The 72,089-nt window shown below is 44.7% G+C and overlaps 1 protein-coding gene across 1 annotated transcript; it reads right to left on the bottom strand.

Annotated features, from left to right (window-relative positions):
- Positions 1-23,097: 23,097 nt before the first annotated feature.
- Positions 23,098-29,488, bottom strand: GDF9 (growth differentiation factor 9). Its single transcript, XM_086931625.1, has 2 exons — positions 29,076-29,488; positions 23,098-25,470 (listed from the first exon to the last, which is right to left on the bottom strand). The coding sequence occupies exons 1-2, from the start codon at positions 29,434-29,436 to the stop codon at positions 24,539-24,541; spliced, it is 1,293 nt and encodes a 430-aa protein (XP_086787751.1). The 5' UTR covers positions 29,437-29,488; the 3' UTR covers positions 23,098-24,538.
- Between the last annotated feature and the right edge of the window lie 42,601 nt (positions 29,489-72,089).

The following is a 72,089-nucleotide window of genomic DNA, read 5'->3' as shown; positions in this document are numbered from 1 at the left end:
GGTAGTACGGCAGGGTGTCAAGCAGTAGCGGTATTTTACTTCAAATTTGTTTAACCCCCTCCCCTGCTGATGACGGAGCCGCTCCGTCATCAGCCGCGGTGGCGCTGTGCTGATGACGGAGCGGTTCCGTCATGGCCCACCCGACGCTCCTGCGCGGCGCGAATTCCGCGCCTTTGCTGAGCATTCGATTGAGTGGGCGGGGCCATGACAGAACCGCTCCATCATAAGCACAGCGCAACCGGCGCTGGTGACGGAGCGGTTCCGTCTCCAGCATGCGCCCGCCGCATTTCCTCCCCGCCGCCGCAGTGAAGGGGTTAAATCAGCTTTGTCTTTTGGGTCTTACTTTCAATCAACTAATGGAGTGCTCCTCGCTGCAACGATCCCCGCCATTCCCGAGGGCGAGGCGAGACACGCCCCCTCGGCTGGCCACGCCCCCCGCCATACCTACTAATAGAGCGCGCCGCTCTACAGCGTCGCATTAAAGATTGGCTCCTGAGGCGGAAAGCCAGGAGCAGGGCTAATCACTTTTTTAAAACTTGTATCTGTAATATTGTGATTTATCAGGTATTCTCACTTACCTGCATCACTTGGCTTTCTCAAACAGCGCTACTCGCTGCAACGATCCCCGCCATTCCCGAGGACGAGGCGAGACACGCCCCCTCGGCTGGCCACGCCCCTCCAACCTCCTGACCCGCCAACATAAAGCATGTGTCTTGCCAGGAAGCGCAGCGGACGTGCGCAGCGGGCGCGACTTTTGCGCGCCGAAGGCGCGCCTAAGGCAAGCCCGTCTGCGCCCGTCCGCGACCGACCGGGACCAGGGGCCATATCCCCTACAGGCTCCAGCGCACCTGAGGTAGTCATCATTCGCTACAATCGTAGCGATTTACTAGCCCTGCGTAAACCTATCAAAACAACAAACTGCATCCAAACCGGCCCAGGCCTATCCTACGGACCCATCTCATGCCGTTCATGTCAATGGACCAGCTTGGGTCAACTTTCAACGGATCCTCACATAATCCCTACTAACCCCCAGCATGAACTAAAATGTCTATATTTTAACGCCAGATCACTACCCAAGCATGCATTAGACATATGGGACATCTTATCCTCAAAAACGCCAGATTTCGTTTTTGTCACAGAAACGTGGCTATCCGATGTCAGTGCCCCAGACCTAGCCAACGCCCTCCCCCCCAATTATAAAATAATAACACAAAACAGACAAAGTAAGAAAAAAGGAGGCGGAGTCGCCGTAATTTTCAGGGACCACCTAACTTGCCTAACGGATACAACTAATGCGGATCCCGAACATGAGCTACTACCATTTAAAATCCTCGCTGAGAATTATGTTATGCTAGCGGGTGCAGTTGTCTATAATCCACCAGGACAACAAATCAAACTCAGCGCTAAACTCCTGAATCAAGTACTCCCTTTGTGCCTAAAGCACAAAAACTACATGATCATTGGAGACTTTAATGTCCATTACGAAAACCCCAATGCCCCTGGAGTCGCACAGCTCAAATATGACATGGAAATCCTCCAACTGAAACAATTAGTCGATGGCCCCACGCACATAGCTGGGCACACCCTGGATCTCCTTTTTACGAACATCGAATCGACCACCCTCAAGGAAACTCTCCCTCTGTCATGGACTGACCATTTCATGCTTTCATTCTCATTTGAACTTCCCGGCAAACCCGTTAAGACCAGATCCACCCCCCTCACCTCTAAGAGAGCTTGGAAACTAATCAATAACTCCAACTTCCAAAATCATTTTCACGAGACAGACGTCTCCCTACCAGACAATGAACCTATCGGTAATAATGTCATCCGGTTAGAAACCAGAATTCACCAAACATTGGACAAAATAGCACCCTCACGAGAAGTTAGGAAAAAAACAACCCTTAACGAAAAATGGTACACCCCTGCCCTCAAGAGCCTAAAAAGGGAATGCCAAAAAACAGAACACCAATGGAGACAAGCGAAAGATCCTACAACCAGAGCTAACTATACTGCCAAAAGGAAACAATATATCCTTGCCATCCGAGAGGCAAAAAAGGCATTTTTTGTGCAACGAATCAACGAAAACCATAACTCTGCAAAAGAGTTATTTAAAATCGTGAAAGAGCTCAGCAACCCATCCTGCACCTCGCAAACTCTCACCCCTTCAACAGAAGCATGCGAACGGATTAGCACCTTCTTCTCCGAAAAAATTAATAAAATGTATTCAACCTTCACCCCTTCCCATCCCGTTCCCCCTTATGATGACGTATGTCCATCTACATCCGACAATGACAACGATCGCCTAGACTTGGGCAACTCCCCTCGTCTATCCAACTTCCAACCACTCTCCGAAGAAGAAGTGTTAACAGTCCTTAGAGCAATAAAATCTGGCTCTCCCGCAGACCCCTGCCCGCACTTTGTATTCTCTGAAATTGCACCGACTCTATGCCCACTCATCACCAAACTATTCAATCAGTCCCTCGCCTCCGCGTCCTTTCCAGATTGCTGGAAGCACGCATCTGTAACCCCCCTCCTGAAGAAAGCTGGTTCCGATATTCTCAACCCTGAGAACTATAGGCCAATTTCACAACTCCCCTACCTCTCCAAAGCATTGGAAAAAATGGTTAACTCACAGTTATCCAAATATCTGGAGGACAACTCGCTCTTGGACCCCACTCAAACCGGATTCAGATCCAACAACAGCACCGAGGCTACACTGCTGGCAGTGTCGGACAGTGTCAGATGCATCACCGACCAAGGGGGCTCGGTGGCTCTGATACTGTTAGACCTGTCGGCAGCGTTCGACACGGTGTCGCACAAATGCCTACTGAACATTCTCCGGAGCAAAGGAATACAAGACACTGCGTTGCAATGGATTGAATCCTTCCTGAGCAACTGCACCCAAGCAGTGCACATGGGCCAATTCCATTCAGAACCCCGTCCCATTGGCTGTGGAGTCCCACAGGGGGCCTCCCTAAGCCCCACTCTCTTTAATGCCTATGTATCATCTCTGTCCGACATCGGAAGAAAGTGGGGCATCGGCATCTGCTCATATGCCGACGATACGCAGCTGATGGTGACCATGGACGAAAGATCGGAAAGATCAGAAACAACCAAAAATAAACTCCACAGCTGCCTCTCCGAAATGGCGGATTGGATGCGTAACCACTGCCTCAAGCTCAATGCCGGAAAATCTGAAATTCTACTGTTCGGAGGAGCCAAACTATCGTGGAACGATTCATGGTGGCCACCGTCACTGGGAACAGCCCCGACCCCGAAACAATACGCCAGAAACTTAGGCATCATGATGGATGACGCACTATCTATGAAAGATCATGTGCGCACACTGTGGGGTAAGGGATTTGCAATCCTGAAACTCCTCGCTAAGATTTTCACCTGGATCCCACTCAACTGTCGTCGTACGATTACCCAGGCCCTCCTAGTCAGCCGCCTGGATTATGGCAATGCTCTATTCGAAGGAATGAACGAGCAGCTATTCTCCCGCCTACAGGTTCTGCAAAACCAGGCTGCCAAACTGGTATGCAACAAAGGCAAACGTGACTCGGCATCAGCATGCCTAAAACAACTCCATTGGCTGCCGATGCGCCAGCGTGCCACATTCAAACTACTTTGTCATGCGCACAAAGCCCTCCACAAAACAGGCCCTACAATCCTGCAAGGGAAAATTGAATTTTATACTCCAAACAGGAACTTACGATCCATTAACTCAGCCCTAGCAAAACCTAAGCGCATCTATAAAACAAGGACAGGAGGACGGGCCTTCTCCCACCTGGCGGCCAAACGATGGAATGAATTACCAATTGACCTGAGACATACTGTAAACCTTCTTTCTTTCCGGAAAAAACTCAAAACACACCTCTTTCCCAAACACTAACCCCTCCCGCATAAACCTCAGCAGTCTTTTCTTTTTTAGCGCCTTGATATCCCTTGGGATGAATGCTGCGCTCTACAAATACCAGAAATAAAATAAAATAAATAAATACCAGTGTAAACAAGCAAAAATGAAAGCACGTTGTGCTGAAACGCTGCAACCTGTATGCAGGGCCGGTCCTAGGATTTGTGGGGCCCCGGGCAGGATAGGAACATGCGAGGCCCCTCTAATTTGCATAAGATGTAATGTCACAGGAAGTGACGTCATAGGAAATGTCAACTGACCATTCATCTTCTAGCACGGTTAAAGCAGCTTTGCAAGAAGCTACTTCTCTAATGTGGATATCACGGAGATGGCTACAAATATTAGCCCTAATAGACATTCAGGGGGTCTTCAGGTGACTCCCCGGTACTCCAGTTGCACTAGTTAAGGTATTTGGTTTTACCAGGCAGGGGCCTCAACACAAAGGTTTACATGCTACCTTCAGTGCTCATCTCTCCCCAGCCTCATAACGTTTTTCACTGGTTCTGCCCCATTTACATCTTCTTTCCATTTTCATCCTTCTGAACACTCTGATCTTTTCGCACTGATTTTGCGCCTCTTACATCCCCTTTTTCCATTCATGCTCTACTCTTATTCTCATTGCTTCTTCAAGCCATATTTTGTGGATTTTGCCCCTCTTAAATCAACATCTCTGCTATCCCCAGCTTTGTCGCTCCTCCTTCTCGTTATGTCCCTCTTATATCCACCTTTTTCCTCCATGCTGTATGCCTCATCTCTCCCCCTGCCTCCTACTTTTCTCATTGATTCTGGCATTCTACACCCATCTCTCACCATTACCTCTCTCTTCTCTGTGTGAGGTGTCTTGATTGTTCCGTCTTTCTAACATATACCTGCCCCATCCATGTATTGCCCTTCACCTCATTTCTTCCTCCACCCTCCTAATGCTTTTTTTGCTGGTCTGTCCCCTTAATACCCACCTCTCCTATGAACCCCCTGCCTCTTACATTGTCTCACTGTTACTTCCTCTCTTACATCCGCATCTCTCTTCCATACTCTACACTTCACTTTCTCTGGTACAGTCTCTTGCCTTTCTCACTAATTCTGCCTCTATTACACCCACCTCTTATCTACCTGCAGAACCCTTCTTCTATTCACAGCCTCTAACCGTCTCTCACTGGTTCTACCTCTCTATAATATACCTCTCTCCCACAGCCTCTTACTTGCTCCTTGTTGTCCTGCCCTCTTACACTTGAGGTTCCGTGACGATTCGAACCCGTGTTTTCGACATCGTCGTAAACCCATAATTTCGGTACCAGTGAACCGTAAATGATCCATATAGTATATCCTGGTGTTTTCGCTATGCTACGAGCAAGAGCACTCTTGTTATGAGCACATTTCCGGTACACCAATGGCATCCATTTTAGGATATGGCATCCATCTTGTATTCTTGCCCTCACATAGTCAATGAACAAACAGTGACCTCTGATCAGTTTTCGCTCAAAGGACACGTAGGCTTTAGCCGGCGATTCACCTTGCTAATGACACGCACACCTTAAGGGTCAGAAACGCTGTGGCCGCATGACTCGGCAGAAGCTGCCTCCTCTGCCTAAAGGCCAGTCCTGCTATACTGGTTCTCGTGCTCGCTGGCCTGATCATGATTAGGTGGCCGAAGTCGGTACCCTTGCCCATTTACGACCCACAAACATCTCTTATCCTGTTTTTCTATCTTCTACACCTGGCTCTGCTCCTTTCCTTCTGGGCCTTTATTAGGGGGAGGTAACGAAATTTACGATGAGGCGGTCCGGCTCCTGAATGAGAAGATGACATGGGATTGTGATTGAACAAGTGGGAACCCCTCATTCGTAATGTTTAGCATCAGATATTCGTTGACAATTCCTGTTTGACGCCAAATATTTATTGTTTAGGATACAAAGTTTTAGAAATGTACTAGTATGTGAAGAATGTTGCCCACAGCTAAAAAACGTGTATTTAAGGAACAACCTACTTAGTGCAAATCGAACAGGCTCCTAGAATCTGCCCGTGTGTAGTTTCTGTGACTTCTGTATCCCTGCAGTAATAAACCTTTGGTCTCTGACGCCACCATCGAGAAGCCCGTGTTTCTGTTTATTTGTGCACCGAGACAGGTAGAACTCAGGGGTCTTCGGGTGTTATCCCGGACACCTCTGGACCGTAATAAAGTCCAGAACTCCAATCTCATTATTCACCATTCCCTTTCCATGACAATTAAGTTCTCCTGATGGTTCGCTTCTCTTATATCTATCTCTCCTATCCAAGCACTGTCTTTTCATCTTTCTCTCCAGACTCAACTGTGTTCACTGGTTCTGTCCCATTTATGTCCACCTCTCCCCTCCATGCTCTACTCTTAATGTTGTATCTCTCCCTCACCTCTACCTTCCATTCTCTGTTTCTGCCCCTGTAGGTTCCGCTTCCCCCCCTACATGCGCTGCTATTCACCTGCTGCTTACCTTGCTTCACCTCATGTGCCAGCACACAGTACAAGGCCCCTGCAGGTAAGCCCACAACATTTCAAGGGACCCCCAACCCATCAGGGGGATCCCATTCAGCCCAGGGCCAAATGAATATCTGTGAGATGTTGGAGTCTCAGGGCCCCATTATCACATTCTGCAGAGCAGGACCCCATCGTTTTGTGTTACACCTCTGCTCGTGTCACTTTACATCATTCTCTCCCCTTCCACTCTCCCAAAGCATCTTAGCTTTCATTTTTGCATGCTATTCCTTGTACCTAACCAAGGCTCATCCCTTCTCCCGTTGATTCTGCCATTCATACACATCACTCCTTTCCATTCTCCCTTTCCTTAAGTGTCTAGTTCTTTATAGCTGTTTTGCCCCTCATGTTCAGATATCCCCTCTCTACAGTATTCTATCATCTCCCCCACCTCTTCCCTTCTTTTAATTATCTTACTTCTTTTAGATGTGCCTCTCCTTTTATACTTCTATTAAAAGTAAAAGAGAACACCAGACCTACAGATGCACCCAGGAACATGAGAATTAAGGATTTCAGATGCGAACAAACATTATGCTGGGGAGTAGTGCAACCTTTTCAGATGTATAAAACAAGGCATGGTGTGTGGGTGGCTTGAGGGGTTATATAACTTGGGTGTATCTTGGAGGGTACATTCACTCCTCCCCGGTTGGTAAGGATGAATGTGGGGTCACCCCTCTGTCCCTCCCCCCATCTGAATGTTATCATCTCTATTCGTTTAAACACCCAATTGTTCATTCTTTCTTAGTTTCATGTAAATTACATGAAAGTAAAAATCACCAAGCGCTTCTACTCAACTGGAGTTACTACTTATGTTTAACTGTTTTTATGTTCCTTTTGAATGCACACGCTTGTTTGGAGAGACAAAATACAATAAAACAGAACTGTTAAAAAAAAATAGAACAACCTTTTTCTCAGTTTTCTACTCTTCACCCTTTTCCTTCATTGAAAGTGAGCAGCGCCCATCGTGACATGAGGTCACTTGTTTGTGTTATGAGCCCTGCAGGATGCTCTGCTTTACATTGATGCAGGGGCAGGGCTCACTTCACACCTAATGCCAGTTCAAGCATCTGCCTAGACGCGGATATCATGTAGATGCGGCGATTAAGAAAAGAGAGAGGTGCCGGCACAGGACAGCCAGAAACCCTGCCCTGTCTGCTGCAGCTGAAATAGATGCAGGAGTCACTTTACCCTTTTAGCCCATAGCAGCAGGGCACAGGTGAGGGGCCCCGCCTTGGGCCTGCACGCTGTACGATGGGTGCAAACGTCAAGGGAGAGGGCTGTCCATCTGGAATTCGTACAATGGCGCATTTTTAAAAGTATGATGGACTCATGGGGGGGCCCCGTGGCAGTTAGAAGGTCGTGGGGCCATGGGCAGCAGCCCATACTGCCCATGTCTAGCACCAGCCCTGCCTGTATGCATGCAGATCTCCTGTCCCCCTTAAAAAGAACAAGCATTTGCAATGCAATAGGTCTCGCATTAGGAAAGTTTGAGCTATTGGCATTGTAAATGACATATTTTATTTATGTGTTGGTTTTGAAAATAGCGAATTTAATAGCTTTGTCATTTACAATGCCAAGTTTTAACTTTCGGAAATGTGGCAATAACATTTGTAATGCAATATGTGTTCTATTTACGTGACTGAGATGTATTGATATTACAAATAACAATGGCTTTTAATTTTTTTAAATAATTAATACTCAAATAAAAGTTATTGTAATTTATAATGGCAATAGCTTTAACTTTTGTAAATAACGTTCGTGAAGATTATGTTTAGTGTATTTTATTTGACGAAAATCCAAGAACAGAAGTGAAATATTAACATCTTTTTGTGACATTTGTAATAAAGCTTGAAACATTGAGAGAACATATTTGAACCAGTTGAATGGTTGCACAGATTGATGCTGTGGTGGCGCCGCCGAGTGATGCTGTGGCGTTCAGTAATGCTGTGGTGGCGCATAGTGATGTTGTGGTGCCCCGGATTGGTTCTGTGGTGGTGCTGTAGTGAAGCGATAGAGAGATAGAGTGCGATGGATAGAGTGAGGGCTATAGATAGATAGAGGGAGGGCAATAGATAGATAGAGGGAGGGCAATAGATAGATAGAGCGAGGGCGATAGAGCGAGGGCAATAGATAGAGCGAGGGCAATAGATAGAGCGAGGGCAATAGATAGAGCGAGGGCGATAGATAGAGCGAGGGCGATAGATAGAGCGAGGGCGATAGATAGAGTGACTGCGATAGCTAGATAGAGTGAGGGTGATAGATAGATGGTTGTGTGTTGTTGTGCTTGTGCGGTTGTAGTTGTGTGTGCGGTTGTGGTGTGTGTGTGGTGTTTGTGTGGGGTTGTGTGTGTTGTGTTTGGGGTTGTGGGTGTTGTGTTTGGGGTTGTGTGTGTTTGTGTGTGTGTGGTTGTGTGTGTTGTGTTTTGGGTTGTGTGTGGGGTTGTGTGTGTGTGTGGTTGTGTGTGTGTGTGGTTGTGTGTGTGTGGGGTTGTGTGTGTGTGGTTGTGTGTGTGTTTGTGTGTGTGATGGGTGTGTGTGTGGTGGGTGTGTGTGTGTGGGGTTGTATGTGTGTGGGGTTGTATGTGTGTGGGGTTGTGTGTGTGGGGGAGTTGTGTGTGTGTGGGGTGTTGTGTGTGCGCTTTGGCTCAGCGAGACCTAAAAAAGTAGATACTACATGTAAATCGTTTTTTCCGTTTTTCAATCCGAGATAAAAAATCCAAACTCTAATTTGTGGGGTAATGCTTGCTGGGTGAAAATAGAGTACCCTTTCCTCCCTAAAACAAGCCAGCTGTCCATCTTACAAAGGATGGTAAACTGTGCAGCATTACATTGGGTACTAAACCCTGAAATTGTGGTTGAAAATGTGAAAAACTTCCAAAGGAAATCTAAAAAATCCATTTAAACAACATTACATTAATATAAACTTGCATTTAAAAGGCAGGTTTTAAAATACCATACTTAAAATCTAAATCGAAGACTGTGTGCAGACTTAATATAACCAGGCATAAATAAACAGGCCTACTCACGGCCACGCCTAGACCCAAGAGTGCCTGGTGTCCGCTTAGTTTACCGTCAGGACCAGGGCTGCTCTATATATGGCCCCTGGCCACATTACCGAACCTTACTCCTGTTCCTAATAGATTATGCAATCCCCTAAAAGGGTAAACGTGGTGAGATAATTTTTTTGAGTGTACACATTATCGTCTCCACCGGTATATCTTTGGGTCATTCCAGGGCTTAATTTGAGCCGGTGCCTGCTTGGGGGGGAGTGGGGGTATGGGGGAGGGGGCACCGGCGCTCATTGTTGGGAACTGGGACTTATTTTTCCACATCATATTTTTATCGAGCGCAAGAGGAGGGGGGGGAACACACAGATTATACAGACGCAAGAAAAGAAAGAAGGCAAAACCGTTACAAAGGGGGAAAGCGGTGACTGGAAAGAGCGATAAAGGAGCAGAGTGTGTCTGGTACTGGATTAAAGAGCTCTGAGGTGAAATGAAGACTACTTGGCCTTCGTATTCGGTGCCCTAATATTTAAATGCACTGGCCGCGTGTTTCTGAGTATAGCTTCAGCACTGGCTCTCGTTCTTGTACAAATTATGGATTGTAACCGGGCTTCTCAGAATAGCTTTGGGCATCGGCACTCTTTCTTGTACAAATTAAGCACTGCTCAAGACTTCTGAGAATAGCATCGGGCACCGCCACTCTTTCTTGTACAAATTAAGCACTGCTCAAGAGCTCAAGACTTCTGAGAATAGCATCAGGCACCGGCACTCTTTCTTGTACAAATTAAGCACTGCCCTGTGCTTCTAAACATAGCTTCGGGCACCAGTGCCTTTTCATTTACAAATTAGGCACAGCCACGGGTTTATGAGAATAGCTTCGGGATACTAAAGCTCTATCGCCGTTACTACGATCTCTTAGAGGACCTCCTTTTAATTTTTCAATCAAATTAACTTATCACGTCATTTAGTATGATATTTTGGCTGATGTCTGTCCATCACTCTTACCGTAGGGAATAGATTTATACAGGCAATGCTCAGTTCAATCCATGTTTTACAGCTACGAAGCAGTAAAGTGGCAACTGTGAGTGAAGTGCACTCATATACCTAAAGGACTCTGGTGACGACTACACAACCAACGAACTACAACGGGAAGTAAAAACAAGTTGTTCTTCTTTCTGGCTGCCTGTCCATCAATCCATAACCACACAGAGTTTTACTAGTATTTTGTAGAGGTATCATTAATTTACAAAATATCCTACTGTGCAGAGTTTGGAGACGTCCTTCGGAGCGGGCTGTCACTTATCAATGCCTAGCTCAGTTGCTGACTCTTGTTGTGATCTGCGACACATGTGTTACAGAAAAGACATCAAGCTAAACTGTGTACAGTATTTAAAGGGCTGTCAACACTTGCCGCAGATAACCCATAATCGTTGCTTGGCAGGCACAAAAAACAGCCTCCCCCAGTCCCTTCCCCAAAAGCAGAACTGACAAAAACTCGATGCCACAATTGGCTTTACACGCTATACATACATTTGAATGATTAAATTTTCTAAAGCTGCCAATGCGGAATCACGCACCTCAAACCTCTTAACATTCCTGACTAGTAAAAAATGAAAAAAAATATAACTCAATGCATATCAGATGCATTTTATGGTTAAAACTGTATAAATTCACACATATTAACAGACGTGATGAATAGAAACAATACTTGACCTCAAATATTCTTAGTCCAGTGAAGAAATTAAAACGATTTGATTTCCGGCATTCTAACTGTAATGAAGCCTTAAAACAGATCGCATTTTAGATATTAGTCTAAGGAATACATTAAAAATACACGAATTCCGAAAGTGTGCATTTAAAGTTATACTTTCACACACACCAAGTGTAAGGAAGAAGTCCTGGTTTATTATTGCATCTACTTCTAGTTAGTGACGGAACGTCTCATACATTGCGTCTAGAGAGCCTTTGTAGAGCAGAGCAAGGGCGAACCTTCCTAGCTGAAGGCGAGACACATCCCGCTGCGCGCAGCCTGGAGGGCCTCTGTGCCAGGCGCTGCCCTGCCCAGCCTGCGTTCATAGACAGTGGGCCGCGCCACACACGAGGCGCGCTCTATATTTGGACAGCACAGGGCCTTTTCTCAACTGTTCTCCCGACCAGTATAGTGCCTGGGGCCTCCCGAGTTAACCTGTTGAGCATCCGTCTGCCTCGCTCAACAAACTGTCCGGCACCTGGGGGCTGCAGCCGCTACTGCGACCAAGGCGGGTGAGTGACCGCACTGCCGTGCCTGCAGCCCCGCGCTACTCCGACTCTGTGCGCTGAAGCAAAGCTCCTCACCAGGTTGTCAGTTTAAGAGACGCAACACTGCTAAATAGACCTGTGTGCAGTACCCAACTTTCTAGCGCAGTGCGAGCTTAACTTCAATGCGCAGGGTGTGACGTCACTGCCCTTCGATAAACAGAGAAGAAGAACAAGTTCCCGCTGGGCCGCCGCGCTGCCTGCGACGACCCGGAAGCGGTTGGGCAGCCGGCCAATCACAGCGCGGCCCCAACCGGAAGTCCCGCCCCCATCGCGGCGCAAAGAGAAGAGACTGTTCGAGGAGTGTGTGTATGTGCGCATGCGTGCGGGAGCCTTTGTGTGAATGCGAATAGCAGGCAGGGCGACGCGACGTGCGCGCTCACGAGCTGCAATCTCCAGGAGGACAGGCTCGTCACAGTCTGATGTCCACAATATTCCCAGAAAAGCGGCAACATAAGTTGTCTCGCATAGACAGCAAAAGCTTTGCTTTTGCTTTCGTCTAGGCGAGACCTAAAAAGCGACAATAGATCTCACAAGCCAACAGCGCATGCGCTGCGTTACTAGTAGAGACCTAAACAGGGATTTTGGTGTATTGTTTCGGGTCAACTCAAACCTACCAGATTTTGCAAGGGATTAGATCTGTGTTCCCGAGAGTCTGAGGAATCATCAATACTGAAACATATGGGTTATGTTTGGAGTCCAAGGAGAGGGCTGGGTTCGGTTGTAGGATTCAGGCAGTGTGAGCAGGGGGTTACTGTGGCGTTGAGGGACGCTGCTCTGTGAGGGAAAGGAGCACTGGAATCATTGACCATCCAGAATAAAGGCACAGAAGAAAATTGAGACACAGACTGTGTGGAAAACCTATCTGCCACGCATCTGAATAACGCTTACTGCATATGTAGAAGTCATCTAGCAATGCCTGGTTCAGGCAGACACAATTTAACTACATCATATGTAGAGGATACCTAAATCCTAGCTCACAATGGACTCAAGCAGGGACAATACTATGTGACAGGAACAACCTTTCTACATTTAACTTTGTCATAAATATTTGAAACAGAGCCTGTGATTTTCCGGTGGGCATGGGTACTTAATTGTCAACACCGGGACTTATGCCAGTCTGCCACATGGTGATACCAATGGCTGGGTTCAAACTGGAATGGCGAGCAAAAATAAAAAAAGATGGATTTAGGCCCAGATCTCTGTACTGGGGTGAATGTATGGCATTGTTCTGCATTCTGTCCAACTGTTTTTGCATTTGTCACCCCGAGTGGGGCAGGTATGCTCAGAAGTGTGTCCGGTGCTCTCCATGGCACTGGAATCAAGCTATCCTGGCTGATGAGGGCTGAAAGCCCAAAACCGGTCCGAAGATGCTTGTTTCAGTCCAGAGAGGACCTGGCTTGGCAACTCGGGCTGGACTGTTCCCATGGGGCACAGGATCAAGACTGATTTGCATATGACTGGGTTCAAACTGGAATGCCATGGGGAGCAAAAAAAAACGATGGATTTAGGCCCAGATCTCTGTACTGGGTTGAATGTATGGCATTGTTTTGCATTCTGTCCAACTGTTTTTGAATTGGTCACCCCGAGTGGGACGGGTATGTTCAGACACGAGTCCCATGCTCTCCATGCCATCAACTGTTTTTGCATTAGTCTGCCACATGGAGGCACTGTATATTAAATTAAAGAGGAGAGCAACAGCTGTTGATTCAGTATACATTTGCTATGCAATAGGTCTTGCATTTGTGAAAGTTTAAGCTAGTGGCATTGGAAACAGTGCTTGAAATGGAAGTGCAGGTACTCTCCAATAAAAAATATTAAGTCACTCTTGAGAAGTGCCTGTACTCTCCCGCTCAAAATAAAATAGTGCTGGTACTCCTTTCCAGACAGTATCGGCCCATTTAAAGCACAGATTGTAAAGGAATATGACTTATTTATGTTTTGATAATTAACACAAATAAAAGGCATGGTCATTTACAATGCCAATAGCACAAACTCTTGTAAACGCAAGACCTATTTCACTTCAAAGAAGCAGCCACCATTGCCGGGCTGCTAGGAAAGTGAAAGCGCGCTGGTATAGGCAATGTATTACCATTACCAATAGACTCCAAGGAACAAACCACAATGCAAAGCATAATGTCAGGGGTGGTTCCTAGAACGACAGGAATAGGTAATACTTATCAGATTGGACCTCAGTATATTAGGATAGCCAATAGATGCCCCTGGTGGCAGGATTGCTGCAGGAAGGCCACCAAACTAGGAGGACTCCGACACACATCCCAACCGCTTCGTCACATCCTAGGCTACTTCGGCTCCAGGCTCCCCAAGTCTACTCCAGCACCCTAAAATACGCTAACTACAACTAGCACTTCTTTGCCAGTCCCATGCAGAAATGCATGGTGTGTCCGACAGTGGGGTCTGCAATGCACCCAAAGTGCCCAACTGTGGGGTCTGCAAGGCACCCAACTGACCAGTGGAAGGGGATAACGCCACCTCCAGCAGGATGGCTAGTGAATTTAGCATATCAAGGCCAGATGCTTCAAAGCCTATGTCGCCTTCAATATGTGACCACGGCTCCCCCTCTGCTCTCTCCCTCCCCCCTATCTGAGAAATGCCACCCCCTTCCCCAAGGCCCATTTGACACCAGAGCCGGAAGGAAATTAGATATTCAGGAAGCATCTCACAGGCTAGTATCCAGAGGCATTTTAAGGCAAAGTGGGCTCTGGGCCAGGTCCCCAGCCTTTCAGGGGGGGCCCTGATAGAGCCAGCTCTGTCCTGCAGCGAGGCTTGCCCACATGACCTTTAATCATTTTTTTAACAGATTACCTTTTTCCTTTCATTTATTTCTAATATGGGTGATAAGAGTATTACAAGCATTTTGCAGAGAAAGGTGTTATTTCATGCAACATCCATAAAAAACATTTAGATTGCAACAGGCCCCCCCCCTCATATTAGAAATGGGACAGTGTCAGATTATTTGCAGTTACAGCCACAACTCACTGATATATTACAATAATGAAAACACAAGTCACTATGCCTGAATGTTAGATGTAAACACATTTATAATTTTAATGTGTGCCTGTGCACAGTCAATGGTCAAAGAGTGCATGAAAGAGCTGAAATTGGATCTCAAATTCAAAGCGATTCTGAACAGGGGTCCCCCAAAATTCATTTAACACAGGGCCCCAAAAATCCTTAAGATGTTCCTGCTAGTCACACCCCAAAGGTGGGCAACCAGAAGTGGACAGCCCTAGAAGGTGATCACCACTGTCTCTCTGCAGAGTTTCAAGTTGCTAGACCCTCCAGGAGTCCCTCTGCTCCAAATCCCAGAGTACCAGGGCACTTGCCTCCACCAAGGTTGGTTTGTGTCTAGCCCAGATACCTCTGCCGTGGAAACTGATTAACGATTCTGGAGCAGTCCCCCTGGCCTATGGGTCCTCACAACCTGAACCTGCATTTTGATTATCCCAGACTGGTCCCTATGTTCCCCTTTACAGCCTCTTTGTTTCAGGTACCAATGACTTCACCAGTGTAGTGCTAGAGGTCATCATTCAGACCAACACCTCTGAACCCAAACTGTGGGTGGTTCTTTGGACCTTGGCCCAAAGGCACCTTAAGCCCTAAAGGGTACCTCTTAACACAGACTAAAAGTATATGTTTGCTCTGTATGCTTTTCCTCCCATAGGATAACATAACAGTGTTCGAGGATAATGCCTCGAAAGCAGTTTGAGCATTTTTACTGTTTTCTTGTAAAATCGATCTCCAAAAGTACTTGGTTCCAAAGATCTTGGTGTCTAAATTCTTAGAACAATCTGTTAATTTTATAAATTGGTCTCAGGTTTATTCTTGTGAGCCTCATTTATTGACTGTGTACAGGATCACCTAAGATCACCTAAGACCACCTTCGCCCACGACCCACCAACCGACCACACAGCCGCCCACAACCTCAGGCAATGGATAGATGACTCCGGTACCCTCCCCAGGCGCACACCTCCAGATCAGTCTCATTAGTCCTGTGTTGAACAGCACTTCACATCTACCTGATGCAGGCCAAGTGAGTTAAGCACACAGCAGTAAAGCTTTTAGGGTGGTGAGTGAGCCTATAAGCTTCGTTCTAGTGCCCGGGTAAAAAGTACTGGTTCACTACACGGTATGCTCCCACCACCGTGCATGTGCTGCTTAACATTTGGCAACAGCAGATGATCCAAAAAAAGCAGCTATCAACGAGACAGGCCTATGTCATGGAACACGCATTCTTTGTTGAGGATCCAGCCAACAGTACCCTTGGGCACCAGGGCATGGGTACACCTCTAACCATGCAGAGGACTTTTCTATCCCTAAAGACATGAATAAATACATTGAGCACTTACGCTGGAGCACAAAACCATTTTAATGCCAACAACTTTGCTTGGGACTGAAACTGCAGGATCCAAGCTCTCCCATTATATAGAACCCCCAAGGACCATCAGATATTGTGACTAATTGCCTAAATTCATTTGGAATAGGCACTATTGGTATTGGGTTGAACTTAGAATTCTTATTTTCAGTTGTGGGAGTACTTATTTTAGGGCACAATGTGTTGACCACAGTTCTACTTAGGTGAGTAGAACACTGAATTTAGAAATCGTGTTTCGCAGGCTGCAAATTGTACTGAATGTAATGTCCCTACTAGGAAAAATAAACTACTAAAGAGCTTTTATACAATACATTTATAACTTCCCCAACGTAAACATTGTGAAATTCTTGAAGAAAAAGTACCATGACTATTTCAAACCTGGAAAATCACTTTTACAAAAAAGAAGGAGTAAGCATGTTTCCAGAGGGGAACCAACAACCCAATATTTCATAGGGATGAATGAGAAGTGCGTATTCCCCCACAGTGAAGATATTTTCTCAATGGAGAAAATAAAGGCAAAGATAAGTGCAAAACATGCTTCACATTGAATCATAAATCTACACCTTGGCCGCCGGTGGCAGTACACTTGGCATAGGTGCAGGGTACTGTATTCAAATTGCATTTATATAGCGCTTACTACCCCCAACGAGGTATCAAAGCGCTTTTTCAGCAAGTACCAAGCTACTCTGGAACCCATAAAGGATTAGTGGTGAATTAGTGTAATGAAATATGGTAGTGGTATGAGCTGTGGATATGTTAGTCTGTTATTTTCAACTAGACTGATAATGGGGGGGGGGGGGGGGGGGGGGGGGGGGAATTGAAGAGGGAAAGGTTTACATTTATATAGCACTTCCTAACCCTAAGGTGTTGAAGCGCCTTTCAGTAAGTAGCACGGTGCTTCGGAATACAAACAGGCTTAGTAGGGAATAAGTATAGGCAAATATGAAATTAATTTGAGTTGTGGACATATTAGTCTGTTATTTGGATTGAAAAGGAATAGAAGAGGAAAGGTTCTAGAATTTCTATTTTCTAGTACATAGTAGTAGGAAGGGGTTTGTGATGAGTGAAGGAGAGGTGGCGTTATGCACATTAACAGGCAAGTACACAACTCAAAATCTCAGGGCAAAAGTGGGCACCAAATCTGCACCAGCAGTATTGTTATTTTTATTGTTATCTGGGGTTTGTATAGCGCCAAATCACCGTCCGGTCTCTAGGCGCTTATGACAACGATAGTAACAGTACAGGGGCAGCCAGGTGCAGAGATCAAAGTGGTGCCCAGAGCCCAATGCTGGTATATGGAGGTTGGAGATGCATGGTTTGCAAGTAAGTACCCATGGTTTGAGAGCAGAGACCCCGGGGGTTTAAGAAATCATGGGGGTGGCACAAGACCACACCAGTCATACCACCTGAAGCACATGGTCAGCTGGGTGCAAGGTGCAAAGACCGTGTCATGCACCAAATGTAAGCGGATGGAGAAACTGTTTCACAAAGAGGCTGCAGGTTCAGACCAGGAGGCTGGACAAAGGTGACCAAAACTGCCAGGTAAGTTAGGATGTTGGTGGATGCTGGGACACTTGGCAGGGCTCTCCAATGTCGGGGGCTGAGGATGGAGGGGTGCCTTTAGAAATCAGAAAGTCTTCAGAGCTGGTTGCGGTCAGGAGACCCGGTGTGTAGAGGCTGCAGGCACCTTCGTGGAGTCCACAAGAGGTCAGCCACTGATGGTTGAGGTCAGGATCATTGGGGAGACTTCACTGGATCAGTGGATCACTCAGACTTTGGCTGTGGGTGCCAGGTGCAGAGTGGGCAGGACTTTCGCATCCAGAAGGCAAGGGAGCCCTCTGTTAGTTTGTGGACAGGACTGCTGTCCTCCGGCATTCTTGCTCTTTTGGGAAGGCAGGCAGTCAGTCCACCCAGGGTTGGGGTGGTCACTGGACCTGCAGGATGAATCGCTTCTTAAAACAGGTTTCTTAGAGGCCTGCAGACAGGCCGGTAGGGCTGGGGCAAAGTCAGTTATCTGAATTCTTCACTGCTGCATGGTTCTTCAGTTCTTCTTTAGGTCATCTAGGCCTAGATGCATCCTTGTAACATTGCGATTTTTTAATTGCGAAAATTAAGGAATCGCAATTAAGAAATCGCAAATTTTATAGTGATTCGGTATTTTTCCTTAATTGCGATTTACAACTTGCGAATCACAATTAAGGAAAACCCTTCCCATTGATTCCTATGGGCCAAAAGGCCCATAGGAATGAATGGGAAGGCATTCACATTTTGCGAATTTCAAATTGCGATTCGCAAAATGTGAATGCAATTTCAAGGGTGCAGGGGGTTCAAAGAACCCCTCCCTGCACCCCTGAAATTGAACTGTAAGTGCAATTTACACTCGCACATGACCCAAGGACATGTGTGTGTGTGTAAATGAAAAATTTCAAATATGCAACTAGTGCATGTTTGAAAGTTTCGGAAAATTAGCATGAAGTTCAACTTCATGCTAATTTACCCCTTCCAAATTGCAAATTCGCAATTCCAAAATAATCATGCATTGCATTTAAGAAATCGCAAAATTGCGATTTCTTAAATGCAATCACAATTTAAGAAATCGCAATAAAATTGCGATTTCTTAAATTGCGAAAATAGCAAAATGCTTCATGCACCCCAAAAACGGGATTTGCATTCGCAAACGGCCGAAATTTGCGATTCGCACCATTTGCGAATGCAAAAACCCTTGATGCATCTAGCCCCAGGGATCTGAAAATCAAGGTTCAGGTGTGCACCCTAAATACTAGATTTAGGGCGTTGCAGGCAGTTTACCAATGGGCTACTTACCTTTAGGGTGACTACACCATTTTTATTTCCCCTATTGGTTAAGTCCTTCTATCCAATATGATAATTTCCTAAGGAGGGGGTCACTTCAGCTCAGGAAACCTTAGGGATGGTCCTGGCAGAGAGGCAACACCTCCAGATTACTAGTTTTCCCACCGATCTTCCCGTCAAAAATGGGGCTTGGTCAGGGACACTGCCATCTCCACTAGCTGGAGATACCCTGGCTAGCATAATAGGGAAGAAAGCCTTTGAGGCTCACTGCCCTGAATGCTACTCCTGCTTTCGGGTAGGTGAGCAGCATCACCACCCCAAGCAGGCTTGGTTTCCAACCCAGGAGAGCACAGGCTCCCACCTCAGGGGGTCAGAAACAGGTCTGAAAGCAGCAGGCTGGGGCAGACCAGTTAGCTGCACACCAGAGAAATGGCTGTTTTTCAGGGGGTCTCTCTAAGATGCCCTCTGAATGTCTTTGACAAATCAAACACTGGCATCAGTGTGCCTTAGGGCTGCAATGCCTGCTAGAGGGGTGACTTGAGTATGCTACAGGCATTGGTTTGTAAACATGGCTCACAAGAATGTGTGCCATGTTGACTGGTTTTAGCTGTACCTAAATAGCGTTTGCAATGGTATGGGTTTGGTGATGGTTCTGAGGGTGGCACAATACCTTAGAGACACTTTCTGCTTACAAGGCCCTTAGTACCAGTGGCACCTGTAACAAGGGACTTGTATGTGTGCCAATTGTGGGAACAAAGGTACAATTTTAGGAAATAACAGACACTGGGAACCTGGCTAGCAGGGACCCAGTGCATTATGTAAAAGAGCATCAGAAATAAGGCAAAAAAGTGGGGGAGGGGGTATCCATGCATAAAGGGGCACTTACCTACACATTAGGATTGGGGACCTCTTTAAAAAGAAAAGCAGAATGAAATTCCAACATAAAAATAGACTATAGCCTAAGAACATCAGAAAGCTGTAGATAAATTAAGATTTGGCACTAGTTGATCGAAAAGAATAGGTAACTTGCCTTTATTAACACCTCATCTGGTAGGCACAGGATCTAGCCACAGATTCCCAGTTTTAAGGAAAACTAAGAAACCCACACCTTTCCAAATGTATCTTGGCTGTGCTGGGAATTTACAAATGCCAGTGGATCTATGAAAAATGCAGACGTAATTCTTTACAGGCTAATGCCGTTTGTGACTTTAAGCTTCTTATAAAATCACACCAGGTTTGAATTATTTCCAAGTGGTTGTATATGCAGACTTGTGTTCCTAAAGATGTATTTTATACAACACTTTGTCGGGGACTATACAAGAGGGTTTAAGGGGGAGGTCTCCCAGCTAAAGACCAATCCTGAATTTATAATCGAGCTAAAACTGTTGAACATCTAGTCTTCATTCATCTACTATGCAAGACGTTGCAGTTTTTGGTTGAACTCGAAACCAGTCATCATTCTATACGGTCAGAGTCTGTCACGTACGCAGCTGCACAATTGGTGGATATAGAGTGAGATACGAAGGATGTCAAAGAATGCCACCAAGAAAGATAATATATGAGCACTGAAGTCTGTATTCATGCGCAACTTTGAGCAAGTGTTTAGATTCTAGCCAAGGCTCACAGGAGTAATTTCAAGAATGTGTTAGTTTGCCGAAGGGTAAGGCATCTGAGGTTTCAGTAGTATTCTTGATAAAATACACTATGTGCAAATTTCACATAAATCAATACAGGCAACATTTTTTAATGTTTGTTAGTTCAACAATGTGGTATTGTTGGTGCTACATAATTTGTAATAAATGGAGTCCTTTTAAAAAAAATATCCAAAGAATTAAAATCCCTTCAATATGGCGCAGCATTCTTTATCACAGAAAAAACATAGGTACTAATACGTCCATAATAACCAAAAAGAAATAATTGGTGTGTTGTAGAGCATACATGACTTTGGTGGAGTCATTGAGGCAGATTCTAACTCATCGGCAGCAGAGCGAATTCTATATCGGTTTTTATTTGCCAGATAAGCAGAGAACTCAGTCCTACTCTACAAAAAAAAAAACCACCAAAGCACTCTGATGCACCCAAGAGTTACAGGCAAAAAATACCATCCACAAATAAGAGACGTGTTTATGGTGAGTCATCTCTAGGAAGGCCCAGAGGCCCTTAAAACAATGCTGTACAAGTCATCAAAAGCTCACTGAAGCCAAAGCAACCTACATAACCTTAGCAACAAACTGAGGAAGCACGATCAATTAGATCAACTTGCATTGTGTTGAACTCGCCCATGATCTTCAAACGTCCCATTGTATATCAATGGGAATTACACTTAACCTCCTCAAGCCACTTCAAAAAATTGTTCTGGACCTTGACAACTTCTTCCTACATCAAAGAAAAACGGTGTTTACCCAGATTACTTAAACTACCTCCAACCCTTCTTTCTAAAGTCATACAGATGGCAACTCCAAACCAGATACATCAGCAAATCAAGACCTATACCCCCTCCTCACTACCAACCAGGCTTCAGACCCCAGTGCCTGAAAGAGCCACCATCGAGCGGGTGGCTGATGGCTCTGCATTACCAACTTTGGTAATCCCGCTCTTTGCGGCATTCGTTCCAATCCAGCATTTCCATCCCTGCAGCTCTGCCCAAAATGCGGATCTGCAAACTGCAGCTTTTCTAGAGCCAAGCTGTTCAACCTCTAAAAAGATCCGTTTGTGCACTTGTGGAATGAGAAAGCCTCCAACATATGGTAAGGTAAAGAGGAACGATTACACAGATTTAAATTTTTTTTTTTTTTTTTTTTTTAAATATGACCCTAGATCCGGATCATAAATGCCTTATTGTAAAGCCTGGGCAATACCAACCACAAGTGAATTTAAAACGTAAAGGGAAAGGCTTGCTGTCACTAACTGATGCAAGTGTTAACCAAAGGATAACACTATCAGTTAGTGAAAGCAAGCACTTCCATCGGGAAGGACGAGCGTTTTAATTTGGTGGTTAACGCTACTATCTTGAACTCCTTAAAGCAAGTTTAAGCTGGCCTGTACCGATTTAACCAAATATAAAACCAACATCCCAATAGGATGTCTCTACTAGGTCTGTCCAAACTTTAAAATCAATTTACAGTTTTGTTGGGTTCATTTCTTGATGGACATTGTCCTATACATTCACCATCCTCAAACATTCTGTTATTGTATTGTCATGTGTATCCTGCATGGTCCATTGTAGTTCTCCCCAAGTTAGCTTATTTGTACATTTTGTAGGCCGCATTTCATTTGTGCACATTACTACAACATATGTGCTTTGTGCCACACAGTATTATCACAGAAAACCTGCATACATTTTCGTATTCTGTTTTTTTCCAGGGATTTAGTCGGAGTTCCACAGACCAGGTCTAACCATGCCCCTAGTTATTCTCTGGTCAGGCACTAGAACTTAGACATATCACAAGATCACAGCAGCTGTTTATGAGCACATAGGTCTTGTCATATACCCAAGTACAAGAAAGTAAGTACATGGAGACAGAGTTCGGCGATAAGAGCATTGTGGCAGTTGAGATTTAGAGGGTCCATCTGCGTATGCTAAAGTACGGTGTCCACTAACAATTCCAGAGAATTTGGATTAGTATCATTTAGCTTCAGTAAGAAGGGGGGGTGTTTAGGTTAAATCTGTCTTCTATGATTACAAGACATTCAATAGCGATGCAAGCAGTATTTATGATATGCATTGGTTTGCTCATTGTGGCACTAATAAAGCATTCTATAATAAATATTTGAAACTTCATTTGTGTCTTGTATATTGTATTGTGGATGAGTAACAGTGAGAGCGAAAGGGGTGTCCCGATACCACAATCGGCGAGAGAGGAGAGTATTGTGTTCTGGGGTGCCAATTCACTTGTTTCTCTGGTAAGGTTAGGAGGGCAAGTGAGGTCCTATAGCTAGTCAGACTCTGGTTCATATGTACTAAGGTGGTATGGTAACAGTCTACCTGCTGATGTTCTATGGGCCCAAGCATAATTCTGCTTTTGGGTAGAATCCCTGCAACAGTATGGACTTACACCATACCCCCGAGTAATCAGTGTAACACTTTGAAAGGGCATGTGCCACATGTTTCTGGCACATACATCCGCTCTAATCCAATAATGTGACTCAAAAATAATAAGAAACAAATTACATGGTTTGACCCATTTTTATTTTGAGTGCTATTTCATCTGTTCTTCTATAAACCCTGTAGGACCAAAAGTGCAAATAGCATTTTTTCAAAATGAAAAACAAGCTGTAAGAAATTAATACATCGATTTTGATCAATGTGCGTTTTAAACCACAAATTAAATTTCCCACTTTTGCTTCAAAACAATTTTTCTTTAAATTAAGGACCAACGTGTTTTTGCCCAACAGGGATAACAGCAAAAGTGCTTGTTTTTACAAATATGGAAAAGAAAAAGCATTTATAAACTCACTTCATTGTGACTGTTCAAATACCTTAAGTATCCTTTTGAAGTCTTTAATTCATGTAAGAGAACACGTTTAGAGTTGGACAATGGAGGTTGTCCCTAAACCTGGACAACCTGGAAACTAGACATCACTATACAAGGAGGGAAGTTGTCCATTGGACAACCATCTGTGTTTGGTCTCTAAAATCACATCTAAAACTTCAGAGATGATCTAAACATGAAACAATTCTAAAACCTCCTTTTGTGTGCCCAGAATCTTGTGGATATAAAAAAAGTCCACTCTGCCAACTTAAAATGTCGATTACATTGAGAAACATTTATATAGATAACCCAAATTAGCCTAGAACACGTCGTACAACACTACAAAAAACAGGCAGAATTACAGTAGAAACAGAAGGCAGAATTATAGTTCAGAACAAATAACGAACAGCATTACATCTCAAATAAGTTACTTGATTCCATGAGATGTTCTTAGTCAGGCTCTCTATTGCATACTCAGGTCTAAATAAGACCTTTGAGATGAGTACATCTCCAAAAAGCTCATACTTGGTAAATGAATGAGTGCAATGAGAGTCATAGAAAATAAACTTAAACAACTGAGAAGGCAGGTACCCCGATCAGTCCATTTTTTATGTTCAGATAGTACGTTTTTGCTTGATGTCAGTTTAATGGGCAGATAAGTTTGCAGGGTGGTACTACAGTATTGTCTGTAAAAACTCAGACAAGGCAATAACTGCATCTAAATCTTGCCAGGCCACAGATGGAAGACCACCAATTGGTGATCCTGCTTAAACCAACAGCGCTCATCAAGCAGTACTGCCAAAGACAGTATATCCCTCCATCAACATGGTGAACTCTACCCCATCCAGCTACAACCAAGGAGGAAATACTACTTCTGGCAGTAACAGTTGTCAGAATTGGTGGCATGTAGCCCCACCAATGAGGTGGGGTCCGCTCATAATTGCGGTACCCCATCAAAACACAGGTGATGCTATTATCTGTTAGTGTCACTCCCAACACCAGGCTGCAATTTAGAGGGTCTAGTGTTGAACTTTATGTATGTTAAGGGTGTAATAATTTGTGAAAAGGTGCTTAGAGTGTTAGATCTTGAGCAGCAATAGTTACCACAAGTAGTAAGACCTCTTTACAGTACTGACCCTTATCGGCATGTGCACTTTGTGGCAATCATGTCTTCGTATTCTTTGTAGACAATGGATCGGTCTGGCTCGATTGTTAAAACACTCATTGGGCTGTATTCAGAGGGAACACATGAAGGCCTAGGAACCGAAGAGTCCACTTTTTCGTAGAGGATATTTTGCACTATAGTATGCACAGGAGACCCGTAGCGGTGTCCGAGCAACCTAGGACATTCACCTTTACAATAACGAGGGTTGTATCTGTGAGGGGCAATTATCCATTTGTCCCAGCTTAATTGTCGGAAACTTAACCTGAAGTTATGAAGTTCACACTCGTCATCATTTTGAGTCAACAGAATCCGTTGAATGTAGGCGGTTAAGTTAAAAGCAGGTGTGCTTTCTTGAAGGTCTTCATTCTGGGGACCCCTTCGCTGACGAGAAGCCACTTGATCTTGTGAACCAGGACCCAAGCCCTCAATAAGATTAGTAAGATGGCCGCCCTGACTATACCATAGTGAAGGTTTCTTTGTGGGTCTGAATGAGCTCCACCTATTGTAGGCTTGCTCGCTGGTGTCGTTGAGGTACAGAAGGAGGGACGGAGGCACAGAGGCCATCTGAAGTAGCTCATCTTGTCCGTAGTGCTGGTTGTCTCGTAGGCAAGTGAAATTCACAGCCATGTGGACCCTTCTCTTATTTAAGGACATGAGTGGCTGCAGTAAATTGGTGACGTCAATCTCAACCCACCGTTGCCTTCTTCCGAGATCAAAAACAAAGGTGTGCATGGCACGTGAGCACACCTGATGTGGGATTGTGTGGTCATGGACGGCCAGATGGTATATGCAGGTGATGTTATAAGAAGCAGATCGGCCAACAGAGTAGAGAAAGACTGACTTTAGTAACTCCTCCAGAACTGTAACACGATCCATGTTGAAGAACAGATCAAGGGATTGAAAGTCTGAGGAAAGGAAAAAAATATACAAATTCAGAAATACACAAAACATGCCCAAAGCACAATAGCAAATTAGGACTCTTGTTCAAATCACCAATATGTTAAATAAAACCCTTGCCTCTAAATCAAGTGTTGATTAGATAAAGGAAACTCGTATCTCGAGGCTATACATTCCAATTTGAGTGGAGAATGTAATTATTGGGCACTATGGAGGCATGCTGCTCTTCAACTCACTTGATCTGCAGTTAAAACCTATGGCAAACCGAGCTTTGAAAACTTATTCATGAGTGACCAACCCAACTGCCATAGGAGTTAACAGCAATCCGGTCTGCGTGCCGCAGAAATGATCTAGTGACTGTGCAGAGACCTGGCACATACACATTCTCCTCCTTGAGGAACCAGAGGCAGGGACTTTCGATAGAAGAAAGTGAAGACAAAACTCTGTAGTTCTCCCCTCCCTCTTTAAGCATTTTAGGTAATTAAGCCTCAACTGACAGAACAAAATAGATGTTTAATGCTATGAATATAGTTGTACCATTGTACAACTGACCGACTTGACTCGCTCCCTTACCTCAACCATAAGTCGGAAAATTAAGGCTGCTGTTCAACTACACTGGTTGGTCTGCACAAGGTTCTTACCTGCTCACCCCTGCTGGCCAACTGTATGTCGACCAATCCATCGGTTGCACTGGCCCACTTCCTGCCAAAGCTTTAACATACAATTATTAAAAGCACCAAACGGCTTATAGTAGCAGTTTGCCAGATGGTAGACCACTGTATTCCCAAGCAAGGAGACAAATTAAAACTGAAGAGCAATGCTGGGGAAAAATTATATAGATCACAGCGGAATACCAAAACCCAAATGTTGGCATGGCAGTGAAACAGAAAAAGAGAATTGTTACTAACTTGCTCCTTGAAAATTAAGACCGCATTAAAAAACAAAAAAACCTTAGAAAGTGGATATTAAATACCCAAAAGCCTCAAACAGATCAATACTGATCACCTGCGGTCCCCATCAAGCAATCATCCATTAGGTGCTGCTTTGGTATTTGTTGCTTCTGGTAGAGCAGAAACCTACCCGAATGGTGGTCAATGGGTAATGAAGTTAAGTAGAACAATGAGCTGTAATTTTTGCTAAGGCCTTCTAGAATGCACACATGGCCCAGGTATGTCACTGAGCATGATCTAACTCGAGGAACGCTAGGATTATGCTTAGGTTATTGGTTCTACAGAGTGCTGCTTTGGATATGACCAGTGTAGTTACTCAGTTGTGCTGGAACAGTTTTCAGACTCAGGCTTGGGGTGTTGCCAACAAGGTTACATCATTGAACTCATAGGGATTCTGAAAAGTCCAAGCATCACAAAGAGGAAGTGTCGCAAATGAGCCTTGTCCATTCATCGAAAGGTAAGGGTGCATTTTGGAGCACACAGTCACATTATTAAAACATGTTGCAGCAGTTTACGGGCATCCATTTCTTTTGATGCCATCACAAGACTAGTCTCCATCTTAATTCAGAATTACAAAAAAAGCTTTCCCAACACCTTACTTATTGTGAAATATTTGTACAGTTATTTTATAGGTATTTACATTTTTTGTGTTAGAAAAGCAACATCCTGCAGTCTTTTACACCTGCAAGATTGTCACAGTTCACTTTACAAAATGCTCTCACTTCGCAGTCTCAAAAAGAAAATTAAACACCAATCTCCATGAAAAAAGATTCACCAGACATTTGTAATAGCCTGACATTTGACCCCGTAAAGAAACGAAACTTAAAGCCATCTTTAATGCTCATTCTCCTTCAGTACGCCAGCCTGTTTTTTTGCGTGTGTTGCAACACCCTCACCTCACACCCCTACTTCCAGCGCCTATGTTAAAACTACATCTCAGCATAGCCACCCTTGCCAACATGCAAGGCATCTCAAAGCACGCACCCTTCAATTCCTCCCCTAGCCCTTGGGGGTCACAAAGGCCTTGCCTGCTACACTCATTAGGGGCCGCGGGATAGCGCTGCAGAGACTTTGAACTAGAGTGGCTACTCCGCCAAGACTGGCTGCTGTGTCAGCTGGCTGGGGCTACTACAGAGATCGAGAAATTCCGATTTTCCTTCTTGCCCAGTGGTACTGATGTGTACTGAGGTGGTGTAGCAGGCCTCCCGCAGGTCATCTTGGCATAAACCTGGCAAGCACATACGTAGTAGCAGCACGTGGCAGGCTGCGGGCTTTTACAGCTGAGAAGCTACTTGGGGGGAAAAAAGAGTTACTTCCATCGTAAAAAGAGACCAAGCAATGAATGGAAGCACGCGCCAAAGGGCTGCGGATAGAATCTGACCCCTGCACGGTTTTAAAATCAATTACTACTATCCCACCTGGGGACCTGGCCCTGAACGCAGATCCCCACCTGCACAACACAGCGGAAAATACAACGTGACCGGGTGACCAGCCATGACGTGCTTTTAAACCGCCTATTCAGTGAACGATGTCACAAGATCTCAAACCCCGAGCAGGTACCAAACAAAGGAATATTCTAGAAGAGAAACAACATGCTGCTCCTGGCTGAAGGGGTGAAACGGCGGGACACAACTGACCGCGAATCCGGCAATAATGTGACAGGGAGGTTTGCATGTTATATGGTTTGACGACGTTATTGAACTGTCGTCTCCAAAGTAACCGGGAACACAATAGCCATCTGCAAGAATATCAAGACGGCTAGAGATTTGTCACAACTTGAGCAAAATGATTGGGAGTTATTTCAAACCCATTTTTGGAGGTGCTACTTGTTACACACTGCACTCAGGGGGCAAATGTTTTCCACCCGGCTACAAATTGTCAATGTCGAGGGACGTAAAAAAGCCCTCTATGTTGTGGAAATTTTTGCCATGGTTAGAGCAGTCCAGTCCTGACACGAGGGCACCATTTGTCCACACAAGATGCACATCAGTATACTCTTGGGAGGGCAATGGCATCACACGTATATATATACATATTTTTAAATACTGCTTCCAGAATACAAAAGCCTGTAAAAAGGACAAATCATGCCTAGTATTTTATGGCTTAAGGCCCCTTTAACATCACAACTGGAAAGACTGAATAGGTAAGCTTTACTGCCTCACTTAAAAAAATGCAGTCTGGAAGTTTTAGTCTCAGTCGACTTAAATTCATCAAAGCATTCAAAAGGACGACAATGCCGTCGTTTGGGAACGAAAGCTCAGGATGTGGTCCTAGTTGTTCAGTGAGAACGAAGCATGCAGTAAAAATCCCGAATCTTTGGGTCAGAAATATTACATACTAATTTGGCCAACCATGAACTAAGGCCACAGGTCCCAGAATGCATTTAGCGAGCTAAAAAAAAAAACACAGATGCTCTAGAATAATTATATCCATGAAAAGGCCACCTTTCACCTATGGCACAACAAGGCCATATTTTGTATCCTGGAACTTGACATTTTTTCCATTACACGTGCACGCGCCAATACCAAACATGTAAAGGGAGGTTAGTTAAAAAGCTAGAACTGGCCGAGGGTGTCCCATGTGACTTGGGTCCACCAGGCAGGGATGCAAAGTTTAAGGTCAAAGATTAAATTAAGACAGGCAGCATTGCTGAAAATACTCACTTTGCACTTCTCCGGCCTCGACCGGGTGGCACTCGGCGTGCGGGGTGAAGAGCCGCACGGTGTTGAACTGGTGGCTCGTGTGCTTCCGGGGGATGCCCTCGCGGGTGGTGGACGTCTTGTAGAGCCGCTTCATGTAGCGCAGGCCCCGAGCATTGGACCGGGGCAGCCTGGGCTGGGTCGCCTTGTTCCTCCAGCCGGGCCGGTCCGAGAGGACCTGGAGGAGCGGGGGCAGGATGCTGTAGCCCTGCTCGTGTAGGGCGCCGGGCTCCGCCGTGGGGCTGCTGGGCGAGCACAGACCCGGGGGCAGCAGGAGGCAGGCGGACAGGGAGACGCACCATAGCACGGTTCTGGCCACTTCCATGATTTTTGGGGCCTGGAGAGCAGGCAAGTCCTGCTACTCGAGACCAACGGCCCTTCCCGCCAGCCCGCTTTAAAGACTCGCAGGTGCGCCTGCCACAGGCCTCGGACGTCGCGTGCGCCTTAAAGAGGCAGCGCGTGCTGAATACTCGCAAGCAGGTAACCAAGGGAAGCAGAGTTTGACAGACAGTTGCTCACACATCTGTCGTAAAAACGTTTACTCTCACGAGGCCGCTGTCTCTTGTTTTCACGTAGCTTTTTTTCCCTTCTCGTTTACAATATCCTGCTTTTGAACATACATTTATAATAGGAAAAGTAAAGTTACAAATAGCATAAATAATGCAAAGAAAAAATACACTAGTAACTACTCCCGGCTTGGTTGAAACAACTGAGATCTCAGCATGAAATCCTGAAGTGGTACAGAGTGCTGCCGCCTTGTTTCTCCGAAGAAGGCCATTTTCTATGGTCTGTTAAAATCCTGGAGGAGATTCTGCCCATAGGCATAGCTGCCATGTTTCCCAGGTTCATGCGCGATGTGATGCTCCGGTCCAGGTTTTTTCCTTAGAATTTTGGGACTTGTAGTCCTGTTTTAGAATAGATTAAACAGGACTACACGTACAAAAATTCAAAGAAAAAAAAAGACTGGAGTAGCCTATCATGCATGGACCTGGGAAATGTGACAGATACCGCTGTTTAGTCTTGTAAAGTGATGTAGATTCAGAAATTGGGATTTAATTAACACTTAAACAGAACCCTCAAGGTTACCAGTTCCATGTGGTGGTTATGGTAGTTTGCCACTGATGTCCTGGTGTTCATCTGACTATGACTCTGTGAATCATCTAAGTGCAACCCTTCCTACACTCGACTGTCAGGCTAGCAGAGGGTGAGCTGCAGGGTTGGACTGCAACAAAAAATAGACCCGGCACCAAAATAAAAGAAGTAGCCCCCATTAGCGATCCACGTAGCTAATAATAAGTGGCTCACATTTCCAAATCAGGACAGTTTTGAACTTGCAAAGACACGCTGCATGCGTCTGCTGCAATGTATAGGAGACTGCATGCATTTGTGTATACAACAGGCAATGCTTGTGGTAGTATCAGAAAAAGCAACACTAAAAACGGGACTACTTGGCCATAAACATGCCTACAAAATGCTAAAAAAAACGGCCCCACACACACTGACTGGAAACACCACCCCATCAGGCATTACCTGATTGCCTTATAGGCCAGTCCATCCCGGGCAAGCATAACAGGCTTCTCAGGTAGGTAGTATGTGGGCAAGAGCTCATAACTTAACAATCAACCAACAAACACTACAAAGTATTGCCCAGCCCATTGCTAATCCTTTAGGAAACAGGAAGTACTTTTAATAACACAGCATTACTTAATGCTACGCAATCCAAAAAGTGGTCAGTTTCAGGGTTGTATACCACACATGGGATCTAATGAAATGTGGAAATCCTTTTATGCCCACTTCCACCACCTCCCTTCTCTCTTGTGTGACTCAGGCAAAGATATAGGTGCAGGATGGGGTGACATATAGGTGCCTCTTGATTACCCCAAAGATGGGCCTGTAGGTGAATACAACAGTCTTTTGCCAATAAGTTTGTGTTGGCAAAGCTTAAGGCCACAGCCACAGTTATGCTCCCTTGTGTTGGGCACAGTCTCTGAGTCTGTACTGACATGGAAACCGAGTTACTTACTCAGTGCGTTGCGAAGTTTGTGGCTTGGCCAATGTAGTCAGCATCTTCACTCTCCACGCTGAGGTGTTAAACCACGGATGGCAGTCTGACGCTCTCTCAGGGTCATGGGCAGAGCCACATACTCGGCGGCTTTGTCAATGGTCTCAGCCTTCAGACCAGCACAAGAAGGTGTATGTATTTAGTTGTTGCGGCCCTGGAGGTTTTTGCAGGCAGATGCTCGTATTCAGCCGTTTAGGCTCTGGGGCCTGATGCAGGTGAGTGCTTGTATATGGCAATTGGTGCATACCTCGGTGTACAGCTTGCTGCAGGAGCGGCCACCGGGGACCAGGAGACTCTGTAGTCCTTAGTCATTGGGTCAGGACTGGCTTCACTCTCCTTTGGTAGTCTGTCCAGCACATCCTGGAATATGCTGGGCTTCATTTTGGACACTCTCTCCTGATGAGGACCAGATGCACTCCCTTCCCTTTCTGAACAGGCAGGTAGGCTTTTAGACTCTTGGTAAATTCTCAAGTTCTCAAGTAAGTTGCAGATTTCAGGTCATGTCCCCTCACCTCTGGGATACTGACTTTCATGCAGACACCAGCCCTGGTTACACAGCCATACCTGCAGGACTCGATGGAGCATTATCTTACCTGGTCATGATGAACTTGGAAGTGTAACAAAGTGGTGTGGTTTAGATCCCACACATTATACACACTTTGGTGACAAAGGATGTTGATCCACCATCTTCCCTGACAGTAGACATTACTCACCTTCAGACTTTGTGCCCCCCCACCAGACATCACATTTGCTCATGTACTCCACAGTTGCTCCCTTCTACACTTGAGAAATTTAGAGAACATCACACCAGTCCATAACAACAGTCATAATAGAAGACAGACATTTTACTTCTCCTGCTCCCAATAAGGTAGAAATCAATCACCTACAGAGGAAAGTAAGCCCATCCACATCAGAAAAGTGATATAGTACTTCCAAAGGGGCCATAAACGGGAACTATCTATCCTAGTTACTTTCATAGTAGCGGGTATTTTCGTGTAGAGATAGAAAGTAGCGGGCAAGTCTGTACAACATGCACAATGTTTCAATCATCTTGTTTACACCTCCAACAACTGGAACCAGCACAAAACCCCAATCTCTGCAGGCTCTCTGGTTTATACAAATGTTTCTAAAATCTTCATTTCAATCTCGCCTCCTGTAGACACTCACCTTGGTATGTTGTCCCAGATCTCATAGGGAAGTCCTGTTGGTGGTTTGCCTTTCAAGTTAGGAGAGTTGATGCAGTGCAAATTTAGAACTTTTCTGATATTATTGTTCCATAAAAACACAACACCTCTCCCGATACCTTCCCCAAGCATGCTACCGCTTCCCAATCAGTGAGGAGGCAGGTTCATATGGAGGGTTTTCAATGTATGTAAGTATTTCCAAATCAGTGAGGCAAGACATTCATAAGGAGGGGATCCCAGGATTGTTCAAACACAGTTCCACAATTGCATATATCACCATACCGGCATAGATTGTTATTGGAATTCTATTTGAAATCAGAAAGTGACTTACAGCACCCATCAGTTGGCTAGATGCCTGCTTCCAAACAATCATCCTCATAACCGTGGGATGAAAGTGGGATCTCCCTCTCCAAAGTCTTACATTTCCTCACAGGGCCACTTGACGTGTAAGTGTGAGTACATTTTGAGTGATTTGTGTACCTTCCGCCATGCTGCCATGTGCAGGCTACAATCAGATTCACAGCCTCAAACGTCCATCTATCCATGGCATGCAGTATGGTGGATTGACTTGGCGTAGAATAGAGCATTTTTTCAATCTTCACCTATACCATGGATTTTTCTTGTGTGTTCAAAGTGCATCATGGATGCTAGACTGTGTGCCTACGTGTCACTTCCCTTATGTGCTGTAAGCACATAGGGGAAATCGCAGACCATCAGAAGTGGTCACAGTGTATAGTTTGAACATTTTAAGTCATGGCCTCATGCCTGTCCGTGTAAAGGCCCTGATTACAGTGTCAATTTCCTTCAGAAGTAATGTGGCTATTGACATTCACAACATAGTAAAAATATAGGTAAGTATTGGGGCCACATTCATTTTCACCACTTGCAACTCAACCCACAGTGAGAGGTTACGGGCTGACCATTTAGTGAGGTGTGCCGATATCTTAATGACAAGCAGTTGCACATTGTCCTGCACCATGTCATGTATCCTTTTATTTACTAGGACACTCATGTATTTTAGTTTCCTGAGGTCCCACTTAAACATAAATTGGCCCATCAAGTGTCTATAATGAGTAGTAAGGCCTTGATTTTCCCACAATTTGCCCTGTACAGCGAGAAAGTATAAAAATCACATATAAGTGAAATAAGGTTCATTATAAGGGAAATTGGGTTCAACGGGGTATATCTTGAGCACATTGAAAAGGCTTTAGTATGTCTGCCAGTGTTGCAGTAGTCTCCATCCAAGGAGATTGCCCTTTAGCAGCTAACAGGGGTCCTAGTGAAATTAGAAACAGTCAATGGGAAAGGGAACACCCATGTCTAGTGCCACGTGTTATAGGAAAAACCCTGGAAAGGACCCCCTCACACTCCACAATTAACCCTTGCTATTGGGTACTGTAGACCCGTTTTACTATCTGGAAAAGCGTGGGCCCAATACTACTGTGTCCAAAGTTGTGAAACAGATAGCCCAATTCAATCAACTGTTTTTTTTGCATCCAAGGCGAGGCCAGCCTTTTCATCCAGGTCATTGTGTACTTGCCATAGTATGTGCAAGGCGGTCCTTACATGTGTAGAAGAGCATCCAGACAGAAACCCAACTTGGAAAGGGTGTTTTAAGGCATGTGTCACTTTTTGTAGCCTGTTGGCCAAGACCATGCCTAGGATCGTCATGTCTAAATTAAGTAACAAAATGGAGGGATAGCTGGGGCGCAACAGGGGTGATTAGGAATTCATTTGTGCAATAAGGTTTCTAATTAATTCAGGACATATGTCACCGGCAGTAACAACATCTTTCAGGAAGTCATTTCATATTAGAGCTAGTTTTGGTTAATTAATTCTATAGAACTTAATCCAGAATCCTTCTTCCCCAGGGGATTTTCCCGACACCATATCCTTAATGACTGTTGTAATCTCTCCTGCTTTTATTTCCCCTTCAAGGACATCTCTTTCCTCCTCACTTAGTAACATAGAATCCACACAAACACTTTTTCTCCAGGTCCCTAGTGTCCCAGTCGGCAGAGGGGGATGGTTTCCTATGATATGAGAAACTTTCTCCAACAATGTCAATTGGATGGGTCCTCACTTTCCCTCTGTCAGTCTTGGTGGCAGGTGACACTGAGGAGGATTCAGTCTGGCGAAGCTGTGATGCTAGGAGCTTACCTGGCTTCTCACTATGCTCACATTTCCACTGTTTGTGCTGAGACAGAACGTCATTTCCCAGGTGGTGAAAAAGGTATTAAGATTGTATTTGGCTTTCAGAAGATTCTTTAACAATGATACGGAGGGTGTTGGGTATATTAAGCAGTTAGGACTCGAATCAACTGCTCCAACAGCACTTGTTTTTCTTGTTGTTTCTGACCCAAATAGCCAAGTTTGTCATCAACTCGCACCTAATGTAAGACTTCTCAGCAGTCCAGAGGGTCTGTCCCAGTGCTAAAGAACTCACCGGCCAGACTCATCCCCAACCTGGCCAGACTCATATCACCCCACACCTCAGGAACTTCCACTGGTTCCCTGTTCAGAAAAGAAAGATGCCAATTCAATACATTGACTGTCTTGCTTTACCCTCCCAAAGAAAAGAAATTCAGCACTCCCAAACAGAGGCACCCCAAATAAAGCAAGAAAACTCCTGGAAAGGGGTCGCAGCCCTCACCAAATGAGGCACATCAAGAGATGGTTTTCTGAATAAAGCATGGGGTTTTATTAGTGCTATACTCTCTAATAGACAGGCCTTCCCAGATGTTAAATGAAAACAACATGCACATATATATATGTATCACAAGTTCAAATGCATGAGATAAAACACAAGCAGATAATTATGGTAAAACAAATGCAAATAATGAGCATTGCGCTGGGGGGCGCTCTAGGATAGGGAATACATTTAATTTACTAACCAACACCTTCCCTAGTGTCCACGGGGACTGGAGTTGGAATAGTAAATTAAACTATTCACTATCCAGCACCCCAAAGCACTATGCGTTTTAAAGGTTTGCTGTGTAAAACTGGCGTTGTAACATCATGCCTGGTAAAAGCATGCGTTGTAACGTCATACATCCATAAAATATATACACAGAATATATCAGATAATGTCAATGAGCAAGAACCAATGAACAAAAATACTGCACAGCAAACAGACAAAAACACATGTAGACATAACTCTATATCTATACATATATCTCAATACCAATGTTCAGAGAAAATACTTCACTGGCTGTAATATCTTCATCTGAACCCACACAAGACTGGGGGATTCCAAATCACAGTTATGGGTCAAGAGAATCCTCAAGCTGGAAAATGCAGCACTGAGCAGATGTGTCCACCTCTCAGGGGCTTCCGAGCCAAGAAACCCCAATTTTATAATATTCTCAATGCGTGAGAAAGGATCCTCTACAGCAAGGAAACTCACTGGTGCTGGCCAAGCTCCAGCAAGCATTCCAAAACAAAGGATTTGCTCCCACTCCCTTATCTTAGTAAATCTTGCAAAAGTAGAAAACATCTCCAAAAGTCCAGAAAACACCATAAAAGAGGAAAACAATCCTGAATGTGAATAACCTAAATAACCGTGAGTAACGTGGGGGCCTGCTTGTGTGTGCAGAGCTCAAGCCAGACAGAGTCAGAATTCAAGATGGAGTTAGGTCACGTTAAAGCCCATAGGTAAAACTTAATTTCACCCAAAAAATGTTGTTCAATTAAAATACAGTAAATTAAAACACATAGAATCAATTAAAATAATGGTAGTCAAAGGTCATCATGTGGTCCAAATACATAGGAGTGCATGTATCACTACACTGATGCACACCGATAAAGCCCTCCATGACCAAGGCCACAGCCTGAACTTCCACAAAACATCTTGAAACCTTCGCTCCGCCTCCCTTGCCCCCGCACATACACAGTGCATCTGCCAAAGTAACAGAGAAGGCCATTCCTTCTCCTATCTTGCAGCTAAGTCCTAGATCACCCTTTACCCTCGGCACATCACAATACCTGTTGGACTTCAGGAGGAGTCTTAGGACCTGACTTTTCGACTGAGACCAGCAACTTAGTGCCTGGATACCCTCATGGGTGGTTGACAGTGCTCTAAAATCCCTGCTTAATTGATTGATTGACAGAATCCTCATTAAGTGACAGGTATTTGTCAACGTGAGAGTGTAGCAACCTTTTCTCGTTGGATATCTAGACTTAAGTGTATTTTTTCTCCTCAGTTTACAGATGGGGGAACAAAAGGCTCATAGATAACGTTAACACTACTGGCATGTGGTCTGAGATACCCCCTTCCTATTTCACATATGTAGCAACATCTGAAAAATGCAGTATGAGGCATAAGGTGAACATCTAGGTATGTGGTTGTGTCTAGATGTACTATTCATCTCTAGGATAGCATTTTTTAACCTTTTGACTTCAGTGGACACACACTGAATCGCTACTGGAAGCTAGGGACCTCTGCCTAAGCAATTTCTATTGTTTGAACCTCAAAATAATGCACACAAATACAAAAATAAGCATAGATCACACAAATGCAAAATTATGGAATATTTAATTCAATTTGCAAACAGAAAAGTGGAAATTGAAATTTTAATTTCATTGGAGCACTGCTGCTTTGCAAAAGTTAGTTTTATTTCTAAAAGTTGAAACAGTATGTTAGCCACAGATGTGGCCTCCCTGATCTTTCCAGTAAAGAGCGTATAATCACATTTCAGTTCCCTCCCACCACCAGAGTACCCTGTACTATTTCAGTAATTGCCTAGAGAGATGGGAGAAGAATCCTGGGTGGGCAGAGAACTCCGCCCCGCCAGCAGAGTGTGCAGAGTTTTGCCTACTCCGCGCTCCTATGAGAACACGGAGTTTAGGCAAAACTCGAACTCCGCAGCAGAGCGGAGTTAGCCAGCCCCTGACAAAAAAGGCTCCCGCCTCCACCTCCTTATAAAAAATAAGACATACATCTTGTGAGAACTGTGCATGTGCACCCCTTGCCGTGGTCTGACTCCCGCAAACCCCTACATCCGACGTATGTCTTGTGGGAACCGTGCATGCGTATACATGCGCAGTTCTCGCAAGACGTACGTCGGACGTAGGGGTTTGCGGAAGAGAGACCACGGTGAGGGGGGGAGCTGCCCGGAGACGCCACAGTACAGGTAAGGGCCTTTTTTCTTTTTAGGTTTAAAGTATGTTTATTAAGTACAGTGGTACAGCAGTGAAAATAAAAAGGAAAAAAGGCAATAAAAGACAGTCAATGGCATAGTAAATCAATGCTTTCTCCAGGGCTCGCTGCCACCTATAAAGTTCAACAGTCCCAGCCTCGTAAGGGCCGCCCTGGGTGGCCGTCTCGAGTACTGCACCTGAGTGATGGACTGTAAGCAAATAACAACCCCACTGTACCTCTCTTTCAATATAACAAACCTCCCCAACAACCACCCGTGCCCACCCCTATCCCCTTCCCCCCTTCCCTCCCCCCGTCCGGTGCTGTACGAGGTAGAACGCAGACACTCACAACTCCTATCCGACTCTACTCCCACTTTACGTGTGAGGTTCCCCCCCCCCCCATCCTGACCGTTTACTGTATCGGCGGTGTAAGTCTCAGAAGCCTCAGGTATCTCGGGCATGTAAGCTCCTTGAATTCAGTGGCCAGTAGTGTATGGAAGGGTTGCCACAGCTCTTCGAATTGATCAACCTCCCCAGCCAGTGTGAGCGATATTTTTTCCATTCCCAGAACATGCCACAGCCTGTGTAGCCAACCCGTAATTGAGGGGATAGTGGGTGTGCGCCAGTGTATTAGAATGTTCTGTACCGCTGAGCCCAACGCAATAGCAATGTGCCTCCCCCTCCGGGATTTCAGCGGGTACATTAAGGCATTGGGGAGACCCAGCAGGGTATAGGCCGGGAAGCGGGGCAACTCGACACCAAAACAGGTATCTATCTCATTGATCACCTCTGTCCAATATTCCTGTAGGAGTGGGCAGTCCCATAAAATATGTGTCAGTGTGCCAACGTGCCCGCAATTGCGCCAACATGCAGTGTCTATGAGCCGGTTCATTTCATGCAGGCGCTCTGGAGTGTGGTACCAATACGTAGACACCTTGGTGAAGGTTTCGGTGAGACCTACGTGATATGCAGAATGTCGTGCTCGGTACGAGATTTGCTCCCATTCCTTGTGGCTAAGTGTTCTCCCCAGTTCCCTGTTCCATCTCTCCCTGCCGGGGTTATAAAAATGTGAGGGTGGCGGCTGCAGCATTTTATACAGATCAGATATGAGTTTAGCGTCCAACGTACGCGTCGCCAACCATCTTTCATAAGGCAACAGGTTCCTGTCTGCCGACTCCCGCACCTGTGGCTGCAGGGCCCAGTGTCGAACCTGCCAATATCTCATCCTATCTGCCTCGGTCATCTGGTAATTCTCTTTGAGGTTCTCAAAGGGGAGGATCCCGTCCTCACCATATACATGAAAAAGTGCCCTGCATCCTCTCACCCGCCAGTGTGTGAAGGCTCCCGGTTCCGTCCCCGGTGTGAAGTCCGGGTTGTCCACAATAGGTGTGAACGGAGAAGGGAACGTGGTGAGATCAAAAGGCTTGGTAGTGGCGTCCCATACCCTCAGCGGCACCCTCGTGATATAGGATGCGTAAAGGTTCGGGGGATGGTGCGGTCTGCGCAGGAACGGTATTTCTTGCAGGGGCCGGCCCGCCACCACCTGATCCTGGAAGAGCCAGTGCTTGTATGACTCCCACCTGCTCCATTCCACCAGGTACCTTAGCTGTGACGCCTGGAAATACTTTTGAAGATCAGGGACCCCCAGTCCCCCCGCCTCCGGTGCTAAAGTCGTCAATGCCCTCTTCATACGGGGTTTACGGCCCTGCCAAACAAATCGGGATAGTTCAGTCTGCATCTGCCGTATCCAACCCTTAGGGGGCTGTAGCGGTAGTGCACGGAATAAATACAGGATCTGGGGTAAGACTGTCATCTTAATTGCCGCTATCCTGCCTAGCCAGGATATCGTCCCCTTGTTCCATCTCCCCAGCTCCTCTTTTACTTTCTTGCTCAGCGCCTCGTAATTAACCGCTACCATCCCCTGTAACGTGGGAGCCAGCAGGATACCCAGGTATGGCACGTGGTCCCGTGACCATCTTAGCGGGAAACGCCTCTGCAAGTCCTGCCTCGTCGCAGGCGTCAGGGAGACATCCAATGCTGTAGATTTCCCCACATTCATTCTAAATCCAGCCGCTCCCGCGAAAGCCTCGAGCTCTTCCATACATGCGGGCAAGGCCCGCCTCGGGTCCTCTAGTGTAAAAATTACATCGTCTGCATAGAGGCTAACCGTGTGAGTATAACCTCCCATCCGCACACCGGTCGCGCCCGGGTTCTGTCGCACTCTTTGGGCAAAGGGCTCCATGTAGAGAGCAAAAAGGAGAGGGGATAGTGGGCACCCCTGTCTCGTGCCGCGTTCAATATTGAAGCGCCTCGAGCCACAGCCATTGACACGCACCGTTGCCGACGGGAACTTGTAACAGTTAAACACCATGCTTCTAAATTTCTCCCCTATGCCCATTCGTGCCATCACCCGCTCCAGATATGGCCAGTGCACACGATCGAACGCTTTTTCGGCGCCGACCGAAAGTAGCATCCTCTCCCCCGGGATCCGCGAAGCCTTTTCCAGTATATGCACTAACCTCTTAGTATTATCTACCGTTTGCCTGCCGGGTACAAAGCCGGATTGGTCCGGTTCAATCAGCCCAGGGAGATACTGCGCCAGTCTCCCTTTTTTCTTTTTAAATTTGTATTTTAATATTATTTTTTAGGGGGGAATGGAGGTGGGGAGCGGAGTTCCACAGAGTTTTTTTCCAACTCCGTAGAACTCCACGTAATGGCACTACGCCAGCTCCGCCCTCATTTTGGTAGGTGCGTGTACAAGTAGAACACTACTTTCTTCCTTTGAAACGTCCTGTGAACCTTAGCGAAAACATTAACTGTCTGCAGGGTCTTTCCATGTCATGAGGATGCAAAAGGATATAGATTTGTGCAAAAGGATTGCTAGCCCACGCCGCCTGTATGATTGATTTTGAGCCTTCTCTGTCTGCAAATATGCTTGAGATATTATTTACGAAAATGTAGACCAAGTCCCTTTTTAATTTTTTCACATTCCTCCTGTGACTCCTGTATTAAGGCAATGTCGATATATATGCACATGAAATATGACAGAACTCTATTTAGCCTATACAGGAGGTAAAACCATTTAAACTGAGTGAAAGCAGTAGGAGATCTTTCAAGTGAGCAGTGGGATATGGTGACAAAGCTTTGACACAATGGGTCATCCTTGTTCACACCTAAAAGGGAATCCTCGTCACAGCAGTAAAATACCCTCTCGCTAGGCTAGTGAGAAAAGTCCCACCAAGATACCTTCCCTCGGTCCGTGGATGATATTTTGTGGGACAGTGACTTAGCATTCACAGAGAAAAACGGGTAGGACCAGCAGTACTTAAGACAATGACAATCTGCCTGGCAATTCTTAGTCATCTCTTGATGACTCACCAGGCCCTCAGTCATCTACCTAAAGGTAGAGTACTAAATGGGGTCACACTAATATTCCTACTGCTATAAATCTCCACCTCTAGCAACGGATGTATGTCATTACAACGCATACTTTTACAACGCATACCTTTACAACGCATTTTTTACACCGCAACATCCATTACTACGCATTCCATTACAACGCATGCCATTACAACAAATTCTTTGAAACTACCTTTACAACGCATTCCACTACAACGCATACTACATTTACAACGCATACCATTACAACGCATACCATTACATTGCATGTATGGTAAGTATTGGATAGTGTAGGGGTAACATTTACTATTCTAACTCCAGGGGGTGCAACAGTAGGGCAAGTGTTGGATAGTGTAGGGGTAAAAATTACTATTCTAACTCCAAGGGGTGCAACAGTAGGGTAAGTGTTGGATAGTGTAGGTATGCGTTGTAATGGTATGCGTTGTAATGACTGCGTTGTAATGACATGCGTTGTAGTGGTATGCGTTGTAGTGACATTCGTTGTAATGGTTGCGTTGTAATTGCATGCGTTGTTATGGATGTTGCGTTGTAAAAGTTTCGTTGTAAAGGTAGTGCGTTGTAAAAGCTGCGTTATAAGTGTTGTTTCCCCTAGCAACTCACCAGGCTTCTCAGCCATACAAATCTATATAGTAAGAGCTGCCTCCATAAGACAAACACTCAAATTTGGAAGCTCAAGGGTACATCTGAATTTCAAGCACCATCATTCCACTTTCCTGCTTGTGTAAATAGCAACCGGTCTATTTATTTTACAACAAGTGTTCAATAGATCTCGCAAAGAGGAACAGGTCAGGTATATCATTCTCTTTCACAGCATAATATAGTGAGTAATGCAGAGTCAATTACAAACAATATGGAGAGATATTGATCTAAAACGAAGGTAAGTGTCTCTAGGAACCAGTAAAAACTGGTCACTCCTGACATTCCAGATATAGCCTATTGAGGCCATGATTATGAGTGGACTGGTAAATTCCAAACAGTGGTTTATGCACAGGTGTGAGGCAGGACTCACCGGTATAACGACGTGGGTGGATTGTCTGCGTAATGCTCCTGTGCCTCTCTCCAGTCGGGACATACAGGGTCCAACCGAGAGGTGAAATGCATGCCATTCTTCTGTCTCTCCACAGAGAGACGTCAGCAGAAACCCATGAGTGGGCGGGAATTACCCTGGAAGTTCTTGGTCGGAACCAATAAAAAACAAAAGCAACAAAGGAGAAGGGGCTAGTCGGCTCGGTGACGCAGGAACCAAAGGAAGGATGTTGGGAGAAAGGACCGAAGAAGACGGACCCTGCAGAGGAGTAACCGTAAGAACCAAAGGTGACCCGAGGAGCGTAGACGCCAGGGACGTTGAACCGGATGAGCACTGGTGTGAGGAGTGGTGGAATCCTCCGGAGGATGCTGTAGAGCGGCCACAACTCTGGAGAGTTGCGGCAGACCCGGTGATTGAAGGCGTCTCTCGGGAAGCAGAGGGGGGAACGAGGGAGGCGGGTAGGGAACCAGGGGTGTTTTAGGGGTTATGCTTTAGTGGAATTGAAAGGCGAAGTATTGTTTTTTTCTTTATGTGCATACAGCCAGACTGTCTTTAGGAAGTTGGTCGTGACCCTGAATAGAGGTCGGGTGATCTGTGGTTTCTTTACTTTTTTAGTGGTTAAAGCACGGGCAAGTTCTAACACTGTGACGTAAACAGTAGGAACGTCTGACTGCATTTCAGGATATTTCTTTGCTGGACGTCATTCAAAAATCAACTCTTTTTTGATAACAGACTGTTTAATCCAATTCTCCCCCCCCCCTCCCTCACCTAATCATTTCCCTAGACACTCATTAAACTGCCACTGTCACTTCTGTTTGAAGTACTTTTTGAGCACATCAAGGTGTGGTGAAGGTACAATCTGACAGGAGTATCCAAAGCCTTGTATTCTGACGGCTCCTTCTTTCCCTCTCTTATGAGCCTCCGGGGAGACCAAACAACATACGATGAGATAGGGTCCTAGGGAAGGAGTTTTAAAGACCAGCGAGGAGAATTTCCCCAAACCGTAATTGTAACACTATAACACCTTGGGTCTACTTAACACAAAAAATTGTGTGTGATATACATAAAATAACATCTTATTCTAATGATGAAAAAATTACAGCCTAAAGGGGGGAATTATCCCTTGAGGACTAAAACCCTCACTCACCCGTGAGTGACATGCTTCATCATATGGGTTCCTCCTCCCAGCAGGTAACCTGGTCCTGCTGAGGGCTACAACTCCCTCACTGTGAGGGAGGAGCTCAGGGATGTTTTATGGATGTTCCCTAGTGTGATTAGGATGCTAAAATCCCATATGTAAAAATATAGTGTGGTGAGGGTGCAGCGCAAAAATATATATAAAGTGGACCTAATAGTGAACTAAAACTGCCTAGGAAGATGCAAAATTACTCTTTTTATTTGTTTGCTCTCACTGGCAGGATTAAAAATTGCAGTGCGTCGAGCAGTATGGATTTAAAACTGCTCCCTATATGCGGTCGACATGTTTCAGCCAGATGATCATATACATGTATCGGAGGCTTTCTTCAGGACCAATAAGATGAAAATAGCTGCTGCCAAAAATTAAGTGCTCTAAGTAATTAATTATTGAAAAAAGAGAGAAATAAAACACCAGTAATCCTCTATGGCTGTGTCGGGATTTACTGGTACAATCTGTAGAGAATGAAAGTAAAAATATATATATAACACACAGTGTAGGCAAGTGCTAATGTCTATTTATTTTAGTGATATGTATTATCATCAAATCATGTCTTCAGCATTTGGCTGGTACACCACTAACCCTCTATAGTAGGATAAACCACCTCACCTCCACCTGGCTACAGCTCAGGGGATGAGACCCGCTCTGTGGGGAAAGAAATTGAATGCGCTTAATCACACTGTGTTAAAAATACAGGTGGGATTAGCACTATTTACAATAAAATAACTCAATGAGTGTAGAGTGTATACCTTTGAAGCCATGTACCAAGTGTGTTGTCATCCAGTTCTAGTATAGGATGGTTTCTAGCCCCTAGAGCTATATTTAACATGTGACAATTTGTTGCGCAAACTACCACCACTGTTTCTTAAGATAAGCTTACCTCTCTGATATAATATCCATTCTGAGAGGGTGCAAATTAAACTGAATGATTTCAACTTCCCTAAAAAACACAATCTTCGTTGACTATTTGCGAAGTCGGTGGCCTGTTGCTACTCTGCAGCCATATCTAAAACACGATTCTTTGGCAAATACATACAGCCTCCTCGCTTGTAAATCAGAGGAAACCTAATACACTTTCGAACATCATTTCAACACTCCTACTGGGCCCATCCTGGTAGGGTTTTAACTCAGGTTCAATACTTCACTTCAGAGGCTATGATCCTTCGATGGACTTTTCTCTGTCGTAGTGAAGACACCGACTGTCCAACTGACAGCTATCCAATGAGGACCATTAATTCGTAGCCAACTCACAAGTTTGTAATCGGGTTCAAGTAAATAAGTATGGCAATTGGTAAACCAAACCTCGTGAAGAAGTTTAGTCTAACAAGAATCATGCAAACCAAAAACACTGCTCTGGCTGCACAGAAAAAGAGAAAAAGAGCCTGATGTTCTGAAAATAATCTATAACTGTCTCTATTATACATTTAGAAATTAGCACAGTTTCTGTAAAAGAACATTAGACACAATAAGACTCAGACAACTTTAGATAATTTGGTTATTGTATTAAAGATCCAAAATCAATGCATCTAAGTAACATTTTAAGACATTTAGTAAAAAATCTAACAGTTTGAAATATAAAATCACACATCTAGTTGTAGTATCTATCCCTATATAGAAGAATCCATAAGAGGATGGTTTTGGGTCAGCAATACAATCTCAACCACAAACAAGCAAGAAGTTGGTTCTTGAAGGTTCTCTAAGCATAGGCAACGGAATCAATTAAAATCCACTAGAGGCTATAAGTTCCTGGTCAAGGGGGAATGGAGCATAAGTAGGAAAGGTCAAGTCTAGTATCTCAAACTGCTCCAAATCATCCGACAAGCAACTTCATCAGCAAGGGCAAAAAGCAAAGGGGCATAGTTCAGCAGGCAAGTTGGAGGCAAGGAAAAATGTTAAAGGGCAGCCTGAGCTTAAAAGTAAGCTCTCCTCAAACGGGTTAAATAGTTCATATTTGCCATCATGACATCAATGGTCGGTCCACAATGGTCTGATCGTCTTGTCATCGTTCTTCCGTCTTTCCAGGTACAAATTGTTAGTCCAGTATAATTTCCCACATATGTCATAATAAACTAATATCATTCCATCCTCAAAGGCAAGTAGACAAAGAGCTTGATCATGTTGGTCCTTTTTATGACTATAGGGTAACTCTCACTTTCCCATCATTCACACACAAAGGGATAAAGAGCTGTCTTTGCTATCATAACGAATGTTGCATAAATCAAGAGCAAATAAATGAACATTGTTTAAATTCAAAATGTCTTTTTTGTAGTATTACAAACTCCTAATTAAGATTAGGCATAATTAAATAAATCACACACATATATAAGCATTTTGTAATGTTGTCAGTAATTGGCACATAGAAATATTCAACTTCAATAGTGGCCTACTGCCACTATTTCAAGAAAGCGGCAACATTCAAATGAATTCTAAAAATCACTAAAATAAAATTGATCTTGAACGCAAATGGTGTTTATACTATTAGGCACTTATACTGGAAATTTCAGACATCTGCTATGTTTAGTTTAGGAATTGCACCAAAGTTTAGTTTGTTAGGACACTCTGCAATGAAATCAAATAGCAATGATAAGTTATCATCACATTTAATGACATCTCTTGCTACAAACATAAGGTAATTGGTTACCTAAACCTCATAAATTCACTAAATGATTAATCCTACTGATTCTATCTAGTCAGGCACGCTTTTTCGGTGCTGGTTCATCAATTTTACTAAGTTTCTGTGTTGTGTTTCTAGACGTGTGCATAGTGCACAATTGTTTTATTGTCGTAATTCAGTATGTGTGTCGTGTAAAGGCAAGGTCAGCTTTTATGCTTCCTCAAGGCCTCCTCTCATGGTGACTCAAGCCATCACAAATAGTAATTGTAAGCAGAATTTGTACAGCGCACTGTAACCCAACAGGCATCCTGGCGCTAAAAGAGATAGGCAGTAAAGAGTCACTGGGATCTGAACAGCTAAAAGTTAGATTGTAGGAAAGAACCAAGTTTTTATTTGTTTGCAAAATGGTAAGAGATCACTCATCTGTCGCAGCTCTGGGGGCAGCTTATTCCAGAGTCTAGCAGCCGCAACACTGAAGGCCTGACCCCCTAGCTTGGCTCTTCTGATCAGGGGAATTTTCACCAAGAAGGCTGAAGAGGATCGAAGGCAGCGGGAAGGAACATACCAACTCAATTTTCTCTGTAATGGTATAGGGCCCAATATTTGGAAAAACGGGGACCCCTACATGCTATTTCGTTTGCTATTCGTAGGGAATGCATAAACAGTTTAGGTAAAGGAAATGTATAGCAAACCAATTATACCTGTACTGCCCTTACAACACAAATATTCATAGTATTGTGCAACCTTAAATGATTATTAGCAGAGACATAATGATATATCAAAATTTGGAAATCATTTTTTTTATAGTTTTTTCTCTTCTTTTATATTATTCATCATTTTTATCTATTTTTCATAAAAGTTATATATTATTCACAGAAAGTGCATTCAAATACATACATTACATATATTTACATAACAATACAGAAAAAGGGAAAATGAAAAGTGCTATACGATATATTCGGTCGGTGGTGTCAGGATCCGCAGCATCCGCCGCATCGGTGGCGTGGGGCCGACAACAAACACGGGCAGTCAGGGTGTTAAACTACATTTCCCGGCATGCTGCGCATACGTCACGTAACAACGTGGGATGCGCGCGCATACCGGGAAATAAAGAGATGCCGAGAACGGCGGTGAAACGCCGATAATTCCATTCAGCTACTGAAGGATGCCGTGGTAGGATCTATGACTTGTTTTCTGTCCCAAGTCCTACGAACCTGTGAGTAATTGTCGATTTTGGGTGTGCGAGGTGTTGGTAGTATCGATCCCAACAGCGCACACCATTTACTGGTTATCATCGGTGTTTCTCTCGGCTGAGAGGAATACGGTCACCAGTCATCTTGTAAAGGTTTTCATCAATGAGTTATTGAGCCGTTTACAGCCACAAGGATAGAGACCTGAGAGTTTCCATTTACCTACGTTTGGTACCAAAGAACTATTGTGTTTATTTCCAGTGAGAAACAGAGGAGAAGAGTGGTGCGATAGGACTCACCTTGTGTGATACTCAACACTGAGCCTCGCATTTCCCTCAGAATACTTTCACATGGGCATATAGAACTTTGTGTGTTCATGTGTAATAGCTAGGCGATTACCTTTGAGTGAAGTTTAACCCGAAGGAAACCTTACGCCAGTATTCTCCGTGTGGTCTCCTACATTGATGCAAAGTTCATTTGTTCTTCCCTTATTTTCATTTCTTCAGGAGACATGAGGGGTATTGCAGTAATGGAACAGACAAGTACCCAGATTAAGAGAATTGTTGCATAGTGCTTGGTATGTGTTCTATGAGTCTCATATAATAGTGGCACGTGTGTTACATACAGGGATCTTTGATTGTGCTTTGTTTTATGTTCGCAGTTGGGTATAAGTTCCTGATACCTCCTCAGAACCACTGTCTCCCTTTGGATTTGGCCTGTTGTATTTTCCTTTACAGGTATAGCCTAAACGCTTTGGGAAAGGGGAGGTTGTTTTATAGAGACCACAAGAAGCTCACGTTTGTAGACTTAGAGGGGTGGGCTTTTTTCTAAATCCTTGTTCTTTGTCATTACAGATCTCCCTCCCCGCTGTCCCCTTCCTTTCCCGCGACGTCTGCATTGTCTCAGTTGTCTGTAATTCTGTATTCAGACTCTGGGGTGGTTCAGAGGGGGCGGGAATTGGACTCTCAGCACTGCCCCGAGGAAGACGGAAAGCGGAGCCTGATAGGTGGAGAGTGAGAAGAAGGCAATGCGGTGGAATGGAACTACGCGCGTTTCGGCCTGTGGCCTTCGTCAGGTGTCCGTCATTCGCAAGTTACAAACATGGTAATGTGCAACAAAGACCTAAATAAAAAAACACATAAAATACATATATAAATATATCGGTCGCTATTATACAAGAAATTCTTACATCTTATAAAAATCGAGGGTTAGTAAATTACATTTCATGATGTGTATAGCAGCAATGAACTTTTAACATTCCATCAGATTATGTTATTTTTTAATGTTTCACTTGTTTTTCACATTAGACATTTCCAGTATTCTATGACGTCAATTTTTATGCACATTCATATTTAGATAACTGTCTCTATTATGTGTCTATTCAAATTACTATACAACACAGAATATTGTAAGCTATGTGATCGGCATCCCACATTATACAAATTTCTTCATCTACTAGCTTATAACCTATTCTTTGTGAATGAAGTATAGATCAAAGAAAAAGAAAATGAGAGAAAATAGCATGGATTTGCAAGAAAATGGCATTAAGTTAACAGACTATTACTCACATCCGTAGTGTCTGGTGGTGCTTCACTTAAGTATTCCCCAAAACTATTGTTCCTGATGACAATGTTTCATTTATACTGTGAAGAAAGAAGGTGTTTTATTTACGGAATGATGGACTTTTAATGTTTACAGACAATAAAGGGGACTTGAAATCGTGCTTAACATTGTACCTTATAGACTTCTTTTATAAGTCCTTGTAGTTAGTAGATTTCTGCGTACTGGATAAGATTTTTTATTCTTCAGGGGAAATAACTGAGGATTTTTCCTAATTGTACTGCTGTGTGTCAACCTGAGATAGAACACAGATAATTGGATACTTATAACTGAAATCTATACCAAACAAATTGTTTAGTTCGTATTTGCTCCAACTAAATGTCACCTAATTTCATGAAACATTCACATGAAACAGGCAAATTACTACATTTTCGGTTTAAGCTCAATTAAGTTGAATGTCTAGGTACCTAGCACATAACAACAATATGTTGATATATTTTTGAATAGAACTATGGACAAGAGATTGCTTTAAAAACGGTCGCAGATTATGCAGGACTGATTCGTGCACTAGCTTCTAATATAGTGATTTTTACAAAAAGTTGACATTTATACCTTTTACAATGCCTTGATTCAGTTGAAGGGGACTCGTTCTTTTATCGCAACATTCTTATTTCTTGTATGAAGTCAAAACCACCCGTCTAGTTGTTTCTCACTCTAAAAGATCATCAACAATAACATCGAATTACAAAACGGCCCTTACGGGGATTCTTGCAATATATTATTTAATTACTATGGCAAATATTACCTGATAAATATCGGATAATAGAATGGTCTGTCTTTGCAATCTTGTCAGTCGGTTTGTCTAAAGAATAGGGAAATTGCAGAGAAAACGATAATAAGCTTTCTGCCCTACTTTTGCAGTGAACAGCATTATATATATTTTTTTCTCACTGCAACCTGTCTATCGCTAACTTGGAGACGTACCTTCACTTTTATATGGCTTTTCGTAACACGGGGGTTCTCTTCTTGCATCAGCTTGTCTTCACATCTGAATATTCTGAGCAAATGTTTCTGAGGTCAGGGCGTTTATATACAACCGTAATCCCTCATAATTACGCTAATGTTTTTCAGCTGCTATGTTATTAACCAGCGCGTTTTACTGACGTGTGTTTATATCGTCGGGATTTCTGACGAAGGCACTTCCTGGTCGGTCATGGTTATTGAAAACGGACTAAACTATTGCCATTATTTTACCTTTCCCATACTAATAGAAATAGAAGGCAAACTTTATATCGTCAGGATTATCGACGGACGCACTTCCTGGTCGGTCATGGTTATTGAAAACGGACTAAACTATTGCCATTATTTTACCTTTCCCATACTAATAGAAATAGAAGGCAAACTTTATATCGTCAGGATTATCGACGGACGCACTTCCTGGTCGGTCATGGTTATTGAAAACGGACTAAACTGTTGCCATTATTTTACCTTTCCCATTCTAATAGAAATAGAAGCCAAACTCAATAATTTTGTTGGTTTTTCCTTACATTATAGAAACCCTTATTTTAGATATGCCGCTATTAGTGTCAATAGCACGGAATTGACCAGGTAACTGTTAAAAGAGGTTCCTTAATTTATCAGACCATAGAGAACATTTTAAACTAGTATTGCTTGATTCCAGTATTCATTCCCTGTGGAAATAGATGACAGAATTAACGGTTTATACTAGTAATGCTCCCCTATGTGTAAGCAGTTATTTGAATATGGTAACGCTAGTATCGATAATATTCAATTTCAAGGAATCTTTATTCGATGATTAAAAATCACCATAAAAGCACATACATATTTACATGAATAAAAAATCATTAAACATTTTCAAGATCCTGATACTAAAATATTAATGTAAACATGGGACACAAAGCGAAGAAAAAATACAACACATTAAAAAAGGAAAATCAAGAACACATCATTCATCTCCCCTAGTTAACCTTAAACGGACCGCCACTTTGATAAAATTCATTATACAACACAGTGTAAAAGGGTCCGATGCTTTTTGTAAAAAAACTAATGCCTCACTGGCGTGTTCCAGTTTAGCTTGTTTTAAAACTTTTACAAGAAATCTGCGCCTGGGCATTGTGAAAAAAGGGCAGAGTAAAACAAAATGAAGGGAATCCTGCGGGGACCTGTTGTCGCAGCCGCAGGATCCCTTCTGTTCAATTGACGTTGAAAACCCTGCTGGTGATGCCAACATAAATGGGAGTAGGTTAAGTCTAAAACGGCACATCAAGAATCTGTCCTGTGCATTGTGCATAAGGTACAAATATGGCTCCATTCCCTCAACGCTCTTAACCAGGTTGTGGGCCCTCACTGTCTTTTTAAGCCCTTCAGCCTCAGCTCTACGTTGACATTTCAGCTCTAAGAAAATTTTCTTTACTTGCATCTTGTGCTGGGCTACAATTGTTGCAGGGTTGGTAAAGAGATTCCCAAAGCCTAGTTCCTCTAGGGTGTTCTTTACATATTTGAGCCAAGGAATACGCATACATTTGTCCCTCTCTAAACAGTCCATTAAAATTTCTCTGCTTAGAGACGCATCAGGATTAACCCAGATTTTTAACCAGGCCACAATTGGCCTGAGTTTTACCAAATCATCTAGATGTGGCCTCCCTAATTCCCTGTGTACTATGAAGGCAGCAGTACTTGGGGGTACCCTTAGGATGGTTTTTAGGTATTTGTTTTCCACCCGTTGGATTCTTGTGGTATTAACAAAACCCCATACTTCTGCCCCATAAATTACTTTAGAGCATGATATGGAGCTATACAGGTTCATCACCTGTTCCGGGATCCATCTACGTAACCTCCTGCCGTAACTTGCTATTGCCCCATTAGAAGCGATCAATTTGCTGCAACGCTCCTCAACCAGGGAGTTAAACTGTAAGGCGCCATCAAAAATTACACCAAAATAAGGAAACGTTTTGACCTCTTCTACTATGTGACTTCCTATTGTGTAAGTAAATTTAGACGGTGTTTTTTTACCAGCCAGGAGCACATAGGATTTGCCCAGGTTAACAGAGAGGTCTAGGGCACCCATGAACTTGACAAATCCGTCAATCAAGATTTGTAAGCTCCTCTGGGTGTGCGTGCAATCAGGACCGCGTCATCTGCGTAAAGTAGAACAGGAATATGACGCGACCCCACCCTTGGGCAATCTGCCTTTAAACCTAACAAAAACTGCTCCAGATTGTTAATATAAAGGGAGAACAAAAAAGGGGCAAGAATGCAGCCTTGCCGGACTCCACTCATGCAGGGAAAAGAGTCGGTCAGCCCCCCCTCCCTGTTAAATCGAACCCTAGCCGTGGTGTCACTATGGAGTTCCCTTAGTATGTTAATTAGGCCACTCTCTATCCCCATACGAGACATCATGTCCCACAGTTTCTCCCTGTTGACGTGATCGAATGCCGCTGCCAAATCCATGAATCCCATGTGGATCGATTCATCGCTGGCCATAGTGTATTTGGCGGTCAGCATGTAAAGGTTCAGGCATTGATCGCTAGTGGACCTCCCCGTCCTGAATCCATATTGGGTGTCCGTGAAGATGTTATTTTCTTCGGTCCACTCGGACAGTCTGTTGAGGATCGCCCTACCCAGGAGTTTAGCCGATACATCGATCAGGGAGATAGGACGGTAGCACTTAGGGTCGTCCCTATTGCCCTTCTTAAAAATCAGCACAATTATGGCTTTGGACCAGGACGGTGGCAGGCCACAGATGATGGCAGTGTTTATAACCCTGGTCATTAATGGGGCCCAGAGTTCTATGCTGCTCAGAAACAGATCGGGGGGGATTCCATCAGGGCCAGGTGCTTTGTTTTTGGTCAGACCCTCTATCCCAGCAGTAATCTCCTTGATAGTGAATACAACCGTTGAATCCTGAGTTGGAATTTCAGGTGGCTCTACGCAAGTACCGGGCTCATAATTATACAAGCCCCTATAGTGAGTGACCCACTGTTCTGGAAGGATGTTAGACCCTATTTCCGGGGTGTCGTTTTCCTGGAAAGTGGGTTTGTTAATGATTCTCCAGAAACCCGCTATATCCTTCCTTTCCCCTGCTTCTCTTAAGTCTGCCCACGCTTCTCCCTGCAGAGCAAGCTTCCTCCTCTTGGTCTCTTTCTTATATTTCTCCCTACACGCCCTGATTTTTTGGGGGTCCCTTGGTTTAAATTCAAGACTGCTTTTAAGCTCCCTCAATGCTTTTGAACAATCTTTATCGAACCATCGAGGGTTACCATGGTTCCTTATGGGCGCACTAGTTTTTAATAGGCCATCAATCAGGTAGGCAATCTGGTCAAATGCTTCCAGTAGCCTCGGTCCGTGGACTGCTGTGTCTAAACAGTCATTAATAACAGATTTCCCAGCGTCCACCAGGGCCTTATAAAACCTTTCCCCGTCTATTTTGGACCATTTTAATCTCCTGCCTTGATCTGTTACCTTCTCCGTGGTTGTGCAATGGTTTCTGCTTTTTGAGCCCACCCTATACATCAGCTCCAAAACAAGTGGGTTATGGTCGCTGAAACTGCTCAATTCAGTCCCTACACTAATAATCTTATTTAGCAGGGATCTTGAGGCCAGGATATAGTCAATAACGGATGAGCATCCTCTACCCTTAAATGTGGGTGGGAGTGTACCATCCTTCTGTGTGCCCATCATATTGATAGTATGCTCAAGATCATACTTAAGCCGGAGCATACTAAAAGCTGGCCCTGTCGACGTGTGGGAGAAATGCGGCCCCTTCTCCACGGGGCATTGGGACCAGTCTGTATTTGTTAGAACCAGTGCCGGACAAAGGTGGCAATTAAAGTCTCCCATGACCAGCAGCGCATATGGCTGCCCCTTTTTCTGGACTGTTATTTCCTGACCCAGCCTATAATCTAATTCTGCTACAAGTGAGGTGTGATCTCCAGCGCTCTCGTTATTGTAAATATTAAAAACAGTGAACCTTAGCCCCTTCCTGGTGAACCGAACTACTTGAATCCCGTGGGAATTCCAGTCTGGGGAAGACCAACTACCCGGGAGGTCTAAGTCTACATAAATGGATAGTCCACCCATGGCTCTCCCTGATCTAGATTTTTGCGCGGGTACAAAAAAACACTTGTACCCCTGCAAGTGGAAATTGTTCTCCGGGGCCCATGTCTCCTGCAGGCTGATTACATGGAATTTTCTAATGTGATCAAGCCACTCTTTGTTATTGAATTTGGCTGCCAGGCCTGCTATATTCCAAGAAATCATTCTCAGTTCCTCGCAACTCTGCTCTGTTCCCCCTTGGGGCCCCATTTGAGGTTCCGTGACAATTGTAAGTGGTGTTTTCGACTCACACGAATATGGTCGAGTCTAGTATCTATGAACCGCAAATGACGAGTTTAGCAAGTGTGCGCAGTTTCGCTGTGCTAACTTAAACCGTTCGTTTGCTATGTGGGTTTGTCATCTGTACCCACGGGTTCCATCTTAGATACGGCATCCATTTTGTCTCTTGCCCTCAAGTAGCCAGCGAACGGACGCTGTCCGCTTCGCGACCCTGGGACTCCCAAGATATTTGCGGAAGACACATGTTCTTTGAAAGCGTCTTTATGACGAGGGGGATGCTACTGTGAGGCAGATGGCGCCGCTCGAGGCTCATCTTGCCGCACGGGCTTATTGTCTCAGCCGTGCATCTCATTAGGCACGTCCCTTTGATGCCTGTATCTCGTGCTTCTCGACACTCCCCTTTTACACCCTTTCCGATCTCCCCACTGTTTCCGTCTTCCTCTGCACCTGTCTTCGTTCCTGTTTCGATCTACTTTACTACTGATTGGAATTTGCTAATGGTGGGAAGATGGGTTTTTACAGTTGGGAACCGCCAAATGTTTCCGCACTTATGTTCCGGATCTTGTGTGTTTCAAAGTGATCTAAGCGACCCCTCTGAGAGCGACTTGTGGGAACCAGGTTGTAAACTATTGTGTATCATGTTATCCTATGGGTAGAAACTGTATAAAAGGAGCGATCCACAAATACAATTTGAAGCAGTCTCCCCGAACTACACTCGATGTACTTCCTGTGACTTCTGTGTTCCCTGCAGTAAATAAACCTTGACTCTTTGACGCCGAAGGAAGTGTCCCGTGTCTCTGTGATTTGTACGCCGGAGCAGGTTACCCACGAAGGTTTCAGGTGTTGTGCCCTGGCACCGCTGGGTCCAAAAGAACCCAGTCCTTCAGTTGGCGCCCAACGTGGGGCTGCATCAGTGGTACCGGTCCAAGCCTGACGATCGTGAGGAACTTCGTGTGAAATCTCCGAGGGAAGGTGCACCCCGCTTCATCGATCCTGTTGTCGAAATAAGTGGCCCGAAGACTTTTCCCGCGAAGATTCCCGCCTCCTAACGGCTGCGACGGACTGCTACCCTGACTGTAGACCTGTTTTGGCGCCTGGCGTAGACCTTGGTATAGCGAGACGATAGACGGGCCTTCCTGAGGACGCCATTGATCTTTGAGTTAAGTATTTGTGGGTCGCTCCCAGAGTTCTTGGTTGTAGACACTTTAGCGAGTGTCTTTGTTGTAAACACTTTAGCGAGTGTTTTTGTTGTAGACACTTTAGCGGGTGTCTTTGTTGTACACGCTGTGTGAGTGTTTTTGTCGGTGACACTTTGCTAGCGTACTTTGTTGTTGTTGTATTTGTTTGACGACTGCAGCCGCCAAAGACCGAGGGTTTTGTTCTTGCTGGGACTTGGTAAATCCCGTAACCCTTGAAGTTTGTGAAACTCGGCTAGTGTGCAAGATGCCTGGTCGCAGTACTTTGTTCAGTTGCTTTAGACCTTGTGGTGCGGATTCCCTGCTGGAGGACTCGTGTCCGATACCTCCGGTTGGAACTCCTACTTATGACTTATATAGCAAACATGGGCTAGGCCCGATTGCTTTTAACGATTATTGGATCAAATATACAAAGAAAGACGGCGATCTTCGTTGGCCACCTCACGGTAGCTTCGAAGCGTCGATCTTAGATAATTTGGAAATAAAGTTGTTCGAACGTAAATCAAGGCCGGCCATGTTTGATGCCTTTCGGTTCTGGCGCAAAGAAGCCCGACAGAAAGAGATCAGACAAAATAAACGTAGTCAGCGAGATACTGTTGCTACTATAGTAAAGAAAGCTGAGCAGTTTCAGCGTGATAAGGAGGATAAGGATAAGGAAGTGTTTGAGAGATTACAGCGTATGTCCATAGACAAATGCTATCCTGTTTTGTCTACGGAGTCGGATAAGAAGGAAGAGGCAGTTGAGGATTCTTTAATGTCCTATCTTATGAAGTCGCCACCTCCGTACGTACAGGGTACCGCAGTTCCTGTGGTCCCTGCCGTACCTGCTCTCCCACTTGTTATTCCTCCGCCTATTCCTCAACCTGCACCCGCTCTTCCGACTGTTCCTGCTCCTGTGCCTGTGTCTATTCCTACTGCTCCTCCGCTTCCACATACTCCTGTTCCCGCTACTGCTCACGCTACTGCTCCTGTGTTGTTAACCCCTGTTGCTGCTAACGTCTCTACTCCTTCTCTTGTTAGTCCTGTGTCTTACTCTTCTCCTTCTACTCGTAATCGTGATTCTCCCCTTGCGACAAACTTCTTTCAGTCGCTCGGACCTGTTTTTGGGTCTGCTGGTTCTGATGGTCCACAGAGACGTAGCCAGCTTCCTGGTAATAGAGAACGTGTTGCGCTATACAATATGGCGATGGGTTGGATGATAAACCCTGTTAGAAATCCACCTCGTGTTGTCCTCGAAACGTTTGATCAATTCAACATACCTACTCAGAGATATGTGTTTGATGAAATGTGCAAGTTCTTACATGATCAGATAGCGGCTGTTGCGCCTGACGAGGTGCTGACCGCCCTGTCTAATCTTCGGCTTCAGTTCGCAACTGGACTGATAGTCGATACTAATGTCCGACGTGCTATTGAACGGTTGCTATCTCTTCGTCCTGCTCCTATTCCTCATGCATTGTTCGTTGAGGACATTGAACAACGAGATGGGTCTGGCCAATATCCTATGCGAGAAGTTCCGCCAGTTTGGGTACCCGCTGATAATACTAATGCTAATGCCCCAATACCAGCACATTTCCAGAGAGTGTGGATACACCTCCCTTGGAAACGATCGGAAGTGCTTCAGGTGAAACAAACTTTGCCTGATCCTCGCAAAAATCCTGCGGGGTATTACAAAGAATTATCGCAGCTCGTAGACGCTACGATAATGAATCTGGCCGATATCGACATGTTGTTTGGCAATGTCGTACCGCAACCGGTATGGGCCAAGATTCGTCACCAAGATCACGCGAATGAATTAGGTGGTGATTGGGCTGCCATTACAGCGGCAGACGCTGGACAAGTGGCTGCTACTAAACCCGACCAGTTGATTGAACTTCTTCCCCAGCGAATCATTACGTTAATGAAAACGCTTATGCCAGCTATGAGGGTAAATTGGGACAAGTTGTCAGCCTGTAAGCAGAAGAAAGATGAGAGTGTTTCAGACTTCTTTACGAGGTTCGAGGAAACATTCGTCGATCATAGTGGGCAGGATATGGGTACTGAGGGTGGACAGAGGTTGTTTGTGGATAAATTTGTATCGAACTTATTGCCCGACTTGTGCAATAAATTGAAGAATTCAGAAAGTGCATGGGCCGTTTCTACCTCAGCTCAGATATTGGCTACGGCACAATATTACGAAAATAGAGAAAAAGAGGAAAATGACCGTGCCGATAAAAAGACGAAAGAGCTGAAAACTAAAGTGTTGTTACAACAAGCATATCCGCCGCGTTCTAATCAGAATGCGCCTCAGCAGAATAGATCGCAGTCGCAATCAAATCGATCGCAGCCGCGCAATGATTCATCTTTTCAGAGATCTTCGTTGGGGTACAATCAATGTGCTTATTGTAGACAGGAGGGACACATTAAATTCAATTGTCCTGCTTTAAATGACCGTAGTGGTGGTAATTCGTCTAGAGGAGGTCGTGGTGGTGCACAGAACGCATCACGTGGTAGAGGTCGTGGTGCTCAGAACGACCGTTCTGATAACTCGTCAAATTCTAATAATTGTTTCGACCAACGTGGATCATCGCAAGGACGATCTGCGCAGTACAATGTAGACGATTATTACGTCGATCAGGGAACTGACGATAGTAATTACTAGGACAGCCAAAGACAAGGAGAGGGAGTGGTATCAGTTCCGGTTGATCAGAGAGGGCCTTACGTCGCAGTTGCTACATCGGGCGTCGTTGAGCCTTTTCTGTTGGACACTGGTGCAGCGAAAAGTTCTATCATGCATTCGAGACTCCCTGGCGCACCTTTGTCTGGCTTAACAAATGTTTCCGTTGGATTCTCTGGCGCCCCCGTTAGCAATCCAGTTTCGCGCCCTTTGCCCCTTAAAATTGGGCCTCGTGAGCTCGAAGCTCCGTTGATTTTAACCACTGGTTGTGGTGAAAATCTTTTGGGTCTGGATTTGCTTAAACGCTTGTATGCGACTTTGTATTGTTCTCCTGCGGGTGTAAAGCTTACGTTAGGAGAGAGGGTAGTCTCTCCCATGTATTTGTCCCTCGATAAGCTTCCACCGGAATTGGATTCTCTTCCTGCATCTTTGTGGGCGACGGGTCCAAACGACGTGGGCCTACTTGATATCTCCCCTTATGTTGTTCAGTTGAAATCGAATGTGCGATTGCCACGTATTCCCCAATATCGTATCTCCCTGGATGGTGAACGAGCTTTGTTAGCGATCATCTATGATTTGATCGAGAAAGATGTCATTGAAGAAACTCGGGGAAACGTGTGCAATAGTCCTGTACTGCCCATTCTTAAACGTACTGATCCTACCAAACCGCCTGTTTATCGTTTTGTTATTGATTTACGGGAGGTGAATAAAATTGTGGTTCCTCAATTCCCTGTTGTGCCTGACATTACGGCGCTACTGACTCTGATTCCAGCTACGGCTTCATGGTTTTCGGTGATTGATTTGAAAAATGCGTTTTTCAGCATCCCGGTTGCCGAAGAGAGCAGGGACCTTTTCGGTTTCTCTCTTGGTGGACGTAGCTTCCGGTTCAAACGCGCTCCTCAGGGCTACTGTGAAAGTCCATCGATTTACAGTCAAGCTTTGAAGGGTCAACTAGATGCGTTTAGGTTGCCGGTTGGTGCGGCTTTAATCCAATACGTCGACGACTTATTGGTGGCTGCTGATACTCAGGACATTTGCAAAATTGCTACAGTGTCGTTGCTGCAACATCTCTGTGAGTTAAATCACAAGGTGTCACCTTCTAAACTCCAATATTGTTGTCAAGAAGTAACCTATCTAGGTCACTTATTGTCAAAGGAGGGAAGGAGATTGACCCCAGAGAGAATTGCAGCGATTGCGCGCATGGCTGTGCCACAAACCCAAAGAGATGCGCGTGCCTTTCTAGGTATCACATCGTACTGCAGGCAGTGGATTCCTAATTTTTCATTGCTAGCGAAACCATTGGTGGCTCTTACGTGCAAGGATGTTTCGACTCCTTTACCATGGACGGAAGAATGTCAGAAAGGTTTTTCTGAATTACGTGATTCATTGTGTTCGGCCCCTGTGTTAGGTACCCCTGATTACAGCAAGCCGTTCACGTTATATGTTCACGAGAGGGAAGGTTGTGCTTTAAGCGTCTTAACGCAACCTTTTGGTGGTAAGCAACGTCCATGTGCATATTTTTCCTCGACCTTAGACCCAGTAGCTAGAGCATTGCCGAGTTGTTTGAGAGCAACTGCGGCAGCTGCGGTCTCCATCCGACAATCAGCAGGATTGGTCATGGATAATATGCTTACGGTGATGGTTCCGCATGCAGTCGATACTCTTTTGAACCGTACGAAAACTCAGCACTTGACGAGTGCGAGGTTATCTGGGTACGAATTGACGCTCTTGGCAAGCCACATTCAGATAAAACGTTGTAATGTCCTCAATACGGCAACTTTGTTACCAATTAGTGCAGAGTCAGATGCAGTAACAGAACATGACTGTTACTTGCGGACAGAGGAGGAAACAAAAGGTCGTGTGGACCTTAAAAACACCCCATTGGAAGACCCGGATGGCATCCTGTATGTGGATGGGTCATGTTTTAAATTGCCGAATGGTGATGTGACTACTGCTTATGCTGTGGTGACATTGAATACTGTTGTTGAGACTGCGAGATTGAGTCAGAATTCTGCCCAAGCTGCAGAGCTGATCGCTCTTACTAGAGCATGTGTATTAGCAAAAGGTAAACGTGTGAATGTGTACACCGATAGTCAGTATGCTTTCGGTGTAGCGCATAGTTTCGGACGATTGTGGCGAGAACGTGGTTTCTTGACGTCACATGGCACGAAAATACAGCATGGCCAGCTTGTGAACGATCTTTTGGATGCATTGACTTTGCCTGCTCAAGTTGCAATTGTTAAATGTAGTGCGCATCGTAAGGTGACGGATGATGTTGGTCGTGGTAATGCGTTTGCAGATGAGATTGCTAAGGAGACTGCCCGGAACCTTAGCACTCGAATGTATGTGACGAATTCGGTTAGGTGGCCTACAGAATCAAGTATGTGTGAGAATACTATAGAGAGTGTGAAAGCAATTCAGAATGAGGCCACCGACACTGAAAAGATGAAGTGGAAAGAAAGTACGGGAAGGTTGGATGTGAATGGTTGCTGGATTGATTTGTCAGATCAGAAAAGATGGATGTTGCCTGATGCGTATGTACTGGCCGTTGTGCAAATGGCACATGGGTTAGCACATATTAGCGCGAAGGGTATTTGCAAGTTGTTGGCTGATGTGTGGAAGAATGATGGAATTACTAAGTGTGCTGAACGTTTGGTGAAGAATTGTATGGTGTGTATAATGTACAATCCTGGCAAAGGAACCCCAACTCCCCCTGGCAGTTTTGCTCCTCCTTCGTATCCCTTTGAGGTGATCCAATTGGACTTCATCCATATGGAGCGATGCAATAACCTGAAATACGTTTTGGTTGTGGTTTGCGCATTCTCCCGATGGATCGAGGCCTATCCCCTCAAAGATAATACTGCTTTGTCTACTGCGAAAATCCTACTGAAGGAATACTTTCCTCGGTATGGAATGCCTAGAGTCGTGTGGTCAGATAACGGAAGTGAGTTCGTTGGAAGTGTGATGAGGAGTGTGTGTAAGGGCCTTGGAATTAATCAGAAATTCCATAGCGCCAATCATCCCCAGTCAGCTGGATTGGTTGAAGGGTACAATGGCACCCTTAAACTGAAATTAGCGAAGATCCAGGCTACGACTGGACTTTCGTGGCCTGATGCTTTGCCTCTAGCATTACTGTCAACTAGGGCGACTGTACACTCCCGAATAGGGCTTAGTCCCTATGAAATAGTGTTCGGCCGTCCTGCGAATGTGTGGGGGGTTCCTAGGCCAGGTATGTTTGTTGATCTTGAGTACCCGATGTTGATTGACTACTTACATGACTTGACTGCTAAACTGAGGTTAATTCATCAACAGGTTTACGACGCCTTGCCGACGCAGACGGAGGGTCCAGGCCACCAGCTCCAGCCTGGTGATTGGGTTGTCACCCGAAATTTTTCGCGCAAGAAGAATCTGGACCCCCGCTTTGTTGGACCTCACCAGGTGCTTTTGGCCACGAGGACTGCCGTTCGTCTTGAGGGACGGAAGAACTGGGTACATGCTACCCATTGTAAGCGAGTCCCTATTCCTTTGCCGGCAGACCCGTGGGTGAGGAAAGGCAGTGCGTCAACAGAAGCAGCGACATTGCCGGCGTTTGTACCTTTCAGTGACGCACAACTTGTTGGTGAACACTCAGCGCAGCAGAAAGCCATTGTTGGAACATTGTCAGCAAGAGACTCAAGACCAAACCAACGAACTGATCAGCAGGACGCTGTCTCTTCGACAGATCCTTTGTTTGACGAGCAGACACGTCCTGGGAAACATCGATATTCTTTGCGTTCTCATACTAAGGACAAATAAATTTTTGCTTGCTTTGCTGAAACTGATAACTGCAATATCTTCGTTTCCCATGATCAACTTTGAACATTCGTATCATTGAAAATTGTTTTGTATATATATATATATCAAGCTTCTTCCTTGTATCTTTTTCCTTCCACAGCTGAATTATTGTGCTAAATAAATACATATTGTGTATTGAGGGCCGTAGGGCCGCGCGCGTACTTCCTTCTGGACAGTAGGTCTTGACGCTAGGTTAAAGGCCGTCGGTTCCTAGGAACTCCTGGGAATTGACTATTGCTGCACAGAACGAAGTGCGTCAAGAAACGTTGCGGACGGTCGTAGGGAAATGGCATTTTTGAAGCTGAACGATTTGGAAGGAACGCAGGCGTATAGAGTCAAACTGCAGAAACTTAGTCGTACGAAATGTTTTGTATCCCAATTGTTTGTACTGTTTTTAACTGCTTCCGCATTTTTGGCGGGTGGGGTGTATTACACTATGTCTTACTTCTTACTTCCTACCCCTACTCCTACTCCTTACCCTAACATTACTTCTACTGCTTCTCCTCATTCCTTTCATATGTTACCAGAACACGAACAGGCTAGACGTGTAGAATTCCGCAACAATTCCTTTATCCAGCTCCTCCATCAGCATCAGTTAGTGGTTAACACTACTAATTGTTGGGTGTGTGGGTTGATGCCACATACTACGGGTAAGGGAATTCCATATCTGGTGTTACCGTATAGTTCCCAAGGGTCAGCTCGAGCATACCAAACAATGCTTCGAAGCGCACTAGGTTTCCACCCCTCTCCAGAACGTTCCCCCAAACCGGGTCCTACCTCATGGCAGTGGGTGGTATCGATGATAATACAGGATTTGGAAGATGAGATCCATGATGCTTATCTCATCCCTAAGGCAGAGGTACAAGCCTATAGGGCACCGAATAGAGGGGAATATAGTACGTTCACTAATGAAAAGCAGCTTAAAAGCTCGTCTCCAATATGGGTCGTACCCCACATTGGTAATTTTTGTCTTGTGGGTCGTGGCTCGCAAGCCTCACTTGGAGTAAGTGCTTGCACTGAAAGTTACGTTCTGTCAATGTCCCCGATCCCTGTGCTTCTGGCTGCCAAGGGTACGTACTTCATCTGTCATGATCGTGCATACACATGGTTGCCCGCAGACTTCATGGGCTCATGTTTTGTTGCAAATCTGTTGCCTCCGACGTTTACTGTAGATGCCGATTATCACAAGACTAGAGTTGTACGAGGCGTAATTAGTGAAGAGGATACTGCCGGTCAAGAGGCAGGAGACTTTTTCACGGGTTTCCTCCCGTTTTGGGGACCTATGGTTAATAGTAGGAACCTGAGACATTTGACTCGAGTAGTAGAATCGACAGCTAACATTACTGCCAGTGCCCTTGGTAATATCACCACAGAACTTCAGGCGGAGAGACTTATGACATTACAAAACCGTATGGTTTTAGATGTTGTCTTAGCAGATCGCGGTGGGGTATGTAAAGTGATCCATTCGAGCTGTTGCATTTTCATTCCAGATAATGCTCCTACTGTCTATCAAGCCATCTCGAAGTTGCACAAGATCTCCGAATCCATACACGTGGATGTAGGGGATTGGACGCTACTTGGTTGGTTTTGGGGCCTGGTGTCGACTTGGGGTTGGAAGATTCTGACGATCATCGGGGTTGTGGTAGTGTTCCTGTTCACGTGTTGCCTTTGTGTGCAGTGTGGTCCTGCCTTATGTGGCCTCTGTGCTACAACGTGTATGAGACAACCATCTGTTACCAAGGGGACTCGGTTGGACAGAGCTATGCTACAACGACATCTTGATGGTCTGATGAATATCGAGTATGATTCCGACTAGTGCTTGCCTACATGAGGGCAAAAGGAGCGTCTGAGGTTCCGTGACAATTGTAAGTGGTGTTTTCGACTCACACGAATATGGTCGAGTCTAGTATCTATGAACCGCAAATGACGAGTTTAGCAAGTGTGCGCAGTTTCGCTGTGCTAACTTAAACCGTTCGTTTGCTATGTGGGTTTGTCATCTGTACCCACGGGTTCCATCTTAGATACGGCATCCATTTTGTCTCTTGCCCTCAAGTAGCCAGCGAACGGACGCTGTCCGCTTCGCGACCCTGGGACTCCCAAGATATTTGCGGAAGACACATGTTCTTTGAAAGCGTCTTTATGACGAGGGGGATGCTACTGTGAGGCAGATGGCGCCGCTCGAGGCTCATCTTGCCGCACGGGCTTATTGTCTCAGCCGTGCATCTCATTAGGCACGTCCCTTTGATGCCTGTATCTCGTGCTTCTCGACACTCCCCTTTTACACCCTTTCCGATCTCCCCACTGTTTCCGTCTTCCTCTGCACCTGTCTTCGTTCCTGTTTCGATCTACTTTACTACTGATTGGAATTTGCTAATGGTGGGAAGATGGGTTTTTACAGTTGGGAACCGCCAAATGTTTCCGCACTTATGTTCCGGATCTTGTGTGTTTCAAAGTGATCTAAGCGACCCCTCTGAGAGCGACTTGTGGGAACCAGGTTGTAAACTATTGTGTATCATGTTATCCTATGGGTAGAAACTGTATAAAAGGAGCGATCCACAAATACAATTTGAAGCAGTCTCCCCGAACTACACTCGATGTACTTCCTGTGACTTCTGTGTTCCCTGCAGTAAATAAACCTTGACTCTTTGACGCCGAAGGAAGTGTCCCGTGTCTCTGTGATTTGTACGCCGGAGCAGGTTACCCACGAAGGTTTCAGGTGTTGTGCCCTGGCACCGCTGGGTCCAAAAGAACCCAGTCCTTCACATTTGTGTCTCAGTCTTTGACCCTTGTATGTCCAGCCCCTGTCTTCCTCCTATACTATCAATATCTATAACCCTAGACCCGTCTAACACAGACCTCCCGACCCAGCTAGATGAAGTTTGCTGTGTGAGGGGACTTTGCTGCTCCAACTCTTCTGTTAAGGCCCCTCTTTTCCCATCTGCTAGAGGGACAGTCCCCGTTAGGTCGGGAAGCCTGCCTGTTTGTCAATCAACCCCCTCAAGGCCGTTCAAGCAACTGAACCGGTTGAAAGTGTGAAAGGGTGGCTCTGGGCGGCTAAATAGTGGCCTGGGGTTAAATTCATGATGTCTTCCCCTCCGACCGACCCTCGTCCAGTTATCATGGATTTGGGGCGGGTGTACAGGGATAGGGATAGGGGGAAAGAAGAAAGACACGTGAAGGGTTTGAATAGTAGATTCCCGTGATCTATTCTTTCCTTGACATATATTGGAGACAGTTCCAGCATCCCTGAAACTCACCAATATACAATCCCCTATTATGGATTTGTGTGTTCTCCCCACCCAAGGCACCCTTCTAACCATTATGATTTCATTATTTAGATATACCGGGAGGGGTCTGTTCACGTTTAGCCACTTGATTACCCTGCTTTTTAGAGAGCAAAAGTCCTCAGCTTCGCCCGCTTCAAGTGTGGGGACGCCCGCCATGACTACCGTGTAATCATTTGCCTCAGGAGGTAGATTAGGCCTACGTGGCCTGGGGGGAGGCTTCATTAAAGGTGTTGGAGCAGTACTGTCTGCAGGTTGTATTAAAGGGGCAGGGTCTGCGGGGCAAGCAGGCCTATTGGGGTTAAGTGGCTTGGTTGGTGCAGAGTTAATCCTGGGAGGTTGTGGAGGGGCCACGGCATTCACGGCCTGTGGGGGGGCTGAGCTCACTGCTCTATTTGGGGGCTGCTGTGGAGCCGTGGGAGTGGAAATGGGCTCAGGAGATCTTCCCTGGAGTTAACAACAAGAGAGAAGACCCCACAAGTTCCAGGGAACAGGGTGCTATAGACAATAAGTATACAGAGGATCCCTAAGAGAGAAGAAAATAGAAGAGAATATCCTCCTTCTTACGGTAAATAATTAGAAAACCGATAGAAAACTTGTGTCAGGAGGCATATGTAGGCCTTAGTTGGGTGTCTATAAGCTCTACAAATAACTATAATTGTATCTTTCCAGACCACATATTGTAAAGATACTGAGCTCAATGTGGATCTGATGTCTCCATAATCCATGAAGATAGAGACTTTCTTTAAAGAAATACACCTTCTTTAAGGTTAGTAGTTGTGTGAATGAATGGTCCAATAGGATGTCTGAATGTTGTAGTGTCCCTATTCCAAATTGGTCATTAACTAGGTTATAACGGAGGGTTGATGAAATAGATTTTTAAGACTGTAGTAAGTAATGTACAAATGAACAGAATGTAATGAGAACCCTGTACCCCAATCAGAGGACAGAGTAAAATGTTTTATGATAGCTACACCAGAGAACTAAGGAGTATTTTCTCCTGTATTCAGAAATGTCCTTATAATGTATTGATCCACTCCTTTTCTAACACGCAGGAGGATACGTGAGTTTTACCCCAAGGGACTTGAATTATTGTCCTGAGGAAGGTGTGCCGATATCCAAGGGCAGTGACACCGAAACGCGTTGACGCTTTTTTCTTTGCACATGGAATTCAAGCCCAGTAAATCTCTGGTACAAAAAAAAGAAAAAAGAGATTTGTTCGAAAACTATCAGCAGGGCTTTATGAATCTTATAATTAATAACTGTAACGGTTGCTTTTGACTCTTGGGGGTTTAATTTCGAATTCACACTGTTGACATTGTTTCTTTACAGTAAATTGTTATGCTTGAGGTTAGGATCTGTTGATACCTTGTCATATGTTAGGCCTTATATTGATTTACACATATAAATTGGTGAATTAATTTGTAATTGTGATTTTTATCTACTGTATGGACTGATCTTTCCTTGTGTTTTTAAATGACAACATTAATTCTGTAATGCATTGAGTTTTACCTATTTATGTATGTTTTCTTTTGTTTTAATAAAAAAAGTCTGTGAACGGTATAAAATAGTTTATGACCAATGATTGTTTCTAGTGTGAAGGAGTGAATGAATTGTGCTTTCCAGGGATCCTCTGTATACTTATGATCTTCCCTGGAGGCCAGCCGGGGTTTTCATGCTGCTTAATGTAGCCTCCAGGATAGTAAGTCTGATCTCGACCTTTTTAATGCTCTCGCTGATTGGTAGTAGTAACGACCTGAGCAAAAATTCCAAGTTACCTAGCGGGGCAACAGAAAGGGGGACATTAGCAATATTATTTCCTGCGTCTTTTGTCAGAGCGGGGGCAATGGCAGCCTGTACAGTGGGTTTAGGGTGTGCTCCATCCACTAATCTCTCAGTCGGTGGGGGGAGTTTTGATGTCCTCCCAAACTCCGAGTGAGGGATTTTTGATTTATTTTTACCCTGAGCACCCCTCGACTTCCTCCTACGTTTGTTTGGAGGAGGCCCGAGTACTCCTTGTGAATTGGCTGGCTTGGGTTTTGCTTTCCTGGCTTTGGGGGCTGGGGGGGGGTTGAGAAATTAAGTCAATGGTCACCCTGCTTGAGCTTGGGCTGTTGGCGGGGGTTAAACTCGTAGTTGGGACTAATGGGGTGTTGGTACAATCCTTCAGCAGGAGGGGGACATCGTCTATAGAAGTTGGCTCTTCACTGAGTGAGGTAGAATATTCACCAAGGGGCCTATGTTTCAAATTGTCTATAGAGCGTCTCCGCTCCGCCCTGAGCCGAATTAAGGTGCTCTCCTTATCCCCATCTCCCGCAGCCCGGGGAAAGTAGTTATCTAGGGTCCTATTTTTGACCCCTCCCTGCTTCTTGGGAGTACCCTCCCTTGCCGGTGAGGGCATTTCTACCTAAGTTAGATGATGGGCTATGGGGAGCTATACCAGGTATTGCAACCAAAAACTCAGGTATCTGACGCAAGAGGGTAGGCCCAGCCCAGCCTACTCCGGCCTATGACGGCCTTAGACGGTCCCGCCCTTGTCCCGGGCTTCACCCGGCACGCTCCCGCGAAGCGGAAGCCCTAAAGACTTTTATACTAGTTACACCCCCCTCCTAGGTTGATAGGCGGGTGGGCGTGGCCAGCGGGGAGAGCAGCCCAGGTGACTCCAATCGGGCTCGCAAGGACTCCTGGACACTGGAGTCCCCGCGCTTTTGCTCGCAGCCCCGCTGACGCTGTGCCTGCCCCGCGCTCCTCTCCACCAGTTCCAGGCAACAACAACAGTACAAAAGGCGAGGCGCTGCGGGACCCGCGAAGCGGGTCCGGCGAGGCGCTGAAGGTTCCCAAGTCTAACCACGCAGGGGCTCAGGTGATTCCTCCTACAGCAGGTAGGGCTTGCACACGGCTTCCACGTGGGTCCCAACAAGCCGGTGGCGCGGTGTCCTTTTCACTCCGTTGGCGGGGGCGTGGCCAGCGGGGAGAGCAGCCCAGGTGACTCCAATCGGGCTCGCAAGGACTCCTGGACACTGGAGTCCCCGCGCTTTTGCTCGCAGCCCCGCTGACGCTGTGCCTGCCCCGCGCTCCTTTCCACCAGTTCCAGGCAACAACAACAGTACAAAAGGCGAGGCGCTGAAGGTTCCCAAGTCTAACCACGCAGGGGCTCAGGTGATTCCTCCTACAGCAGGTAGGGCTTGCACACGGCTTCCACGAGGGTCCCAACAAGCCGGTGGCGCGGTGTCCTTTTCACTCCGTTGGCGGGGGCGTGGCCAGCGGGGAGAGCAGCCCAGGTGACTCCAATCGGGCTCGCAAGGACTCCTGGACACTGGAGTCCCCTCGCTTTTGCTCGCAGCCCCGCTGACGCTGTGCCTGCCCCGCGCTCCTCTCCACCAGTTCCAGGCAACAACAACAGTACAAAAGGCGAGGCGCTGAAGGTTCCCAAGTCTAACCACGCAGGGGCTCAGGTGATTCCTCCTACAGCAGGTAGGGCTTGCACACGGCTTCCACGAGGGTCGATAATATTAAATTAACATCCTTACATTTCGAAAATATCATTAGATCCATCATAAGATATTTTTCCTTCAAGAAATGTCAGAGTTCTATCCTGTCTGTGGATACATCAATGTAGAAACCCTAAAAAGGACCATTATATAATGACTTGTTCCCAAGGGATTTCAGAATTTAATCCTGATCTTACTGTGTCCAATGTAAATATCCAATATACTTCGCGTTTTCGGCGAATTTTGTTTACATTAATTCCTGGTTTCGCCACAATTTTTTCCAACACTGTCCACCGTATTTCTTCAGGTTTGTGGTAATTTTCCACATAATGGGCTACCATTGGGGTATTCATTTTTCTTGTACGGATCGCTGATTTATGTTCAGTGACTCTAGTGTACACTGAGCGGGAGGATTCTCCAACATAGCCTTTATTGCATGGACAAATTAATAGATTTACAATGTTTGTGGTCTTACAATTTGTCATGCAAGTCAGGGAAGTGGAGATGCCATTAAACTGTAGGTCTTTTGCCTCAATTGCTTGCGGACAGATCTTGCATATTCCACACTTGTGATTACCTATTACCGGAGCCCCGGTAATAATATTTCTTTGGATTCTTTCCTTTAGTATTGGCATTCGTGATCTGACTATTAGGTCTTTTAGATTTTTGTTTTTTTTGTATGCGAAAAGAGGTTTTGGGATCATTTCATTACCGGTTTTATTAACATTCAGCACGTGCCAGTTGGAGTACAAGATTTGGCGGATCTGGTTGGTTAGAAGGGAATGTCTGGTTACAAACACCAAGCTAGCGTCTCGCTTAGTTTTGGTGTTTGTAAGAAGATGTTGTCGGTCATAATATCTTGCTCTTTTATATGATTCGCGTATCAATCGATGTGGGTAACCACGTTCTTTGAATTTCTCCTTCACTACAGCAGCCCTGTCATCATAGTCAATTAATCTTGTGCAATTTCTCCTTAATATAAGGAATTGACTAAAGGGTATACTATCCTTTTGTGATGTAGGATGAAAGCTGCTGTAATGAAGGAGTGTGTTCCGAGCAGTGGGTTTGACGAAGAGATCCATGACTAACTGTCCCTCATGATGTTTAATCATTAGGTCCAAGAATTCTATTTTAGAATTACTTATTTTTTCAGAAAATTTTAAGTTGGAATCACAGGCATTAAGCCAAGATGTGAATTCTTGTAATGTATCTTCATTATCATCCCAGACAAAGAAGATATCATCGATATATCTTGACCAGTAAAATATTGATTCAAAAAAAGGTGCCACTTCGTTGAAGATGTGCTTTTCTTCGAAGTGTGCCACATAAATATTTGCAATTGTTAGGGCGCAAGATGCGCCCATACTGACTCCTTTTATCTGTTTGTAAAGGTTTCCTCTAAATTCAAAAATTTTGTTTTCCAAAATGATGTTAAGACAATCCAAGATAAAAGGCATGTTACAGTCGATATTAAACGACTCTATGAACCATTTTGTGGCTTCAATAGCACCTATACATGGGATATTGGAATAGAGGCTTTCCACGTCCAATGTCACCATCCACTGTCTGTGAACATTGAAAGCTGTGCCTTCTAACTGGGTAATGATATGTCTAGTATCTTGAATGTATCCCAATATTTTCCCAATATGAGGACGCAAAATTGCATCTAGATATTTTGATATGGGCTCAGTAACACTGCCAATTGTAGTAACAATTGGGCGGAACGGCGGATCGTATTCGTTCTTATGTACTTTTGGGATGCCATGTATACTGGCCATTTTTGGATTGTCCACATTCATGAATTCATATTCTTTTTGGCAGATGTCCCCATTATTTAGTGCCTTTGACGTTAGTTTGAAGATTTTATTCTTGATCTTGGCTGTGGGGTCCCTCAGAATTTTTGTATAGAAGGTGGTGTCATTGAGCGTAAGTTCAATTTTTTCAATATATTTATCTGTATCTAGGATGGCAATTCCACCCCCCTTATCGCAACTTTTAACAGTTATTTGGGCCGATTCTTTAAGTTCAAGTAGGGCTTTATGTTCCTCCATAGAGATATTGTAAGGGGTGTGTGGTATATATTTAGTGATACTTTTTAACTTGGAGGTCACAATCTTTTCGAAAATTCCCACCTCAGGGTCTTACTGGTCAAGAGTAGGTGTAAACACCGATTTTGGCGCCAGACCGGATTTGTTGTGTTCTATTGTGTCACATTCCCTGTTGGAAAAAAAGCTTTTAAGTCGAATTTTTCGATAAACAGCTCAAATTTATTCAACCCAGAATGGGGAACAAATGAGACTCCTTTAGATAGAACAGAAAAGGTAGCAGGATTAGCCTCATGACTGCTCAAGTTGAAAATAGGGATTGTTTTTACTCCCTCCAATATTGTGCATTTCTTGTTTCCAGATACCTGTCCGCATTCGGCTGATGGGCCTGGAAATGCAGTTGATATTGTCCCTGAGGTTGATAGGGTTGATTCTGTGGGTATTGTCCCTGAGGTTGGTATTGTTGATTTTGTTGGTGTTGATATTGGGACCGATATTGTGGTCGATAATTTGGTATCCAATTGCCTCGCTGTTGGCGCCTCCCTAAAAAAGGTCTATAGCCTTGATTAGATCTAAAGCGGTTTCCTCTGGGTTGGTATGGTGACATACTGGAATTACTATCTGAATCAGAGGAGTTAGAGAAGGTAGTGAATTTATTGGATCTGGGTTCAGGATGATATGTCATATTGTCCTGATCAGTTCCATCTGATTGACCATAAAAGTTTTCCGCCAGATAGGGATACACTTTTTCCTTACTGAAAAAAAGCAAAGATCTTTTTGTAATTTATCCATCTTTCGTTTAGTTAAGTACTCACTATATGAGTTGAGATCCATTTCTATGTCCTCCAACTTTTTTTGATGTCTAGTATTACTGTGGAGTTTTTAATTGTATCCTCAAGTTCTGTGATTTCCTTTTCTAGTTGTGTCAGGACTTCTCTAACAGTCTCTACTATAAGCATCATTAAGTCCCTCGAGCATCTATTCGCAATGAGGGACCAACATTCTAGGAAATGCTTAAGGTGGACAAATAAACCAGGGACATTTTTTATCTGGAGGCCTTGAGGGATCACTACAGCTTTTAGATAATCTAATATGAACCTACCATGGAGTTCAATTCTTTTTGTCTTCTTTTTTAAAGCTAGTAGTTTAATTAGATCTCCACTTTGCTCCTCATTAGTTGTATTTCTAGTCTCAAAACTCACAGATGATCCCACCATGGAGGCAAATTCTTCATCGCTAAACCCATATGATTTTAATGTAGCCATTATTAAATCTTGGATCTAATTTCCGTGGTGTATTTGGAACTACTGAAGATATAAGGTCTAAATTATTTATTCTCTTATAATTAAATATAAGATGGTGCAAACTTAGTTTGGCCAATACAAAAGATCATGTATCTTTCTGAGTATTCTAGATATTACAATTAAGCTCCTATGTGTAAAAACTGACAAGATGCTGCAGAGAAGAAAAGAATAGCTCAAGATAGAAGAGCGACAGTACCAGAGTGAAGTTAGCTTACAACTGACACAATTATAAGAGGACCAGTATCTAGAGAGTTAGCTAACAATAAGTGCATAGACATACATGGAACATTGCTGACTTTCTCAATCTATAATTGATATACCAATAACTATAATACCCCTCATGGACAGGCCATGAGCATACAATATTTGGAAAAACGGGGACCCCTACATGCTATTTCGTTTGCTATTCGTAGGGAATGCATAAA

Source organism: Lissotriton vulgaris, chromosome 7 (genome assembly GCF_964263255.1).
Source record: "Lissotriton vulgaris chromosome 7, aLisVul1.2, whole genome shotgun sequence".
Lineage (NCBI taxonomy): Eukaryota > Metazoa > Chordata > Amphibia > Caudata > Salamandridae > Lissotriton > Lissotriton vulgaris.
The sequence above is the reverse complement of the archived record's forward strand: the minus strand, read 5'-3'. Positions and strand labels throughout refer to the sequence as shown.

What these genes read in the sequence shown, in the direction of transcription:
- GDF9 (XM_086931625.1), bottom strand. Translation starts at nt 29,436, where the DNA reads ATGGAAGTGGCCAGAACCGTGCTATGGTGCGTCTCCCTGTCCGCCTGC. An exon ending in CGAGGCCGGAGAAGTGCAAA is followed by an intron (nt 25,471 to 29,075) that starts GTGAGTATTTTC and finishes TCCTTTCCTCAG; the next exon opens with ACTTTCAATCCCTTGATCTG.